This window comes from Callithrix jacchus, chromosome 18 (genome assembly GCF_049354715.1).
Source record: "Callithrix jacchus isolate 240 chromosome 18, calJac240_pri, whole genome shotgun sequence".
Classification (NCBI taxonomy): domain Eukaryota; kingdom Metazoa; phylum Chordata; class Mammalia; order Primates; family Cebidae; genus Callithrix; species Callithrix jacchus.
Window position 1 is genome coordinate 25,526,999 of NC_133519.1, and position 72,089 is coordinate 25,599,087.

Genomic DNA, 72,089 nt, shown 5'->3' on the forward strand with positions numbered 1-72,089 from the left:
TATATGTCTATCCTCACATTTGGAAAAACTTTGATTATTGTTTCTTTATATTTTTGCTGCCCTCTTCTCTCCTCTTATTCCAAACCTCCAATAATGCATGTATTAGATGTTTTAACATCTCTCAGCTCTAAGGTCCTGCCCATTTTTAATCACCTTTTTTTCACCCAATCTTTAGACTGAATAATTTTTATTGATCTGTCTCCAAATTCTCTTAATTTTTCATGTATAATCTCTATTTGCTGTTAAGACCATCCTGTGAATTTTTAATTTCAGGTATTGTATTTTTACATTATAGCATTTCTAGTTTTACAAAAGTTTCTCTGTTGATATTTTCTCTATTTTATTTATTGTGAGCATATTTTACTTTATATTAAAGAGGATGGTTATAATAAATAGCTGCTCTAAAATTCTTCTCTTCTAATTCCAGCATGTGGGTCAACTTGTTATTAGTCTCTGTTGATTATCTTTTCTCAAGATTCTTCAGCTTTTAATAGTTATTTAAACGTGAAATAATTTTGACTTTACTCCCAACATTGTGGCTATTTGTTGTGAAGACTCCAGATTTAGTTATATACCCCTGAACAATGTTGACTTTTTGTTTTACCAATTAAGTTGTTTAGATTTAAACTGCAAAACCCATTTCTTGGCCAACAGTTTACTTTTCAGCTCTTTTCTCCTTAACTGCTTTTGAGTCTGGCACTTCATAGTTTAGTGAGCCAGAGATATGGGTGGGGTAGAGTTTATGCAGAGAATCTGGGGTTCTATCTATCTGATTCTATCTCTCTTTTTCTTTCTAGTGCCTACAGTTGCAACAAACTCTGTCTTTAAAAAAAATTTTTTTTTGGATAGAAAGACTTTTTTTTTTTAAAAAAAAAATCTATTTGAGTTTTAATTATCTTATGAAATTCTGACTCATTCTTAAAGTTGTAAATAGGAAACTCCATGCAATTTTCTTCTTTAAAGTCTTGACACTTTTCCAGAATATGTCTGCATTTGGTGTTTCCTCTTAAGAGCTTTCAGGTTTATTTCTTTCTTTGTTTGGATTTTGTCCTAAGTTTAGTTGTTATCTGAGGGAGGGTTAGTATGATAGTAGCATATTACTTAACGGGCCACATTGGAAGTAACACTCTGAGCATTACTTCTAATTTTAGACAGATGTAACTCCAGGCTCTCAAGAAAAAAGTGTGCATCTTTTAACAGATTGAAATGAGGGACAATGTCAGGAGTTATCAAGGTTTTGGTAGGATTACTTCAGGGAGCTAGAAGGCATTGCCTGGGAACACGTTTCTGACCTTTATGTCAGGTATCTCATAGAAATTAGTGAAGAGGGAGTTTCTTTGATTTCTATCTGTGGTGACAATTAGGATAGGAGGAAGAGCATGCTTGAGCTTAGAAGTCAGAATGCAGATCAAGTCTATGCTACACCTCACTTGGTCTGTGGCAAGTGTTACAAGTTATCTAAGGTTACCTAAAACTCCTCATTAGAGAACTTATTGTAATGATACCTACCATTCCTGCAGTTGTGAAGATTCAATGAGATAAAATACTTTGAGGCCCCTGGGACGTACGAGGTGCTCAATATATTTTCTTCTTTGTATTTTGGGAAATGGGCTGGTTTGCCTTGTAGTGACCATGTGATCTGGGGGAGAATTGAAGGTAAGACCAGGATCACTGATGCATAAAAACGATATCAGAATTTCATTGAGTTCTAGAGTGAATTTCAGTTTTTTTTTTTTATTCAAGAACCATCATAATACTGTGGGTGAGCATGGACTTTATGGTCAGAGAGATCTAGTTTGAGTACCATTGTCTCCAGTTACACAGAAGATGACGGGCCAATTATTCTCTCTGAGCCTCAGTTTTCTATCTATGTAACAGGAGTAAAACCTTCCTCATAGAGTTTCATGAAATTTACATGAAATCACGTTTATAAAGCTCCTAAAATGTCCACCAGGGCCTGGTACATAGTAGGCACTCAAGAGATGTTGTTTGTTGTCATTATTATTGTGACTATTGTTTAATAAAACAATGGGGCTAACATAAAACTACTGATGTTTAAAACTGAGATGAAAGGTTCACTAGGAGAAAGGTGGGGCCAAAGGACATTGTGGGTAGGGTAGGGGCAAGTCTGTTTTCATAAAGAAAATAGTGGGAAGTGGGGAGAAAAAAGGGCTTATTTTGATAGTAAGGCTGAACTATCTGTGTAAGGGAAATTAACATGGGAGAACCATGTGGAGTTTTGCTAGTAGAATGAGTCAGGCCCACTCTGGGCCTTTGCCTCAAGGATTAAAGATGAAATTAAATATTTAATGTCCATTCATAATTAGGTCCTTGGGAGCATTTTACTGACACAGTCATTTTACTCTCTCTGTTTACATTTCTAGCTCTATAAGGAAAGCATTGATTCTACAGCATAACATGCTTGTATGGAAAAAGGGTTCCTTAACAAAAATCAGACTTATTATCCAGAATTTATTAGTTTAGAGGATAGGGTGATTTCAGTGTCCTAGAGGATCTGTTAGCTGACCTCCACCAGGACCAGGGGCTGAAGGAGGGACAGCACTTGTCAGATTGGTGAGGAAACAATCTCTGTGGATTTGCATGGCATACAGGTGGCAAGAGAAAGAGAGAGGGGTCAGAGGCAAAGAATCACATCTAGAGGATAAGCCAGCATTGATAACAGGAGGAGGGATTAGAAGGGCTAGATACTCTGCATCCTCAACAGGAATACACTAGGAATAGAGGGAGGTGGCAGGTGGGCTGAATGCAATCTTCAGGGGCTTGTGGGATCAGCCTTCAGATGGCCCCTTTCTGCTAAGCAAGGAGAGTCTTTGGCATATGTCAAGACAAGGTAATAAGCTGGTCTCAATAGCCTTTGTACTTCTACATGACTTACTATTTGGCTTATTTAAAATATGTCTCTAGCCTGGGGACTCTGGACCTGTGCCAAAAACTACCAGCATTTAATGTAAAGCCAGAGGTTCCCTTATAAAGGATGCCAGGTCAGATGGTTGGAGATTTGGGGAAGAAACTGAGGACCCAATTATGCACTTCCTGTGAGTTCTAGAGGAAAATCCTCTTTTCATGCCATGCCTCAGCTTCTCTTTCATATCCTCCTTGGCATCTACTGCCTGCCTCACAAGTGAGGATGGGCACAGGGATGGTCACACCAGTCTGACCCCCCTATCTCCCTCACTTCCCACAGGCAGATTAACTAAGTTGATAATAGAAGAATCACACACCCACTATGGACCTCTGTCTCCTTTTATGGTTTCTGTTTTACCCAATGCCACCAACACCCCCTTAGTAAAAGCATGTTGCTGAACTGTTACCTCTCTCTCCTGCACCTCTGTCCCCAGTGTTAATCCATCACTCTTGTTAATTCTATCTTATACATATTTCTAAAATCGATCTATTTTCCCAAAACTCCACTGCCACCAACTTGATTCAGCTCAGAGTCATTCCTTGCCTAGATAACAAGTTTCCTGATGTTTCCTTATGTCCTTATGCCTGTCCCCATCACCGCTCCCCAATAAACGGAGTGATCTTTCTAAAACAAGAATCTTATCCTCTTGGGTCCTGCTTAAAATCTTTTAATGGTACCCTGCAGGTTAAAACTCAAACTACCTACTGGAATGACAAGCCTTGGATCTGGCCCCTGCTGACCCCTCAAGCCTCCCGTCTTATGCCATACCCCTCTCAAATCCCACACTCAATCCCAGTCTTGATAAGCCAGTCACAGAGCTCCTTTTTGTTTGCCGATGGTCTCTCTGCCCTCAGCACTCTTCTCTTCGCTGTCTTTCCCACTCTAATTTTCTTAGCCTGTGTTTGCCCTTATCTTGCACATTTCAACTTAGGCATGACTTCCACAGGTAATTCTTCTTTGACCATTCAAAGCCTGGATTCAGTGTCTCCCTCATGTGCATCTACATCCTGTGCCTCTTCAACCACATAGTCCTCTACTGCAAGTGCTTGCGTTGCAAGTGCTTTGTCTTGTCTGAATTCTTCAACAAGCTGTGAACACTGTGAAGGTTGGACCATGTCTGCCTCATTTCCTTTTGCACGTCCTAGCACTATTCTTGATAGTATCTGTTAAATGAGTGAATTTAAAGAGTCTCTCAAATGTAAGCCATGTGGTGTTTGGAGTGAAAGGAATTTTATTAAATTAGAGCCAAATAAAGTTGTTGCATTTCAGAAGGTCTTTGGCATTTCTCCAGCACCCCGTACTTTTCCATGGATAGGATGGAGATGGCCTTCGCCCCTCACCCACAAACATGTTGTCTGGAAGGCCTGCCTTGTAGGATTAGCTGTGTTAGTTTGTGAGGATCCAACCCTGCAGACAGGAAATGACTTTTGAGGAAACGCAAGGCCTAAAGGTTCCTTATTTTCTCATCTGGGTGGGTCTGAGAGCAAGAGGGTCTGGGGAAAATGGGCCCTTAATGGACCAGGTGACCTTTCTATGTCTCTGGGCAACCGAGCTCAGAAAAGGTCTGACTACTCCTAATTGCTCTGACAACACACCAGGAGTGTGTGTTGTGTTGAGCCTCAGAAGAAGCTGGCAGCCTGGCTCCCTCTGTTCCTGGATGATGAGTTGGGCCCTCGGGCTCCTGACAGGCTGCCAGCATGAGCTTCATCCATAGTGTTTGAATGCTGCCCTGTTGCTGGGAAAACAGTGGTGTATTCACCTGAGGACAGGCCCACTGGGAAGACAGGAGTTGGGACAGAAAACTTTTTATTCTGTCACCTGATGTAAAATCAAGGGGACATGGTGAAATCACAGGAACTAGATTAAAGGAAATGTCTCTGGCTGTATTGTGTACTATAGAGCTGGTCTAACTGTGGCAACAAAATTATGGGTTTTTATAGCACCTTTCTTCCCCAGGGCACAGGGTGCTTTACTGTCTATTAACAGGCTTTCAGTTGAATGGGTTCTCACAGGCCTTCAATTCTGGTACTGTTTATTTACTTTGTAGCATTAGAGACTTTATTACAACACATTGAAAAATGGATTGAGAAATAGTCTGTTCTTGGCATGCACAGATAGGGGCGTGTGTGTGTGTGTGTGTGTGTGTGTGTGTGTTAAATTCAACCATTAAATATTAGATGGAATAGGAGGATATGTAATGAATGCATAATAAAGGGAGCTAAAGAAATAAGAAAAATTTTGCATAAATCACTATAATTCAGTTACAACATTGATGAGAAATCAAGGCCAGTTTATTCTTTGGAAACAGTGAACAATTACTCTCAAGGCCACTTTTGTTTTCCAGACAAAAATCTCTTCCTCTCTTTGGAAGTCATCACCGAATGAGTAAATATGAAACAAGAAAAACAGACTCAGAGTGGGGCCATCAAAATGACTAAACCTTTGTTTTTGGGTTCTGGGAACTTACTAGGCCGACATGGATCAGTTGGCTGCTGCTTAGACTTCTGTAGCAGTATGATTCGCAAATAGCAGGAGCCAAGGTAGAATTAAGAAGCAATAAGCATTCACGATGTTTTAAGGAAACTGTTTACCAAAGGAAAAAAACCGTAATCAATTTAACAGTAAATATAAATGTATACTTAGGCACAGAGTGAAAGAAGATTGTTGAGAATAATTTCAAGCCATAGTATTGGAATTCATATGGTCATTAAATACTTAGAGGAATGCTCTCGAGAGTTTTATAGCTGTTCAAGTTCAGGTGGATGACTTCTGCTTCTGGCAGAAGCTGGATTTTCCCTCTCACAAAACAACTAAAAATTAGACTACTTGTATGAAACAATAGTTTATGAAACTTTAAACATCAGAAAAAGGATGGAAATAACCAAGAGATAGAAAACAAATAGTGTGACTCCTACGATTGCCCCAACATGCTACCAAGAGAGAGCTTCTAGGCTACGGCACAGGGAGGGGAGACCCAGGAGAATATTGGCAGTCTCTCTGATTTGAGGAGACCAGTCTTGGAGTCTGGGGAGGCCAATGGGACTAGAGTTTGCAGGGAAGAGTGCTCCGAGGAGAAAGTTGCACAGAAAGAGAACTCTGGAGATCTTCAGAACGTCCCCCTTAAGCCTCCCTCTGAGTACTGTTGTGGGCAGGTTTGTGAGGAAATGACCTGAGACTGGGGAAAGAATTACTTTGAAAGGATTAGAGGGAACGCTCTCCAAAGCTCACACAAGACTGAGTATTTTCTGTTCCCTTCAAAGTGGGAAATCTCATAATTAATGAGACATCATGGAGACTATTCAGCAAGGTCTCATCTCCACAGTGGATTGAAAGCCGTAGACTGAGCACTGCTGTGGTGCTGCCTAGCAAAGCTTAAGGGCATGATAAGAACTCTTCCAAAGTCAAAACTGTGGAGCAGAAAAAAGCTCAAAGCAATTACTAGAAATAAAAAAAAAAATGTCCAGCACCCAATAAGACAAAATTCACGATGTCTGACATCCAATAAGTTACAAGGCATGAAAAAAAAAAAAAAAAGAAAAGAAAATATATGGTGCACAGTTAGGAGAAAACTCAATCAAAACCAACCCAGAAATTGTGTAGATGACAAAATTATTAGATGAGGACATTCCTTATGTTCAAGAACCTGGAGAAATAACTGAGTATATTAAAGAGTATATTTTTTATATAAAATATAAAAAATAACTTCTTGAGATTAAAAACTACAATTTCTGAGACAAAAATACACTGGATAGAATCAATGATAGATTAGAAAATGCAGAAGAAAGGATTACTGAATATAAAAACAAAGCGTAGAGACTATCCAGAATGAATCACAGAGAACACAGTCCTGGGAAACAGTACAAACAAAGCATATTTGTAGTGGTTTACTTTGGTAGTTTACCTCAAGTGGCCCAAGATGCGCATTACTGGACTCTCCAAAGAGAAGAGGCAGGGTGCCAAAAAATATTTGATGGAATAATAGCCAAAACTTGTCCAAATTTGATGAAAACTCTAAATCCACAGTTCCAACACTCAACAAATGGCCAAGAAACATGAAGGAAACAAACCAAAGCACTTTATAAGAAAATTGTTTAACACCCAGTGATAAAGAGAAAAACCTAAAAGCAGCCACAGAAAAAAGATACATTGTATATAGAGAAACAAAGTTAAGGATGACAATAGATTTCTCATCAGAAACAATGCAAGAGAAGAGAGTAAGGCAATATTTAAAGTACTGATGGAAAACAACTGTCAACATAGATTTTGTACCCAGCAAAAATGTTTTCAAAGCTAAAATTAAAGATTTTTCAGACACGTACAAAATGAAAAAATTTGTTACCAGCAGATTGGAGACACATACATACATATATGTACACACACACACACACACACACACACACACCAGTACTCTTCATTATATACATTTACATGTATAGTAATGAATATACACCTATATGTATAGTAATGAATATAGACATATATATGTATATGTGTGTATAGTAGTGAAGAGTACTGAACATAGTAACAATGTGGGTAAATATAAAATTTGTTATTAGCAAACTGGAGATGTATACATACACACAGAGTCTTCAGTATTCTTCATTACTATACGTACATGTATATATATATGTGTATATATGTATACAGATATATATGTATGTACAGTAATGTAGAGTATTGAACGTGGTAGCAATGTGGGTAAAAATAAAAATCCTTAAGCAATCATTTAACTCTTAAAAAGCCTTTAAGACCAAAACATAACAATGTATGTTGGAGTTTATAATATATATAGAAGAAAAATGTACGATAATATCACAAAAGCCAGGAAAGGAGAAATACAATTATATGATTATTAGATTCTGGTATCATATATGAAAAGATACATCACTTGAAGGTAGACTGTGTTACGTTAAAGATGTATATTATCAATCTTAGAACCACCACTAAATTAAGACTGCAAAGAGTTGTAGCTAAAAAGCCAACCATGTTATGGTAGATAACATGGAATCGTAAGGGATTCTTAACTAATCCCCAAATAAGGATGATGGGTATAAACTTTATCATGATTGTGGTGATGTTCTCCATGAGTATATACATATGAGAAAGCTTATCAAACTGTAAACTTCACGTACGTATTACTGTATGTCAGTTTTTAACCTTAAGCTGTTAAAAAGTTAAGGTGGATCTAACTACTCACTGTATCTAAAACCGAAAACATTTTTTAAGCAATAAAATGTTCCATAGTTAACATTCATGTGTCAGAAATTCAACTCCATAATTTTGGAGAATAAATTAGAATTGTAGAAGCATGGTATTTCAAAGAGCTAGAAGATACCTGAGAAGCCATCTAGTCCTCCTTCCTCATTTCATTTATATGGAAATGAAGGTCCATATAAATAATTTGAGTTACCCCAATTTATTACCAGTGTCCCAAGATGAGAGTAAACAGTAATAAAAAAAAAGTAAATGCTTACTTACTGTATCTTTTTGTGAAACTTCCCATTGTGATGGATATGGTTTTGCCTACAACACATGGGTTGAAGATCATGTTTTGACTAAGACACTGGGAGATCAAGCTACAAGTGGTACAGTAACTGGAGCTACTGGGAATAGCAATAGCTGAATTGTATAGTTAATTCCAAGGCAGCCTCCTTGTTACTAGTGATCATGATCTTCTTGCATTCTTTAAGTAAGCAGTGACTTCAGAGACTTAGGGTATAAACTTCCCAAAACACATTTGGGGAATTAATCAATCTAATAAATATGGTGCAGAGGGAAGAAGTATTAAAATCTATAACTGGATGGAATTTTGAACATCTGAATAGGCACTATAATTAAACCATAGTGGATTACAATTGCTCTGGAAAAGAAGATTGGAGATTGCTTGCTCTTTGCAAAGTAGATTTACAAAGGGTGGCTTAAAAACCTATGTGCAAAGAAAAATCTGACTTGGAAAGGAAAGGGACAGGAGGAAATCAAATGAGAATATGCAACTCAAGTTAGGGCAGCCAAAGAGCAGGATGAATTAATGTAAGCAAATGAGAATGAGAAAGGTTTTGTTGAATAGACAATCAATCAATCAATCAATCAATCAATGGAGGCAAGGGAAACGGGAGGCCAGTTGATGGAGGAAGATGATTACAAGATTAAAGATGACTTTGAAAGTTGCTGAGGGATAGCTACATTCCCCCTTCTCCCCACTGTCAGCTCTGCTTTGATAAGAGAAATGAAGAAAATAAACTCAGACAATTAAAAGGCAATAAAGACTCCTCCAAAACAGCTTTTGATAAAAAGCAGGAAAGAAAACATGTTACAACTTTTGCTTTCCATTAAGAAGTAGCCCTGCTAATAAAAACTAGAAGGCAGTACAGGATGGATCTCGCTATAGGAGGATTTAGGTATTTCTATAGAATTTAGGGAAATAAACTAGGTAAAATATTAGCCTTTAGAAAAGCTGGAAACACCTTAGTAATACATGCCAAAACCAAAGTCAGTGTTTAGTAGAATAGTGGAATTGATTTGGACGGAGAAGAAAATCCATAAAAGTATGAAGAATAAACAACTACTATTATTGTTAAATAGCCTGAGTGTTTAGGTATTCAAATTAAATTATCTGGGTTCTGCTTTAACTCTTTTGAGAAAGTTTTTTTTTTTTTAAGGGGACTATATAATATAAGCAGGAAAAGTAAAATGATCTGTCCTACTTCCTTTTATAATACAGCTATGAAAATAAATCTTGATTGCCATTTTCCAGGCTTGGGAATTTAAGGAATTTGGACAAGTCCAATCCCAAGTCTGTCTGCACGTGTTAGGGCAATAGACATCTCCCTACTTTATGTGATTTCCAGGATCTATGAATCTCTCCTGCCCAAATCTGTTCCCTTCTCCACTTGCCTGGAAGCTAAAATTCCCCAAGTACCGCCTTTCATTGGATAAAAAAACAACTACTCTGTTTAAATGTAGGGTTGTGTTACCTGGGAGGGGTAAAATACATTGCCCTTAAATACTACTTAATAGAGGAATTGATTTGGATTGATTTTCTTAAAGAATAAGATAAAAAGGACTTCGAAGAATAATAAAAGTTAACATTTATTAAGTGCCAGGTACCATGCTAAGTGATTCACATAAGATTCTCTCATTATTCCTCTGGATGTTCCTTTGAAGGAAGGTAGTGACGTAATTCCATTATATAATTCCAATAATGAATTATGTCTAAGGCCCTGTGCATTTGTAAACCTGTTACCTTGCTGGGGCCCAGAGAGGAGACAGCCTATGGATATCTGTGTAGGAGTAGGGAGTAGACTTGTTGGGCAAAATGGGGGACCCAGGTTGGGGATAAAGGCTGGTGGTGAGCCACGTGTGAAGAAGGGGCTTGATGGGAGACATCAGCAGAGCCTCAAGCCTCATATCCTTCCTGATTTTGGTAGCTTAGCAAGAATTTAGCTCTGTTGAATTAGCTCAGTGGCAGGAGAGATTGACACTAGCTGCTGATCTCTTCAATCCTAAAGCTCTCATTGTCATACAATCAACTAGATGTTTCTCAGTCCCCCTTTTCTATCAGTATTTAGAACATCATGGAGCAGGTTCTTTCTACTGGTGCCCTTTCCACAGTATACCCAGCTGTGCCCAACCCAGAAACCCCTATCCAGGAGGTAAACAGATGAGAGCCTGTGTACACCACTGCTCTGCCCATGAGCTTCTAAAAAGAGATCTTATTTCATTTCATATTTATGTCATGTAGCACAAATGATGGTTGTCCTTATGTCTCCTTTGCAGGTCTGAGCAATGGTGAACCAGGTGAATAGTGCCAGGAAGGGATCGTCTAGAATTGAGGAACGGAGTGTTAGGTGGAGAGCATGCAGAGGCACCATTTGAAGGTGCCTGCAGTTTACCAGCTATCAAAGCAGGAATCAGTCCTGAATTTGGAGAGGCAGTCTGCATGGTAACCACGAGGCAGAACGCAAGCCAATTCTAGGAAATTAAAAGTCTAGAAACCCAGGTTAAAGCACATGGGCGATAGGAGTTGGAAAACATAGATAATCCAGGTGGGGGTATATACACAGCACCGGAGGCAAGAAGAAACTAGAAAGCAAACAAGCCCCTAGTGTGTGACATGCATGCACTGACCTCTCCAGGAGGACGTCACTGTGTCCAGGGCAGGATTAGACATGGGCAGGCAGGGATTCTTGGCCAGGGCTGAGTTTACTTGCAAAGTGGAGCAGAGGATGGGGAAGCCCATGTCTACAAAGGTACCTGAACTAGACAGAACCAGGGTCAGTCAGGCTGACATTGCCAGAAAGGCCAGAAAAAGGTCATCTGGCCTGACCTGGCTGGGCAGGGCCTGCATAATGTAGGCAGGACTCTTAGATGTATTGCAGAGAGTAATAGGCACAGAGAATGGGAGGTAGTGTTATCTAGGGTCAGCTAATGGAGGATTGAAAGGTTAGCAAATTGTCCAGACAGCAAAGGAGGTTCAAGCCAGATCAATCTGTAAAACACCTAGGGGAGCCTAATTAGACAGGGGTCCCTTGCTGAATGAGGCGGATTCTTACAGCAGCTCCTGAAAATCCAGTTGTCGCTGCTTCGGGGTTTAGTCTAAAGCATTAAAGGATCTCAGCTGGTTAGGGAAGCTCTGTGTTCTTGGGGACGGGGAGGAACTAGCTCTCATTTACCTTGACATATCAAAATCTGAATTCCAAGGAAGGGCATGGTCCTAGTGTGGGGTTCTGTTGGGATATTTATTACTGGGGCCTTTTTGGGCCACATGCTGGAAGGGTGGTAGTCATTCTTTAGGGACTCATCTTCTCAGCTTGAGACTTTTCCCTTAATACATAGTACCTTTCTATCTTTCTACAGCAGAAGCAATAATCTACTCACACAAACCCCAAAGAAAGTAATAACATTGATTTATTGATTTATCGAGTGCTTTACTCATTCATTTGATGAATGTTGATTAAGAATCTACTAGATTGATGGTCTGGATACAATGGTGAACTAGTTAGACACCATCCCTCTGAGTATATTACAGGGACGTGGGCAAGACGGAGAAGTAAACAGCCATTGTATGAAAGTGCAATCAGTGATATAACAGAACTATACATGGGTGCTGTGGGACTACAGGCAAAAGGTATCTAACTCTGACGTGGAGGGTCATTGAAGACCCTAGGAGGTGGTCAGTCTTGGTCTGCAGAACTCCTCCTGGTGACCTGTCTCCCTCATTCATTCTGGCACAAGATTCTCTACTGCTTACTTTCTTTCTTTTTTTTTTGAGATGGAGTTTCGCTCTTGTTACCCAGGCTGGAGTGCAATGGTGCGATCTCCGCTCACCACAACCTCCGCCTCCTGGGTTCAGGCAATTCTCCTGCCTCAGCCTCCTGAGTAGCTGGGATTACAGGCATGCACCACTATGCCCAGCTAATTTTTTGTATTTTTAGTAGAGACGGGGTTTCACCAAGTTGACCAGGATGGCCTCGATCTTTTGACCTTGTGATCCACCCTCTTCGGCCTCCCAAAGTGCTGGGATTACAGGCGTGAGCCACCATGCCTAGCCCTCTACTGCTTTCTAAATAAAACCTCCTTTTGTAAACATAGGAAAGACTGTTATCATCATACACATTTCCCTGAAACATACTAATGCATTATCTCTAAGGCTCTGTGCATTTGTAAACATTTTATCTCTAATTGTGGAATGAAAGATTATTGTTCAAAGGAATTTCAGGTTTCAGCAAATAGATATAATGGGCACTTTTTCCATGATTTCTTTTTTTTTTTTTTTAAATTGTGAGCAGGTGAGTATGCCGCATGGAAAGTGAGCACATAAAGTGTGATAGCAAGAGACTGAGATGTGTTTCTCTATATACCGTAATACACCATCAAAATTAAAAGACCAGTCCCAGACTGGAAGAAATATTTGCAGCACATGTAATAGATAAAAGGATTTTCTCCTCAGTGCATGGAAGTCATTTAAAAATCGTTAAAGAAAAGGATAAACAACCATGTAGAAATACGGGCAAAGGACTTAAAAAGACAACGTAGTCCTGTTCATTTAGCCTTTTCACTTGCACAACTTGTACACGAAGAAAGTTCAGAACTGTTATAGAAAATTTACAAGAAAATTAACTTGACATATTATAGTGATAGACATTATTGTGTTGCATGATAATTGGACTTAATTTGCATGAAGCCTGTAATTAGTATTACTTTTAGCTAGCTTAAGTTTCAGTTCTTTTTCTCACTTTTAAAGTTTCTTTGGTAATATTAATTATTGTCAAATATGTCAGTTTCCCTTGAACATATGCTCTTTCACACACGCACACTCCTGTATGCACACACTCACCTTTGCAAGGGAAGTGATACATTTTGTTGTTCAGGTTCCCACACCTCTGCCATCTCTGCCCCGTGCCCTTCACCTATGATTGCAGCTCCCTCCGTGATCACTGAGGCTCCCCTACCTTTGGAGTGATGTCGTTGAGCAATAGAAAGTTTCCAGCTCCTTCTCTCCTCTCACATTCCCAGGTGTCCCTTTGATAATGAACCAAGCCAGAGAACTCTGTGCATTAAGGGAGCAGAAAATCTTTTTAGGAAGAAAGTGGCAGCTATGTGGAGGGCATCTGGTGAAGAGGCACAAACTCGTCAGTGTTGGAGGAGAGACAAAGAAATGAAAGGGCTGGACTGGGTAGTGCCAGAGTCTCAAGATGGTAGGAAAGAATCTCAGAAGACCCAGGGAAGGTAGAGGGCTCAGATACCTGTGACTTCAGACCCAGGTGCCAAAGTGCAAGAAACCAGCAATTCCAGGACTTTCCTCCCTGCAACCATTGCAGAAAGGGATGGCTGAGGGAGCAGTCCAGGTGCATTCATGTGAGGACAGTCAGGTGAGCAAGAGAATGGAACTCTCACAGTTCTTTCTGACTCGTCTTCCACTGTGACCTTTGTCCCTCTGGGCCCATCAGGACTTAGCCTGCTGCTTAGGAGACCTGGGAGGCTCTCTGCCCTACACATTGCTTAGTTGATGCATGAAAATTCTTTCATGGGAGATAAAATCCTTAATTCTACTATTAAAGATAAGAGGCTTAAAACTGTCTGGGGAAACAAATGCATTCTTATGAAGGTGTTTTTGTCAAATTGTAAAAGACTTAGAATTATGGCATCCTGTTCTGTTTTGATGGAGTTCAGAGAAGCAGTGAGAAGGTAGAAGAACCCAGAGCCCAAGACTAGCAGGAGGCCACCAGGGTGATTGTTACCCTGGATCACGATGACTTTTCATGGCTCTGGAACAAGTAGAAATGGTCTGGGCCCAGGGTCCCTCTGGCTCATACTGTGAGAATGATGCTGCTGAGCCCAGCCAGAGAAGCAGGTGAGGAGAATTTGGGTGGAAGTGGTGCTAGGCGATGCTTACTAACAAGCCTTGGGCCTCCCACCTTTCTGGGAATCCATGTACCACCTCTCAGGGCAATTAGGCACTCTTACAGTCACAAAGTTGTAAGTTAGTGGGAATCTTGTTCTGCTTTTGCTTCTTTTTCTTGGCATACTTGTTGGCCTGTAAATTTTCTTCTATCTCTCTTTTTTTTTTTTTTCCTGAGATGGAGTCTTGCTCTGTTGCCCGGGCTGGAGTACAGTGGCATAATCTTGGCTCACTGCAACCTCTGTTTCCTGGGTTCAAGTGATTCTCCTGCCTCAACCTCCCGAGTAGCTGGGAGTACAGGTGCCCACCACCATGCCTGGCTAATTTTTGTATTTTTAGTATAGCTAGGGTTTTGCCATGTTGGCCAAGCTGGTCTCAAACCCCTGACCTCAGGTGATACACCAGCTTTGGCCTCCCAAAGTGCTGGGATTACAGGCATAAGCTACTGCGCCCAGCCTGCATTTTCTTCTGAAGACAGCTGGGCAGGAGTGAACATAGAGCCTTTGGGGGGTGTGGAGCCAACTGCTAGAGAGAATGGTCAAGATCAGTTTTTCTGTAATGATTGTTGTCCTCCATATAGCTAGCCCCCTCTTTGTTTCGTGGCCCACCCTTGATGTTTTATAGTTCTATAATGACGCAGGGGCTGACACACTGTTTGGGTATGTGTGAGGACAGGTTATTTTGTCTGTGTAATAGTTGGTACCAATGTTATTAAACAGAAGTGACCAGACTTAAGAAACAAAAATTGGAGGGCTGAAAAGGTTAATGAGAGAGTCGTAAAGAAGCTGGTGGACTGTAAACATTGCTTCACACTGAGATTATTTAGAAATTTGGAACTCTGTGAGTCCCTGGAGGGAAAAGGGGATATTACATGCACAGACATTTTATTTATTGTTTTCTCTACAAACAGTAAGTAATAAACAGATGAAACTACAAGGCTATAGAATTGTATTACCTTTTGGCTTTGGCCAAGTAAAACTTTAATTTTCTAAGTAGAGATAACAGACAGCTTCTATTACTCTGAGGCAGGGGAAGGGCTGCTGTGAAATCTTCACATAAGGGGATTTGTTCTGGGCTTTAGTGGCTCCAGGGGAAAAATGCACAGGGGGCTGGATGATCTAGGGGAGAATGCTATGGATTAAGGATAAGCTCCCTCCCAGAAGCAGGCCAGTCAGATTTACAGAGATACCTGCACATGAACTGAACATTCTGAATTCCAGTAGTAGAGTGTTGCTTATTTCCCTTCACCAGCTCTTTATGCCCAGCCCTTAGCTCAAATAGAAAGTTCAAAAGGCAAATAGATCAATGCTTGATTTTTCTCCTAGCATTCATGTCCTGCAGGTTCTGGGGTCAGCTGGCTGTGGCTGTGGGGGAGAAGATTCTACTGATTATTGTATGTGTAAATCAGGTTGCACTGAGCCATGTTGCGGTAACCAACAATCCTAAGAACTCAGTGGTTTGATAACAAAAGTTTATTTCTTGCTCCTGCAAAATTCCCTGTGGTTCCAGCAACTCTCCAGGAAGCTGTCCTCCATGCAGTGAGTCACTGATCCAGCTGCTTCAGTCTTTTGGCCCTACCATTTCAACACATGGCCTTTAAACTCTTCACCAAAGGGAAGGAGGGAAGCTGGTGATTCTCACTGAGACTCTCTGGACTCAGCTTGGAAGGCACATGCTATTTTACATATCATCTAGCACAACTAGCCTCACGATTCTGCTGACTTCAAGGCAGTGAAATATTATACCCTCCCATGTGCCCAGAAAGGAAAAGATGACTGCATATTGGTAAGGACTGGTGCTATCTCCCGTAGTGTTCTTTCCATGTGTTGATAATTTTGAAAAAATTGATGTTTACTGTTGATATTATTATTCCTATTTTTCACTCAAGAATACCAGGATTCAGTGAAGTTGAGGAACTTGCCAGTGAGCTGCTGGGTCAATATTCAAAATTGATCTGTTTAACTCCCTTACATATGGTGTGTGTTCATTTCATTTTGACTCAGTGGCAAAGGGTTGGGTTAATCATATACATTATCACCATTCCATTGATCCAAATCAAGCCCCCCCATTTGGGTTTCGTTTACTTACTTATTCCCTTTTATTTCCATTATTCAGGCTCAGCCAACCTCCCTGCATTCCTTTAGGCAATCCCTCAAATATGTTATATGTATATAGTTTTTCTGTGCTCTTGTAAAATCTGTGTTCATATTTGAATGGCTTATGCCCTCTCAGCCATGACATACCATCTCAAACTGCATTAATAATCTCTGGAAAGTCCTGATAGAGATAGTGAAGGGGAGAGACAAACACTGATCAGGTATGTGTGATCACTTTATACAGCTCAGCAGAAGTCTCTGGCTTCCAGTGTTCCCTGCTGTAGACTAGTGTGTGCGTGTGTGTTTCCCTTTTAATAAGGTACCAATTGCCTTCACCTCATGTATTTGCCCTGCTAGTCCTTAAATTGTTTATCCTTAAATAGGGCCATTAATGAGTGTCTCAGGACCTCAATTTTGCCATCTATGAAATGAAGCCAAGGAGAGCTTCCTTGGATCGCTAAGGGATGTCTTGATGTTTAATTACTTTAGAAGCCAAACTGAAAAGAGACCCAGGATTTCCTTGCAGGCTAGGGCTCTGCAGATATAAACTCTTATCATCCTTATTTTCTTGGTGACAGGTTTATAGCCTGTGGGACTCACTTGGTACCTGTCACTTACCTTCCTCTTGATCCCTTGCTACAGAGCTATATTTGTCATTGCATCTCATGATCAAAAGCATATGGGAGATGGTGCTAGAAACACATTGTTATCTCCAGGACACCGTAGGTACTGGGCTGCCTTCAGAAGAAGCAGGAGGCATTTTAGGAGACGCTGAAGTCTGGTCTACTTGTGGCCACCCAATCTACATTATTTAATTAGCATCTGCTGAATACAGTGGGTGTGCAGTGTATAAAACACTATTAAGAGCTGTGAATACATTTCTCGACATAGAGGGCCACATTTGATTTATCTTTGCTGACTGCTGGCTTCTCTGTTAGACTTCCTAAAACAGCACCTTCCAGCACTCTCAGTTTTTTCATTTTTTCCCCTTAAATCTTTTATTACCTGCTATGTCAAGTATTTGTTTATTTGCTATTTATGTCTCCCTTGCTGACCCTGTGACAACAAAAAGCTAGAATGTAAGCTTCACGAGAGCAGGGACTTCATTTTATTTACTGTTAATTTCCCCATGCTTGGCACAGTGACAGAAACACAGCAGGACAGGTTCATGGACTGAATGACTGACAGGTACCTTTGAACGCTGCCTGTGTCTATGCTGTGAATGTGTGATCTTTGGTTGGTATGGTGAAAAGAGGATGTAACAAAGACTAACACCCACATCTCGCTTTTAAGAAATAGCATAGTTAGGGAGACAAGGCTAAAGTGCACGAGATGAAACTCCACAGCTCTCCCAAGTGATTCTAATTGTATTCATTGTATTGCACCTTCTAAAATCCCCTTGTGCACTATTTGTGAGCAGGCTATTTATCTTTATTCTCTTTCTTAAATTGAGACACCGCTCTAGCAGTTAATAGCCATGGTATTTCACCTCTGATTGTCTGGCGCCCAGTAGTGTGGTGAAGTGATCCCTGTGTTCAGCTTATCGATATCCATTTGGTGCATTTGTCTTCTAGACTGGCTCTTTCTCAGCCTGCCCCAACTATTCTTTAATCCTGTAAGTCATTTTAATCTGAGATGCTCTGCAGATGAAAGTTATACCGCATATGCCATATAAATTAATATTATGATGCTAAGACCATTCCATTTGTCTAGGGATTTGCAATGATTTACTTTTTATGGGTAAAGTTTTATTCAACTCTTAACAGTGAAACATAAAACTGTTACAATTGTAATGAAATCTATAAAAACACAGGGTAGTCTTGGGTAAAATGTCTCCATGGGAGATGCTGATACCTCTGGGAACAAATTGAAGAATGCTTTCATTGGTTATTCTCAAAGGTACTCTTGGCAAATTCTGGTGATCCCAGATCAGGGCCCTGAAACGGCCTTGTGTATGGCTGTGGTTCCTGAACTCCAATCAGTTTATCAAAATTTGAAACTCTCCATGTTTACAGAGGGCCTAAAAAGGGACATCAAAGAAAGAAGAACTTGTTTCTAACCCCTTTGCCAAATATGGAACAGGTTGGGTGCCTCAGCAAGGGTTGCAGTAGGAAACGTGGCAAAAATCAGATGAAGATAATGGAGATTTTTATTAAAGGTACTGTTTTCAAAAGTATGGATGTAGGAGAACCATAGGTGATGGCAGGACAAAGGTGGGGCTCCAGTACCACCCACAGGTCTAAAGGAGTGGGGAGACCAAGTGGTTCCTAAAACCCTGGGACAAATAGGTCTTCTGGAGAGTTTCACTTGACTGTAGTTAAGATCTTGGGAAACACAGCAAGCCCACAGCCACCCTGGAGGAAGGGAATTGGAGAAACTCCTCCTTCCCTCTGTTCTTTTGCCAGGGTTGCTAATTGACCAAACTCAGCTGCAAACCAGAGGACAAAGGGACCCATGGATGTTGTCTACTTAGGTCAGACTTGTGGGTCACAGAGAAGTTTGGAGCATAGTGAAGAGGGATCTAGGAGACAGCTGGAGGAAAAGGTCAACGCCAGGATCTCAGCCTTTGCCTTTACAGCAGTAAAGATAACACTTCTTCAAGCTGTTATAAAATCCTGGCAATTTATGGGTCCACTGGATGTTCTTCATAGGCAAAACCCAGTTATATAATTTTTGCTTCCTGCCTGGTTTTCTGAATGAGTTATGGCAAGACAGAAGAGAAGGTGAAAGAGAAACAAAATTCCTTGAAAAGTTGGACTCCAAACCTAAGAGTCAAGCTCTTTTGATATTGCGATAGTCATTGGTGTCACAAATTTGACTGTTAAAGTTTTTACTTTTTTTAGACTTTAGGATTCCCAACCTTTTATTTTGTGATTTATTTTGCAATTAAGGTAAGAAATATTTTGGGGCCATGGCAGGTGTTTATGATGTTGTTCCTGGTATGGATTATCATCTACTGTGTAAATCTTCATCAGCCTCTCATCAAAAGCTGTGCTTACCTTCTCAGGCTTTCAGAAAGGGTTTAAGGGAGTGACGATAAGCAGGGTAGGGATGGTGCTTCTTAGGGTCTCTAGCCTTGATGCAGAAAGTGGTCCAAAGACCACTCAAATATGTGAACCATTAGCCAAACCGAGCGTTTCAACCTTTGATTATTTGTGATACATAGATGGTTTTGCCTGGTATGTTTAACGGTCCTGCTTTATCTCCTCATTATCTCATCTAAGAATGCCGTATAAGCCATATGACACATGCACATATGCAATTTTTCTTTAAAGATGGAGTTTCACTCTTGTTTCCCTGGCTGGAGTGCAGTGGTGTGATCTTGGCTCACTTCAACCTCTGCCTCCCGGGTTCAAGAGATTCTCCTGCCTCAGCCTCCCAAGTAGCTGGGATTACAGGCACCCACCACCATGTCCAGTTGATTTTTTTGTATTTTTAGTAGAGACAGGGTTTCATCATGTTGGCCAGGCTGGTGTCAAACTCCTGACTTCAGGTGATATACCTGCCTCTGCCTCCCAAACTTCTGGGATTACAGGTATGAGCCACCATGCCCGGCCACACATATGCAATTCTTCTTTCTTTCTTTATTTTTGAAATCTGTTGATAATGTTGAGTTACTTATACCCCTCAGTTAATCAGTTAATGGTATGTTCTTCCCATTGGTCCATATAAGATTGGCTACTCATTCAGTCATTCACTTTTGTTCCAGTTCCTTCCTTGTTCCTATAGGCAACCATTCTAATGTCAAATGTGCATCCTCTTGTTTGGATGTATTATCTTAAAAAGTAAAGTATTGTTATGTATATACATATATATATATTTTTTCAACTTACGTAAATCGTGTTACATTATGTCCTTTATCAGCACTGTATTTGCAGATATATCCATGTTATTATATGTTCATATAGACTATTGCATTTAGCTTATTCCATTCATTTAGAAAAAGAATATCATATTAATGATATTAACTCTTTAATGACTATCACATTGATGATTTTTTGCTACAGTTTGCCTATCTGCTCTCTCATTTATGGCCATTTGGATGATATCCAACTGCTTCCTATCTGAAGTCATACTTCAGGTGAATATTTCTGCCCAGTGCTCAAGGGCTTTTATAATTCCATATCACCACTAACACTTGGTTTTAACCAGCTTTCTAATTCTTGCCATTTTATTTGGTGTAAAGTGGTATCTCAGGCTGGGCTTGGTGGCTCACACCTGTAATCCCAGCACTTTGGGAGGCTGAGGCAGGTGGATTATGAGGTCAGGAGTTCAAAACCAGCCTGGCCAAGATGGTGAAACCCCATCTCTACTAAAAATACAAAAATTATCTGGATGCGGTGGTGGGCGCCTGTAATCCCAGCTACTTGGGAGGCTGAGGCAGAGAACTACTTGAACCCAGGAGGTGGATTGCTGAGATTGCACCACTGCACTCCAGCCTGGGAGACAGAGCGAGACTTTATGTCAAAAGAAGAAGAAAAAGAGGTGATGTCTCATTGTTGCTTTAATTTACAATCCTGTGATTACTAATAATTTTGAACATTTCTTCATATATTTCATAGCCATTTAGGGCTCCTCTTCTGTGAATTGCATGTTCCTATTCTTTTTTCATTTGCAAATTGATGTTTCTTTCTTTTTTTTAAATTATACTTTAAGTTCTGGGGTACATGTGCAGAACATGCAGGTTTGTTACATAGGTATACACATGCCATGGTGATTTGCTGCATCCATCCCCCTGTCATCTACATTAGGTATTTCTCCTAATGTTAGCCCTCCCCAATCCGCTAACCCCCTGCTCTCCCTCCCTTAGTCCCCCGACCCCCAAACAGACCCCAGTGTGTGATATTTCTCTCCCTGTGTCCATGTGTTCTCATTGTTCAACGCCCACTTATGAGTGAGAACATGTCGTGTTTGGTTTTCTGTTCTTGTGTCAGTTTGCTGAGAATGATGGTTTCCAGCTTCATCCATGTCCCTGCAAAGGACATGAACTCATCCTTTTTTATGGCTGCATAGTGTTCCATGGTGTATATGTGTCACATTTTCTTTATCCAGTCTATAATTGTTGGGCGTTTGGGTTGGTTCCAAGTCTTTGCTATTGTGAACAATGCTGCAATAAACATATGTGTGCTTGTGTCTTTATAGTTGAATGTTCTATAATCCTTGGGTATATACTCAGTAATGGAATTGCTGGGTCGAATGGTATTTCTAGTTCTAGATCCTTGAGGAATTGGCACACTGTCGTCTACGATAGTTGAACTAATTTACACTCCCACCAATAGTGTAAAAGCAAATTGATGTTTCCATTTTTCTTTAAAATGTTGACTTGTAGGAATTTCTTGTATATGCCAGATGAACTTTTTTTTTGTTTGAGGCATAAATATATTCTCCTATTCTTTATCTATTTATTTACTTTGTTATATCCTTTGTAGAATGAGAAAATATTTAATTTTGAATCAAACCTTTTATGTTTATTTGTTTTTGTGACTTGTGCTTTGGAATTTTGTTTAAGAAGTCTTTCTTCACAGCTAGGCACATAGATAATTCTCCTACCTACAGTTTTTTTCTGCTTAACTTTATAAAAATACCTTTTGTGTTTAGCTCTTTAATCCATCTACTTTTCAGCTTTCTATGAGGCCTTAAATAGATACCCAGTTTTATTTTTCTCCATGTAACTGTCTAGATGACAGGACTCAGAAACCACAACTCCATCCCCATCTAATCAATTACTCTTTCTGACATCAGGTTTCACTGTCTACGAGCTGGGAATAATAATGCATATTCTGTTTCCTCAACCCTACTCCCTAAATAACAATTCTTTCCACTTTTGATTTGGGGTGCCATCATTATCCTACGTTAAGTCCTCATACATACACAGCTCCCTTTCTGAACTGTGGCTGTTCTCAATGGGACAGTGCTGTTCCATGGTTCATATTTTGTTCTTGTACCAAGATCACCTTGCTTTCGTTACTATGGATTTATTACTGTTTTTAAGTGGATCTTTACTTTTCCATATAAAATTTTCAAATGAGTTATTGAATTCCTCTGAATTCAAACTGATATTTTAAATGAGATTGCATTGAATTTATAAATTAATTTGGGGGAGAAATGACATCTCTATGATATTAAAATCCTATCTACGTTTACAAATTGATCTTGTAACTTCCAAACTTACTGAATTCTCTTTTCATCTGGCTGCAAATAATGATAGTTTTATCTCTTTCTTGGAAAACATTATTTCTCTTATTTCTTCCTTTCTTTCCTTATAGTATTGGCCATGACCTCCAGTACCATGTGCAATAGTGGTATTGCTAATGAGGGCTTCCTTATCTTGCTCCCAATTTTATAGGAAAAGCACCTGAAATTCTTCATTAAATATAGTGTTGCTATAGGTTTTTGTTATATTACCTTTAAAAAGTTAGAAAAATTGACTACTATATTTCTGTTTTCATAAACATGCTTTTAAAATCACTGTAAATTAGAAGTGATTTGTCAAATATTGTTCTTTCATCAATTGAAAGAATATTTTTGATTATTGTTGTAAATTTCATTTGTAAATTTCTCTAATTTTTGAAACCATTTTTAAATACCAAAATAACCTACACATAATCATTTACTACAATTTTTTCTTATGCAAAATTAAAAATAAATAAAAAGTACAGAGAATAACATGATTATCTCCCATGCGTCTACCTCATAACTTTAACAATTATCAACTCCTGGCCCGTCTTGTTTCACCTACTGCTCCTTCTTCACATCCCCCAGACCAGATCATTTGAAAGAAATTTGAGACATTTTATCATTTCTCAAGAAAACTTCATTATGTATCTCTCAAAGATAAGATCTTTAAAAATCACTAAATCACTCTATCATTATGATGTATTTATATTTAATCACTTAGCTGAAACTCTATATAGAAATTTTCATCTCATTTAACATGATATGGGCCTGTAATTTTAATTTCTTATATTATTTTTATTTGGTTTTAAAGAAAATATTGATTATTGTTGCCTCATGAAATTAACCTGGTGGTTCTTGCTTTTCTAGTCTCTTGAAAAATTTACATGGTTTAGGAAATAGCTAATCCTTGGAATTTGGCAGAGTTCGTCTCTAAAACAATCTGAATATGAAGGTTATAACTTTTTTTGAATGGGAGATCTTTAACTTAGACTCTTTTTAAAAGTGTCTACTGTCTATTTATGTTCTCAATTGCTTCACATTTTGGCACTTTGTAGTTTCTATTCTTAGGTGTTCTAGGTCTCAAAGTTATTAATATGCAGTCATTCACAGTATTCTCTTTTGAATCTTTGTTGATTTCATACTTTGCTTTTCCCGCCTATATTTTGTTTATTTGTATGTTTTCTGTAATTGGTTTTGCCAGAGGTCTCTTTCTCTTGCTAATCTGTTCAAGGAATCAGCTTGAACAATGAACAGTAAACTCTGCCTAGATATGTAACTCCTTTTATTTTTCCTATCTCTTGGAGCACCCCTACCTTTTTCCCTCATTTGAATGTATCCGGCAAGTGTGTTTTAGTGTAGATTTTTGCATGTCAAACCTGTTTACACCTGGTTTAGTTAAACTTTTTTTTTTTAGACAGAGTTTCACTTTTGTTACCCAGGCTGGAGTGCAATGGCACAATCTCGGCTCACCGCAACCTACGCCTCCTGGGTTCAGGCAATTCTCCTGCCTCAGCCCCCTGAGTAGCTGGGATTACAGGCATGCGCCACCATGCCCCGCTAATTTTTTGTATCTTTAGTAGAGACGGGGTTTCACCATGTTGACCAGGATGGTCTCGATCTTTTGACCTCGTGATCCACCCGCCTCGGCCTCCCAAAGTGCTGGGATTACAGGCTTGAGCCACCGCGCCTGGCACAGTTAAACATGTTTTTAATTATAACCTCGTATTTGAATGGTAATCAAATTCTAGGATTAAAATAAACTTCCCTTTAATATTTTAAAATTATACTCCATTAACTTTAAAATTTTTTCCATTATCATCATGCTTCAGTGTTCTTGAATATTCTAGCGTTAGCCTGACTGTCCCCTCTAAATGGACTATAGTCCTGCTTTAAGTCTTTTTTCTTTGCTTTAACATTTTAAAATTATGATGTTAATCAGTGTGAAGTTTTTCTTATCTCCCCTATTTGGTCCTCTAAGAGACTCTTCATTCTGAAATAGACTATCATTCATTAATTCTGGAATATTGATCTTCATGATTTCTTTAAATATTTTCTCCTTTTATCTTCTCCATCCTATTCCTTCAGAGATCGTATTAGCTGGATGCCAGTGCTTCTCCTTTTATCCTCCAAATCTCTTAGCTTGTAAATATATTTTCTGTCTCTGTATTCTTTACAGCCACTTTTAGGAAGAGTTTTTTATTCGGATCCTCCAAGTCACTAAATCCTTCTTTCGCTCTATTCCATCCTCTTATTTATCCCATGCATTGTGTTCTTTATTTCAACTCTGCATTTTTGGCATCTCATATTTTGCTTAGTTATTTCTAAGATTTCTTATCCTTGCTTATTTTGCTAGTATCTTCCCACGTCTCCTTAAGCAAGGTTATACTAATGTCATATTCCTTTTTCATTTCGTTTGTTAAATGGTTCTGCTTCAGATGGCGTATGATATTCTGATTTTGTCTTCCTTTACTAGACTCTAGTTTTATTGGGGCTTGTAAGCTCATGTTCTTCTGTGGGCATCAGGTACTCTGTCTGGTAATGTTTGCTGGGAAAGGCCAAATTTCAGATTCTACTCTCTATCTATTTAAAGATATAAAAAACTGAGAAACATTGAACCCCAGAGCAAAGAGGCAAGGCAACATAAAAAACCTTTGGATCATTCCCTTTCACTACCTTTCCCCTGGGCAAGTCCCCTGGTCATGGTTTCTCCTTTAAATTAAAACACTGGGGAGAAAGAGCACTAGCATGAGTCAGTTTTCACACATCATAATTCCCCCATGAGTGGGAGTTTGGAGGAGGAGTGAGTAGGGGTTAGGATACTGAAGGACCAGACCCACCACTCATAACTGTGCAGATAGTGTCTACTCATGAGTGAGGGGAGCGGGGAACAGGCACTGCCATTTACCTCCATTCCCAAGCTGTGCACTCTGGTGTGAGGCTTTACCTATCTGGAGGCAGGGGTGCCTTTCCTAATGTACACCGTGTGACCATAGGTTTTAGTGGTGACCTTCCAAGTGTTCCTAGCCAGGTGCACCTGCATTCAGCAGCTCCTCATTCCAGCATGCATCTGCACTGACAGTTTTCAGTTTCCCCCAAGAGAGCCACATGCTTTCTATTAGCTTTAGAAATACTTATTTCCCTTCTGCTTCTTATATTTTTAAATTTCATGAAAGGAACAATAGATTCTAGGTCATCATCTCCAAAAAACTCAGAAGCCTAACATATATCTTTAAAAACATTACTTCATGTGACTTTTGCCTTGAAAATAACCTTTTCAACAATTTCTTGAAGACATTTAAGGCAATTGAAACAGAAATTGGATGTCCCCAAATGAGGATTGGTTGGGAATCCTGGAATTAGCAGTGAGTAGGGAAATGAAAGGACACCAACTGTCTAGATAACAGGACTCAGAAACCACAGTTCCACCCCATCCAATCAATTATCCTCTCCAACATCAAGTTTCATTGTCTACGAACTGGGAATAGTGATGTATATTCTGTTTCCTTGGCATGGTGGTTGTGCTGTTCAAATGAGATAATATCTGTGGAAGACTCTGTACACCTTTACATACAGGAAGAGAGAAAGCAGCAATATTGAACATGAACCAAAGAGCATTTGAAATGATATTAGCCCTCCTGAGATGGGATGTTCTTTGGCTGGGAAGGTGGTAATCCTTCCCCTTGGTGACCTCAGTGAATTTCAGACAGATCTTCAAAGCAGATCAGGTCTCTGAAGCATAGAGTGGTGAAAATATTCCAAGTTCTCTGACCTCCCTAAGCTGGGGAAGGTTGGCATCAAGGACAAAAGCTTTCAATTGCATTGAACATAGCCTGGACAGGTTCCAAGTAGGTAATTACTTTATGCTTACTTATAATTTCCCCTTCAGCTTCGAAGGGATAGAGCATCCCTCACTCGTTGAACTAACGGGGCTATTCGGTGTTGCCAGGCATATGTTGAACAGCTGCCCCAGTCACTTACCTCGGCAGACACCACATTTTAGTAATGAAGTGGGGGCTCAAATTGGGCAAGATGGTAGCACATTTCTTTGATTAGTGTGCAGGACAAATGTGGCCTCTCTTTGAACAGAAGGGAGGGTATGTGAGCATGTTTTTTCTTCATTCCCTTCAGAGGCAGGTGTAAAGTGAGCAGATTCTTTGAGAGCCAGCTTTGGGAGGTGCTCTGATATGAATCTAATTGAGAAAAATATGTTAATTTTATCATGATCAATAACTATAGCAGTTACTCTTCAATTATGAAAAAAATACAAGCTTTTGAAAGTGAAGTGGAAAGCAAAATTTCATTGAATGAGTTGTGTCCTCTGAATGTCTTATGTTATAAAACTAAGGGTGTGTATTATCAGAAAAATAATCTTCAGTAAGTCAGGATCTGGGCAATGAGATATTTCCCATGACTCCAGATCAGAAATTTATTTTAAGGGGTCTCAAATATGCTGATTCATCTGGTTCTCTACCACCTCTCTTTTACCTACTGCCCTGTTAGCTGTGAATTTGGCCTGGGACCTTAACTTTTCTGGGTTCTTTCATCTATAAAATAGGTATAGTTTTGGTGCCTACCTCATAGGGCTTTTGTGGGGAATAAAGGAGATAATACTTCTAGCACATGAACAGATCTCAATAAATATGAGTAATTATTACTATTCTTATTGTTATGATTACTTGTCTTACAGGTCTCAACTTAAATATCACTTTATTTCCAACAATTTCTGCCCCTATTCCAAGATCAGGTTAAATGAATGGCTTTATGCTTCCACAGAACATTCTATATTCCCTATAAAAAGAGCTAACTTTTTAAAGTGTGTATTAGTTTTTCTGCACTATTTTAATTGTTTTCCAGGTATAAATTTATTACCTCATTTTATAAATAAGGGAACTTAGGTGCAGAAAATGTGTGTAACTCATAAGGGTTGGGATTTGAATGTAGATAATGTGACTGCAAAGCTCATAGTCTTAAGTATAGCATTTATCATATTTGATGGTGATTGTTTATGCAGTAGTTTTTTGTCTGCTAGACAGTGAGCTGTGGGTGGCTAGCAGCCCTGTGTCCTTTTCAAAACCACCGTCAACCCTGTGTGTTGCCTGCCTCTCTCCAACACATGTTGATGCCCACAACTCTCTACATTTTGTCTCCCCATTTCACCCCTATCCATAACATCTTTCTCTGTGTTCTTGCCTTTTAGTCTGATCTCTGTTTCAAGGTCAGTTGAATATTGCCCTTGCAGACACCCTAAATTTGCTCTCGTCCTCTGACTGTCTGTCATACAATTTGCATCAGTCAGAGATTTTGATTGCAAGCAACAGAAACTGTCTCTGACCATCTTAAGCAGAAAGGGCATATACTAGAAGGATCTGAAGAGCTCAGAGAGTTAATAAAAATATCAGAACCAGCTTAGAAAATGAGAAGGAACCAAGGGTCCTCCTATTCCCACTGCAGCCTCCACCAATCCCCACATGCTTGTCCTACGTGTCCAGTGTTCAAAGCCCTGGAATATGAGTGGCTTAGCTTAGGAACTGATGCCCACTTTCTATGACGGTCAGTTATGGGACAAACCAGGATCTGGCTCCTGTCAGCTTCTGTCATGGAAGATGGTAATAGAAGGGAGACACTTGGAATCACCCATGTCCAAGACCACATCACACAGGTGGAAGGGTATTTCTTCAGAAGGAAAGGGGATGGATGCTTGACAGCAAAAAATTTGCAGCTTTCTAGAGCACATTTTAATTGTGATTCCTGCTTTTCATTTAGGAAAAGCCATATGCTTCTTGGGGGAACCATATGCTTCTCTGGGGTGATCCAGAGATCACCCCATCAATTTGTGTAATTTTTCCTTGTGCCGAATCTTTTGTTCCTTTTTATCTTGACACCACCCTCCCCTGCTGAGGCCTTCCTGGCTCCCTAGGCTGGGCATAGGCCTTGAGAACTGGGGGCAGAGAATGCCTGTGGGTGATCACAAGGATCCCATCTTACTTAAAGCATGCTGTCCTGGCTGTAGGTGAGCACACCTCTCCTGGCTTACTCCCCAGCTCCCTCTGAGACATCTTTACAGCCTGCTCCTATGTTGTAGATTCTTGACCATGTCAAGTCTTACCTCCCTTTCTACTCCTGCTCACGCTTTTAATTTTTAAAACTTGCTGCTTTTTTTTTCTCTCTGTCATAGCCTATGCCTCTCTTTTCAGAAATGTCTTGGTGTCAACCTACTGTCAGTAGTCTTCACTTCTATTTGCTGTTGTGATTAGTTTCACTCCTCCTGGCTTTGTGATTCTAGGTCCAGTTCAGGAGTCTTACATGGCTTTACTCTGGCCAACCAACTGCCCTGGAATTCCTCATCCAAATCAATCCGGACCTTGCCCTGAGCCTGGATGTTGCTGCTGGTCCAGTCCTTTTGGAATGTCCAGAGTCATGCTGATGTGGTAGAAGCAATTAATGTAATATGGCCTCTGTGACTCACTAGAACAGAGGCTCAAGATTTGTCATATTCTTAAGTCCCAGTTAACTCCCTGTCCTAATACATGACCTCCTCTATGTTTTCCTCAAGAACTAGCCATGAGGCTGAACTTCAACTCCAGTGTAAGATTTTGACTTGTTCCCTCTGTACCGGTTCTGCTTTGGTAACACCTCTTCAGGACTGGAAGCTTGTCTTGTGTTAAAGTCCTGGCACTTTGAGCCCTGCTGGCTGTTACACATTCTAGGGTGACACTTGTCTATTGATGCCAAAAGCCAGCCATACCTTAAGATGCTCAGGGAAGAAACCGGCTGTGATTGTAAACAGCTCAGGAAGAATATAGCAATAGAGGCTTGGGTGCTGTGCAATGGCTAGTGCACTGCATTGGGTTAGACCTCTGATACTCTCCATTTCGTGTTTTCTCCTTAGCTTCCATTCCAGGCTTCACTACTCATCCTGGTCTTTGCTCTTTTAATTGAGTGCTCAGTGTTTCTCTCATGTCCCCTGAAAACCGACTCAACATTCCACGGGGTTTCATTTTTCCTTCTCTCTCCCACTGCTCTGCCCTCAGATGCACTTGAGCATGCCTGTGCCTTTGCTGTAAGTGTTCTTCATCAGCCTTCCTGGGAGAAACCAGCTGTGTCACAGTGGAAATTTTTATACCAGGTGCCCTTCATGTATGTATTCGGAATACAAAGTCAACTGACATAGACCACGTTCCAAGCAAGGACACTTCCCCATAGTCATTCTTCTAAAGCTTCTCCTGAAGGTTTTTTTTTTTTTTAACCTTAGCACTCCTCTTGCCCTCTCAGCAAATGGTCTTGCTTTGTGCTTTTCTGAGCCTGTGGAAGCCACCTGGAAGTTTTCCCATTCACTATCTGCTCCTTCAAAGTTTTTGCCTTCAATCTCCTCTATCTTAAAGTAGTTGCCCTTCTTGAAACTTACTCCTGGATCTGATAGTTAGAATTGATTTTCATCTCCTCTTGCAAGATAATGAAAGGCGTTCTGCTTTTTTTTTTTTTTTTTCTTTTTCTTTCTTTGAGTGGAGTCTTGCTCTGTCACCAGGCTGGAGTGCAGTGGTATGATCTTGGCTCCTCCGCCTTCTGGGTTCAAGCAATTCTCCTGCCTCAGCCTCCCAAGTAGCTGGGACTGTAGGTACTCGCCACCTTGCCCAGCTATTTGTTTTTTTTTTTTTTTTTGTATTTTTAGTAGGGACAGGGTTTCACCATGCTGGCCAGGATGGTCTTGATCTCTTGACCTTGTGATCCGCCTGGCCTCCCAAAGTGCTGGGATTACAGGTGTGAGCCACTGTGCCCAGCCAATAATGAAAGGCATTCTACTTTTTCTGGGCATTTTCAATCTCTTTCCTTCTCTGTGGGATTCTTCCCATCTGCTTTTAAATTGGCTTCATCTATTGTTTCCAAAAGAATGGTCCTGTTTTCTTTTGCCAAACTTCTTGAACATGTGGGTTCCACCCATGGACTCCATAGCCTGGGCTTCCTCACCACTATTTCACTTCGAATACCCTGCAATCTGGCTTCTATTGTCACCAGATTCTAAAGTTTCTCACTCAGAGTTCACTGTTAATTGCCAACATAAAGGCTTATTCTCACATTTTATGTCCTTTATCCTATCAGTAACATTGGTACAGTTAAAATAGTCAATTCTATCTTTCTTGATTGAAATTATTTTCTCTTTTATATGGCCATCTTATTTTTATTGAGTGTTTGAAGTGCTATTTAGCTTTCTTACATGTTTCTCTATTCTTTCTGGCTAGACTTGAGTTCCTTGAGCTGTATGTAATAAATAAATATGCATTGTTGTTTCAAGAGCACCAAGTATCATGGTATATAACTAAGAAATGTATGATAATATTTTCTAAATGAAGAAATAATGCTGTTTAGAGTGATTCGCTCGTGCAGTCACTCACTCATTTATGAAAAATTCTTCTTATGTGACCTCTATATAGATTCTGTTATATGCTGTGATGCAGCAGCTCAAAAGACATGAATAGATCCTGCTTTCAGAAAACTTATAGTCCAGCAGGTTTCTGCACTATAGATCCTTGTGGTTGCCAGAAATATGTTACAGAAAAGAGGTCCTGATCTAGACCCCAAGAGAGGGTTCTTAAATCTCATGCAAGAAAGAATTCAGGGCAAGTCTGCTGTGCAAAGTAAAAGCAAGTTTCTTAAGAAAGTAAAGTGGAGAAAGGACAGCTACTCCACAGACAGAGTAGGACATTCCCAAAAGTAAGAGGAGGAACACATGCACCCTAGGTTCAATGTCTCCATATGTGGGGAGATGTGCTCTGCTACAGGGTTTGTGATAAAAGATTAATTTTTCTTAATTACTACATTTTGCAAGAATTGATATTATTATCATTAAAGCAAAATTAGGAATGCCTTTGTTCTCCAGATATTGGGCTATCTGGACACTCCGAAGTCTGGGTATATTTAGTGATTATTAATTTGTTCCTTTAACTGTAGACATTTAGAGGCTTGGGATGCCTAACATTCTGAGAAGGCAGCCCAGCAAGTCTCAGCCTCATTTTCCTAGCCGTCACTCAAAATGGAGTTGCTCTGGTTTGGACGCCTCTGACACTATGATGGGGAAGCACTTGACTGGAGGCATGGAGGTCAGGAAAGGTTTCCTGGAAGAAATACAAGAATTTGCAAGGCAAAGAGAAGGAAAAAGGAGCAGGTGTTCCTGGCAAAGGGAGCAGCATGTTTAAAGACTAGAGAGCAAGATACCCTTGAGGAACTGACCAAACAAAAATTGGAGCCAGAGGGTAGAGAGAATGAGGGAGATAAAACAGATGTGTGGGTTGTGTCAAGATTTAAAAAGGCATTTGAACTTTTCCCTCCTCTTGAAGTCTTTTACTACTGTGTACTATTCAATCTTTACACTCTCTTGAGTGGTAGGTAGCAGCTGTTTTACCAATGGAGAAACTGAGGTTCATAGAAAACTCACTAAGTCAACAGCAAACTGAAAATATCACTTCCTGATGCAGTTTCCTTTTTTAATTTACCACCTTAGCAACAGGAACAAAATGGGCACGATGTAAAGAAAATCATAATTAAAAAAAAACCATCAGAGAGCTGAAGATGCAAAGTAACCTAAGTGAACTATATTTTTAAAAAGGAAGTATTTGGCTGTGTTTATTGCTGGAACAATGGTGGGAAAGGGAGGAGTTTATTGTAAACAGGGATAAAGAGAAACTGAGCTAACTTTCCATGAATTTAAATCATCACATGGAGGCTGGTGTGATGGTATCCTTTGGTACAGAACTTACCTGTACCACCTGTGGATTCCATCTTGGGTCTTTACAACATACACAGGGAGATGATTTCAAAGGTGAGGATAGAGCAAGAAAGTGGAGTGAAATTCTCCTGAGAAGCATATGGTTTTCCCTAAATGAAAAGCAGGAACCTTCTCCAAGTGCAATATAGTGGCCTAATAAAGGCTGGGAAGAGGCAGGTGAGTGGAACAAATGCCCCAACTAGATGCATGATGTCTTCCCTGAAGATAAGGCAATATCTCATTGAAGGCTAGCATCAGGACAGAAGAATTTATAGAAATCTCACTAAGGCACACTGCTTCTTTACCAAATGCACTGAAGATACTGCCTGAAGGCGGGAGGAAGTGCAGTAAAGGTAGAGCAAAATCCCCCCTAGACATCTTAGGTCTTTACTGAATCCATTGCTGCATCTTTAAAAAGAAAAACTGGAAACAGGATGGCAGGGTAAAGGGAAATTTCTTGAGGTACAGAAAATTACAAGTGCGGTTAGAAAGAAAAGATAACTCCTCAGTGATCTGAAATCTGGTGGTCAGGCTGTAGAGCAGAGCCCCCTTATGGTTCAGAAAAGTGATGACTGGGATGCAAAGCATAAAAAGATCCCGAGTCTCCCTGGCGCTCAGACCCCAAGTTATTTTAAAGAAAGAGTTCTTATCCTGTCCACAAAATATCTAAGTCCAGTAGTAATCTAAATCTAGTTAAAGCTGCAACAATGCCCACCTCAATATAGATTAGGTGGAAAAAGCCCTTTACAATAGTGGCTTGACAGGGAAATTATGCATGATTTTTAGGAAGTATTTACTTTTAAATATCTCCCCCTTTTCACACACAATGTCTGGCAGAGTAAAAAATTATAGGATATATAAAGAAGCAAGAACATGTGACATGCAATCAACAGTAAAAGCGATAATAGAAACAGATCCTCAGATGGCCACAATGTTTAAATTATCTGCCAAAAACTTTAAAATGACTATGATAAATATATCAAAGGATCTAGTACAAAAGATAAAATGCATGAATACATGGAGAACTTCAAGGAGAAATGGAATCTATAAAAAAGAACCAAGAGGGCATGATAAAATTTAAAAAAATAAGAGAAATGAAGAGTTCCTTTAATCAGTGTTTTGTTTATCACTTACTGCATAACAGGATGCCACAAAGAAGGACTTTAAAGAATAACAATTGAATTTTTTCTCATTATTCTGCTATCTGAGCTGGGTTCAGTTGGACAGTTCTGCTCTATGTGTTGTATGCTAGGACTCAAATATCCAAGATGCCTTCTTTACTCACAATTTTTGGTGCTCAAAATTGTAGTGTTTTCATTAGTTCAGTTTACCAGAAGATTTGGGGGCTGACCAGTCATTTTTTTTCCATTCTGTGGGGCCTCTCCAGTTTCTGACCTTACTCTTCTCAGAAAATGATAGTCTCAGAGTAGTTGGGTTTTTGAAATATGTTGCCTAGCTTCTAAGAGGGAAGAAATGGAACCCGCAACTCCTCTTAAGATCTGAACTCATAAGTTCTAGAATATAATTTCTGATGCATTGTGTTATTTAAAGCAAGTTACAAGTCGAATCCAGATTCCACCAGCTTTAACTTTCAGTTTAAAAGAAATGTGGACAATGGAAGAACACATTAAACAATACCATGAGGGGAAAATCAGCGAAATTCAGAATATAGGATATTTGAGAGAACAGCTAATTTTACTAACTGGCCTGGAAAATAGGGTAGAAGTAGGGAAAGGAAGGAAGGGAGAAATGTTATAAGATAAAACCCAACAACCAAATGCAATAAATACGATGTGTAAATCTTACTTAGACTTGAATAGAACAACCAATTGTAAACTGACATGTTTGAGACAATCGAGGAAATTTGAATATGTTTTTATTATTTGGGGTATTAAACACTTGTTAATTTTGTTGGGTTTAATAATGGTGCAATAGTTACATATGCATGGATATATAAAAAGTAGTGTAATTATCAGTTAGATAATATTACAGGAGAATTTTGGGGAAGAATGGCATAATGTCTTGATTTTGCTTCAAAATGTTCTGGGAAAAATAATAAATTTGAGGAGCTAGATGAAACAAGATTGGTAAAATGTTAATGATACCTGAAGGAAAATGTTGAGTTCATCAGGGTTCATTTCATTATATTATTCTCTCTACCTTAAACATAAAAATTTTTATTAATTTTTATATAAACACAGTAAAAGTTTAGAAGTTGCATTTGTCTTTATTGAATAAGAAAATACAATTCACGCATAAAAAGTAGGACAATACTCTCATTTTGCTGAGATTTCAAGACATAGTTGGGGTAATTTGGAGAGGCATTAGCACGTGCTACAGCAGGAAGGCGTGGTGCCGCACAGACTCTGCTTGGGAACACAGACGTGGAGTTGAATTAAAAGTCATGGCCTGCATACAAACAGTTGGATCATATCAGTGAGGGACTTTATGTTCCCTTTGTGCTTCTGGCCTGCCAGTCCCCTCTTTGTGCCAACTGTTCTGTCTCTCACAAGCTAGAAGCTGATTCTTCATTCAGTGAGTTAATTTTAAATGAAATGAAAACCCAAGTCATAATGTTTGGTTCACTACGCAGGCAACAGGCACTGTCTGCCTCATTAATGATTAACATGGCAGCTGGTAATGTCTTGCAGCTGGTTGACCAGTTTAATGGTGCCAAAATCTGGCTATATTCTCCTCCTGTTCTGACCAGTGCAGGGATCAGCTTTCATCATAGTGGCTTGAGCTTGGTGCATAAGGACATAGATTATCAACCTGAAGGAATAATATTTCTTGTACTGGGGTCAACTTAAGTGTAAAGACTATAATTATTTTTGCTGAGCCAGGCAGAAAGACTGCAAGACCCACAATAAATTTATCTGATATTGGAAGAAACAGAATATTAGGTACCCTAAGAGGCAAAATTAAGTCCCAGGAAGAGTTAAGGGGCCACTGTTTCTAGAGACTAGCCCTGGAAGATGACATCGGAGGTACAAAGTAGCCAAGAAAAGAATTAAGAACCTGGTGGTATAGTGGGTCACATCTTAATCCCAGCTACTTGAGAGGCTGAGGTGGGAGGATCACTTAAGGTCTAGAGTTTGAGACCAGCCTGGGCAACACAGCGACACCCCTATCTCTAACAGTGTTTTTAAAAAAATCAACCCCTCCACCCCATTCTTCCTAGAGGTATATACAGGGCCCAGAATTGAAGGTTAAAATGTAGGATGGTCAGAAGTTTGGAAATAACAGGCTTAAGTGAGCAGAAACCAGAATACAACCTCCACAATATTGAGGTATGAATGTCAAGTGCAGTTACTTATACTTCTGCAGTTAAAGATCTGAGAAGACCTGTACTCAAAAGTGTGAGAGGGGAAATGCCTACTTTTGGCTGACTGTAGCCAATCATGACATTGAGAGGCAGAGAGAATGGAATAAAAATGACCAGTTGGGCTTGAGTTTAATAGCCTGAGTTGAAATCTTAGCCATTCTGTTTATTATTTGTGTGACTTTGAACAGGTTTCTAAACTTCTTGAGATTCAATTTGCTTTTTTTTGAGACGGAGTTTTGCTCTTGTTACCCAGGCTGGAGTGCAATGGCGCAATATCGGCTCACCGCAACCTCTGCCCCCTGGGTTCAGGCAATTCTCCTGCCTCAGCCTCCTGAGTAGCTGGGATTACAGGCACGCACCACCATGCCCAGCTAATTTTTTGTAATTTTTAGTAGAGACGGGGTTTCACCATGTTGACCAGGATAGTCTTGATCTGTTGACCTCGTGATCCACCCGCCTCGGCCTCCCAAAGTGCTGGGATTACAGGCTTGAGCCACCGCACCCGGCCTCAATTTTCTTATATAAAATAGACCAGTAGAAGGATCAAATAAGGAACAAAATGAAAAGTACTATAATTATTTGGAAAGGCTCACATTTTGGCTTTATTTTATTTTATTTTTTTTTTTTTACTGTCAGTTATAAAGTGGTTATGTGTACCTCATTTCTTATTTATTTGGAAAAAAAACCTGTAATACAGATATTGTTATGATATCACAGGTGAGGAAACCAAGGCTCAGGATCTGCCCTGGTTAGTGCCAGGAAGTAGTAGAGTTGGGACTAAGCCATTCCTCCCAACGCCAGGACATCTCCCCCTTGAACCACTCACTGCCTGCTCTGCCATAGGCCACCAAGTTTTTAGCCTCTACTAGCCTCAGCTTGCTTTTTGCTTTAGCATTTCTGATGGTCTTGACCAGCCCCCCTGGACTGTTTTGTGGAGTCCTGCATAATTTACATCAGCACAGTGTGACTTGCTAGGAGAAGGTATCACATAAATAAGAACAGAGCTCCAACATGGGGCCATCTCTGTTCTGGCTGCCTGACTTCCCTGATGTCCCTGATTAAGAGGACACTCTTGATATTCAAGGCTGTGAAGACCGATTTTGAATTAAGTACCTGTACACTGGATTTGCTTTTATCTGATGCATGTTGTGACTGTGCTCTGTGCCTGTTCTGTGACCTGGGTTTTTCATTTTTCAGCACTTGAGGTTGTAAGGACATCAGAGGAGACTAGATGGTTGGGACTCACACCTTCTCCCATCTATCCTTGCCCAGCCCTTGTTCACAGGGGCACAGACATGTGTGCCCGCACATATGTGAGTCTCAGCACCTTCCCCTCCCTCTTGTTGAACTGAAGCCTCCACAGTGCCAGAACAGACACTATTTCACTTGGAAGAAGTGTTCCATCTCTACCCTTTTAAAACCTTGTCAGGGTAAGAAAAACAGAAGCTGTGACTTCTCAATGCCATCTGGTAAGTTAGATTGAGCATCAGCCCTGTGGTGCATATCTGTTGTGTGGAAACAGGCTGCCCTAGGATGGAATAGCCGATGCTCCCACGGGGCTCTCAGGAAAAGGATGCATTTCTGAGTCCAGTCTCACTAAGAGCAATGCCAGGAATTAGCCATTCTTCCCCTTGACCATCGTTGGCCCCTTTCAGATGCACTCATCTTGTGTGAGGCATCTGCATGCTCACAGCCCCATACCACCTGCCCAGGGGCCTGGCAAAGCCCTGGTTCAGTTAATGAGGAGTTTAATAATCTCAGTGCATGCCAATATGGGCCCATTACATTTAGCTCCTCTTTATCCAACCCTAGGCAATTTTCCTTCATTTTCACCGCACTGGTAGAACCCAGCTAATCGCAAGTCCCTGCAAGGAAACACATTATCAGATGAGATCCAACACATTCAGAGTGATATGGCCATAGAAGAAACTTGTGCTCAAAGGAAACACTGAGAATGAAAAGGGCCTTCCTGTATGCTTCCTTCAGCAGGGTTGGAGCTCCTTCTAAAGCATTCAGAGCTGAATGATAAGCAATTTCCAGCCTAGGAGGAGACACCAACATCTGCCAGCAATGTTGTTAAGATGGCAATATGTGGTCACTTCACATGTCCCCAGTGCCCTGGGGCTGGGGATGGAGAAGAGAAGAGGTTATGAGAGGCCAGGCATCCCTCTCTATCTCTGGCCCTTGACATCACATCCAAACAAGATTTGGGTGGCTCTACAGAATCTTTCATCCAAATATGCTTCTGGGTGGTTCTTCCAGTCCTATGGTGGGTCAGTGCTGCAAGTCTAGAGCTTCGGCTTATGACACTCTGGCATCCAGACACTTGGCAGGGGCGGACCTAATTTATCACTGCTAAGAGATGCTTTAGATAGTGTGGTGGCTTTGTCATGTGTGAATTTGGGTAAGTGAGCTATGTTTCCCAGAATTCCCTTCCCTGTATGCTTCCTGTTTGGGTAAACCACGAGTTTCTTGTGTGAGATTTGGAGGGTGAACATGCAGCAGTCATTTGCAGCCCACACACATTGTTGATGATCTGCTGATTCACCTCATCAGCATGACACAGCAGTTGGGCTTGCAATTGCTCTACCTTCTTCTGTGTCTTCCAGCATCTCTTGACTCGTAGGTTAGACAGGTGCCTTTGGCTCCGTGTGACTCCTGCAAGAGAGCCACATCACCGAGGTTAGAGGTAACAGGAGATGACAGGCATTTAAGACTGTTCTTGTGGCAGTTAGGACCTCCTTTGTTTTTACTTCCCCCACCTTCCTGACTGCCTGCCTGTGGTCTTCAAGCTGCAGTGTCATCTACACAGAGCCTGCTTAACCAGGTGGCACAATTGCATAAAGTCAAATCCGTGTACTAAGTCTATCCGTCTGTCCATCCATCTATCTGCCTATAAAAATCTCCTAGTGCCTCTGTTTTTCTAACTGAATGCTGACCACGGATGGCAATAGAAAAGTGAGCCCTGAGAATCCCTCAAGGTGGAATCCTCTAAAGACTGCTGCCTGGGGACTTGAGGGCAGTGCACTCATGGCTAGATGCACTCCAACATGTTTTCCTACTTTCAGTTCTGGGAAATGGTCCCTGCTCCTGTTCCATTTATTCTGTGCACATAGGAAGTCATGTTTGCTGTGTGGGTAAATGTATTAGCATATCAAAGGCTTCTTCCAGCTACCTATCAAGTTTCCCCCACCACTCAACATCTTTTCTTCCTCCTCATCCCTGCTCCTCCTTCTGCACTTGAATATTTGGGAAATTTGAGACTGGCTGGACTTGAGTCATCCTATGCCTAACAGACCAACTTCTCTGTGGGAGAGCCAGGTAGGTGGGGGGGACTTCAAGGAAAGCGCCCAGCTGGGAAATCAGTGCAGCAGATCCTGATAGCAGCCCTCCAGTGCAGGACAAACAAATGAAGAAAGGAACATAATTTGCTTTCTCTTACTGCAGTGTGGGAGCATCACAGACCTGTCGCTCAGCTCAAGATCAGAGAAGTTCCAAACAAGAAGCCAGCTTGGTCCAACTGCTTCTCCCTGCCCCCTGCTGACTGCTGGGAGCTATGTGGGAGATTAAGGTTGACACTTCTCGCTCCCATCCCAGGCGGCAGAAACTGGGCTCCCCCTACTAATCACAAAGATAGAGCCTGGAAACATTCGTACCTCTGACTAATTTGCCCTAAGTTTCTCGTCATAGGATGTATCATGTGTTTTGCGTTTTGAGGTTTGATGGGTAGGTTGATGCCTCTTGGTAATTTCTCACACAAAATAATGACAGTATGAATGAAATGCGATGGTTACTATTTTTTTCCCAACTCTTAGTTACTGTTTTGTACCAGCTTATTACTTCCCCTAGTTAAAATTGGTAGCAGAAACAGAAGGGTTGAAATACCCACCAAGGGGACTATTCTTTCAGCGTTCATAGCAGGTGTCTCCATTAGGTTTTTCCTAAGAGCCACGTCCAGGTGTATCAAATTAGTTAAGAGGGCCATGGGTTCATTTTCATGTGGTCTGCATATCATTTCTGAATACCCAGATAAACAGTGCTGGTGCTTTTCATGCAATTCCAACTTTAAATTTTGTTGCTCATGAGAATTCACATGATCATATACATGGAAGAAACTTAAAGTTGGTGAGAGAGAGGAGAGACATGCTTGGAAGAAACGCTGTGCTTTTGTGCCCTGGAGTCTGTTAAAGCAGAAGACAGGGTGAGAAAGGAAGCTGGAGGTATTGGGAGCCTACTCTTGAGGGATTTTCTCATCTAGAGGATTAATACTGGTCAAGGTGATTTTGATGTTATTGATGATGACAATGACAATAAATAATCACTTGGGTCTGACATGCCATAAAGTCCCTATATGATCTCTCCAGGCCCAAAATATACCCAGGACTCATTCATTTGATCCGTATGTAGATTTAAATGCTAGTTTAATTCACTGATATTCAATCTACATGGACAAATAAGTAACTGAAGTCTGTTGCATAATATTGCAGTGTGAAACAACACTTGTATTCGAAGGATTTTTCTAGTGTCCTCTAGAGAAAAGCCCAGGCTTTCCCCTGAAATCCCTCCACTCACTGGTCCTCACTCTTCCCATCCATTCTTCCTTGCTACCATCAAATTCAGGGTCTGTTGGGAGGTTTATTTTCCTTGCCAACAGCCTGCGGGCTTCAAAACACAAGCTCACTCTTTCCTTTGGCTGAGTTAAAAGAACATCTCCATCTAATTTCCTTAGGGACTTGGTATAGTTTCCTCTAGCCTTTTCTTCTCTTTTCCCCCTCTCTGCAGCTGTCTTTTCTCTTTTCTGGGTCTGCCTTCCCTTCCTGTTTCAGTTTCCCTTCCCCCACACTGCTCTCACTTCTGCACTTTGCACAAAATGACTGGCACTCCAAGCAGAAAGGCAGCCACGGTGGCAGCAGCAGAGGGACAGCAAGGCTATGGCCGACACTGCAATGATCGGGCTGCAGGAGGGGTGTGTGCAGCTCTCAGGAAGCAGAGCCCTGTGATGATGGGCACAGAATCCTGCGATTATACACTCCATAAAACCTGCCCTGCTGCAGCTGGATTCCATGACAGGAGGATTGGGTTAATTTTGTTAAGACCCTTAAAGAAGGAGTGGGTGACAGCTATTGAGACTGTAGGGGATTTGTTGGAGTAAAATGGGGCTGAGCTGCCTGGCTTGGATGGAGGTCAGGAAAGGTGAATCATTCAGATTTGCATGACGTCTTGGGCACAGGAGGGGCGTGGAAACCATGATGCGAGGGTGCAGTGGGATTAACTGACCAGTCTTTCAGTACCAGAGTGAAGCTGGCTTTATAGCAGACTCCAGAGAGTCAAACGACCATTTTGTAGTTTTCTGTTTGACTTGTGTTTATTTGTTCTTCCTTTAGGAAGTTCAAAATGCTTTCTATACCCCACACAGTGTTCAACTGATCCTGTGTTTTGTCCCACCTCTGAGCTGAGGATGAGTGTGGCAGGTGTCACAAATTCTGGATCAACTCATCAGAACCCATGTTCAGTTCCTGTGAGCTCATCTCTAATCCAGATCGATCCTTCTGTCTTCCAGAGGAGTAGAAATGGTTGGCAACCTCATTTTACTGATGGGCAAAGCCACCAATGAGAGAAAGGGCCATTTGCACCTCCTCATTTGTGCAGGCCCCTTCCAAGGCTTTGGGAAGGAACCTAGTAGTATATTTGTATAATTATACATTTTGGATATGAAGTTCTTTTTACTACAGATGGTTAAGATCGCTATCTTATTCAACTCCAAGTTCACCACTGTCTTACTTTCCCTTGCATGGGGAAACATCAGAACGTCCATGGGCATTTTGGAATCCAGCTAAGGGAAAGCTGAGGTGAGATGTGTTTGCTTTGAGCTTAGTAGATAGGTAAATCTAGGTCACTGTCACTTCCATGCCTGGTTATCACCAGCTGTCTCCATATAGGAATAGCATCCAATAATTCTGCCACCTGCTGTGCCAACTCATCAGCCTCCGAAGTGCAGGGCTAGAAGTCATACCACCTTATGAAGGTGTCCTGTGATGCTGGTACAGGATTTATATGCTTAGTAGAGAAGAAACAAGTTTTGAAATGTACAGAGTTTAGGAGCTAGACTGTGGAAAATACTTTTAAATCTTATAGGTCACGAATAAGAGAAACTTACAGAAGTTATTCCAAATTTGTCAACAACCCTAAAAATTTACATGATGCAACTAATTACAAGTTGTGAAGCTGAAACCTTTCTAAATTATCAATAAAAAAACAAACGACTACCAATTATGCTAGAGGAAAGACTAAATTATCTTTCTAGTCTCTCTATAAAAAGTTATACAGTCGTTATTATCTGAAGAGGTGATTGTGCACTCGATAATGCAGGCAGAAAGAAGTGATGTAGAGATATGCCTGCCAATTAGTAAAAGTTTTAGGTGATTTAAAAATGTTGATATATGTGATATTTGTCAGCTTAAAAAATGTATAATTTGTTGTGATTAATTTTCTTATTTTAAACAAATATTCACTTTTATGCTGAATTTTTAATTTTTAATTTTGTATTCTTTTCTAAAAGAGAAATTCTCAAACTGTGTGAGTGTCAGGCTTTGTAAATCCTGAGTCCACTTCTTGTCCTTGGGAATCCGGGATCCTGGTACCTCCCCTGCTTTCCATGGCAGAACTCTGCCTACCGACTGTAAGCCTGAAACTCAGGCTTCAGGCAGATCCAATGAATGAATCCTCCCCACCCCTCAGTAATTTGTTTAACAATGCTGAGAGAACCAATGTCCCCTGGAGTATCTTGCCTTTCCTAAGGCTTTACATTTTCTTTTTATTCAGAAGTAAAGCCATGTGAGATTTAGCTGAAAGATCTCTGGGATAATCTGATTGTAGGTGAAAATTGGATACTGCCTAATGGTATGAATTTGACCAAGTCAATATGTCTTTTTTTAACCCAAATTTCCTCATCTCTCACCGGGCATAGTTATGATGATCCAATTTCTCTTATAGGGTCATGGTGGGTATGACTGGGATTAAAACAGAGGTTAAAGTTTCCGAAAAAGTACAGAGCACTTTGCAAACAGAAGGGATTATGTTTTATTTATAAAGCCAAAGCAACAATCTTCTAAATTTGAGATTTTTAGTGCTGAGACTGGCTGAGATTCCAAGTGAGTCAATATGAAATATTTCTTGCGTTTGTCCTTCTGACAACGACAACCGCTTTGTGTCTCATAGCGGTGATGCAAAAAGCCGCGGTACCTTGAATGTGCTACATGTGCTGAGGCAGGCACCCATACCTCTTAGGTGTTGGAGGTTATTAGAGGATTTTCTGTATAAGAGGGGACTTAATCCAACTGGTATTCTCAAGGACTGCTCCTTTGAGGTGGGATCCTCCCTGTGCGCCGAATCTTCTGATGCTTCTAATTGACTTGAAAGTATCTTGTCTTTCCTTGGAAATGTCACCTGGCCCTTTTCAAGTGTACTTCTAGGCAACTAGGATCAATACATCTCTTAGGTGAAGCATATTAGATAGTGATTGACAGCCCAAATGACTGTTGCTTCAGCTGCTAGCATCAGTTCCCAGCTGCTTAGGACCTGCTGAAAACCCATTCAAATCTATGAGTAGATGTCAATGGCCTAGGAAGCAATGTCTTAAGGAGAGGTGTAGCCTGGAGGCAGACACACTGGAGTTTATTACAGCTGGCCTCCTAGTTTAAGCTGGTCAGAGGGCTTCAAATTCAAAGTCGTTTCCAATTAAATAGGTATTTTCTGGGCACATATTTTGTTCACATGTTGTGTTGTACATGATGGGATATAACAAAGATCAGGCTTGTCCCTCCCCATAATTAGCTTACAGGATTGTTGGAGGGTCAAACGCATATACAATATACTCATGTGGATTGGGCTAGTGGCTGTTAACAGCAGTGGAAAAAAAGCTTTCAACATTCAAGGGGGATAAATCGTGTCCTATCTATTTGGCCTTCAGTTTTCTTTACTTGAACCAAACTTAAGTAAAAAGAGACTTACGTTAAAAACATGAAAAGTTAACTCTTACACCAGCTCTGTCCACAAATAGCTTGTTTTTCTTCTCTTTAACCATCCGACACCTTTTCCTGTAATATGTCAGTCCTTGTGTCTGGCCCTGCTTAAAATAAAGAATATTCATTCCCTGACTTCAAGAGATCATGGTCTAGTGCTGTGGTCTTTCATATATGTAGACCATACTGCTGGCTCTGGTGGGTAGGACTTGTCCTGCTATGCAGGAACATGAAGCAGGGGTTGTGTCTGTGGACCTGGGACACCATAGCCTGACCTTTATGAGAACTGTACAAGCACCCTTACCTTCATTTGTTGTGGCCCAGCCATCTGCCAAACCATGGTGTCTTGCAGCATTCTGCTATTCCTGGGGCTTTTGTCTTTATAAGTTAAGGGGAAGTAATATGTAGAAACATAGGTAAGAAGGTGTCTTCTGGGCCGGGCGTGGTGGCTCAAGCCTGTAATCCCAGCACTTTGGGAGGCCGAGGCAGGTGGATCATGAGGTCAAGAGATCGAGACCATCCAAGTCAACATGGTGAAACTCTGTCTCTACTAAAATTACCAAAAAAAAAATTAGCTGGGCATGGTGGCGCATGCCTATAATCCCAGCTACTCAGGAGGCTGAGGCGGGAGAATTGCCTGAACCCAGGAGGTGGTGGTTGCGGTGAGCCGAGATTGTGCCATTGCACTCCAGCCTGGGTAACAAGAGCGAAACTCCGTCTCAAAAAAAAAAAAAAAAAAAAAAAGAAGGTGTCTTCTATGTAGAGATAAGATGGGGAAGAGTAGAGAGTCGCAGACTTGGAGTTAGAAGACCTAGATTCTAGTCCCACCTCAGCCGCCATGAGCTCTGCTTTCCTGCTTGCTCTCAACCCTTCCAACACATTCTCAATCAGGTTGGAGTGTGCACCTGTATGTATATTTCCAGATATTATTACTTTTACCTCCAAGTCAAAGGCTAGGCTCTCTCTAGACAAACTCAAGAGGGTTTGGGCAGTGATGGCAGTAAGCCTAGGACAGGCAGCCTCGGTAGAAATTCTTTACTTGCTCCCAGTACCTAATCTCTGTGCTCCTCTCTGGCCCTGCTCCCTTAATTCTGATTCCTGTGAGTCTCTTCTTGGCTGACAGCATGTCTGGCCCGCTCTGGCAGCTCCAACCACTCTCTTCCTCACTATTTATGTGAGCCCTCTGTGTTGCTAGGCTTCTGGTTTCTCTGATGTCTGGGTTTTCTGCAAGTTTATGCCCAAAGGTGACTCTTTCCATGTAGATCATGAAACAAACATCCTAAGATGGGAGATCCTGAAATTGACTGGGAGACCAAGGGACACTTGAATAGGCATTGGTTGAAGGAGCTAATGGATGTAAAACCCTCAGCATGGTCCTTCCAAGTAGTACACCCCCAACTAAACCTGTATTATTATTGGTGTTGTAGTAATAACAGTTGTTGTTTATTATCATCATCATCATTTAACACCTGTTACCTGTCTTTACTCTGTGAAAGATGGGCACCTAGAGCAATACTCTGTGAATTTTAATGTGCATGCATATCTCCTGAGGACCTTGTTAAAATGATGATTTTTATTTAGAAGCTCTAAGCTTTTGAATTTTTAGCAAGCTCTCGAATTTTTAGTAAGCTCTCAGAGGATGCTGGTATTCCTGGTCCATAGACCATATTTTGAGTAGCAAAGACCTAGGAGACCTTCAAAAGGGCAGAGGAAGACTAAGTACAGGGTCCTGAGGAAAGAAACTAGGATTGGGATGTTTGGTCTCTGAGCACCTCTGGAGTCAGAACACATACAGGGGAGGACAGTGCTGTTGGAGACTATGTAAGTTCCCAAGTTTATAATTTTTCTAATTATGGTTAACATCTGCTTTTCTGTGGAAATAACAGAGAGACTGATGAAAAGGGAACAAGGTGTGGGTACCACCTGTGTACCTAAACATGTTATCGATGACTTCTGTGAGGTTACAGTAGAGCTGACTGATGAGCCAGCCCCAGACATCCCAGGTCATCTGTGCCCCTGGGTAAGAAGGAGTATACAGATATGGGCGAGAAGCTTGCATAGGGCACACATTTGGATATGGCTGGGTCAGCAGGCCAGCTCAGAGTGAGTTTTTTGGTACAAAGTTCATGTCATCTTCTGTTTATTGAGGGTTTCTCAGCCCTAGCAGAGAATTTACATACTGTTCTCTTTATTTTTTGAGATGGAGTCTCACTCTGTTGCCCAGGCTGGAGTGCAGTGGCAAGATCTTGGCTCACTGCAGCCTCCACCTCCAGGGTTCGAGTGATTTTTCTGCCTCAGCCTCCTAAAGCTGCTACCACACCTGGCTAACTTTTCTATTTTTAGTAGAGATGGAGTTTCACCATGTTGGTCACACTGGTCTCAAACTCCTGACCTCGTGATCTGCCTTCCTCAGCCTCCCAAAGTGCTGGAATTATAGGTGTGAGCCACTGTGCCTGGCCTATTCTTTTAGTTCCCCAGGAAAACCTTACAAGGTACATATTAGAGTTGGAATCTCCAGGGGAAGTAGTCAGGTAAGACTCCCAAGCCACGCAGATTCCACAGACAAAAAATATCCTGCTTTCCCTACTAGAGAACAGTAGGGTGCTGATAGTGATCTTTCTGCTGACCAGTATGCATGGCTTTAAAATAACATCAGAGCCTCAGGATGGTAGCTTTGGCAGAATAGCAGAAAACAAAATCACCTGGTTTGCTAAAGCTAAGTTCTTGCTTCAGGATTAGCATCTTGGCATCTCCTAAAATGAAGATGAGATGCACATCCAGGACTAGGTGACCTCTTTTGAGCAAAGCAGTCACTTCTCACCATGCTGCTACCCTTGGCCAAAGATCCAGAAGATGGACATTGGGGAGGCATCCCCATCAAGCTCAAAGGTACAAAAGTTCAAGTGGCTATACCTGCCACTTGACACATTCCCAAATGTCCTTGGGCATAAAGGAATGAAGCCAGAAATGAGGTCATAAATGATGAAAATAAAGTGTGCTGTGCTTTGAGATAGTTTTTCTCGGGAAAGGAAGGGAGAAAGTGATGCTGTTATATGCCAGGAAACTGAAACTTTCCATTTTGGTTATTTCAAATAGCATATCCTGAGATGGAAGGCACAATTCACGAAAAGTCAACATCAGAGGATTACCTAGACTTTCATCATGTAGTCAAGACAGGACATATTCTAATTGGTTCATTATGTGTCTACAATGGCCCCAGATGAAACACTCAATTTTTAATGGGTTTAGCCAATGCAAAATAGGATCTGTTGTTCCTATTCTGTCCTTTAAAATAAGAGCCCTTCAAATTATCCTTGAGAAAAATCTTTGTGTCTAACTGGCTTTTTAAGTTGAGGGGAAGAACGTCCAAATTCATGTAACCAAGTCTAAAGCAGAGTTTCCTATGGCTTAATGCATTAATGAAGGGGTTAATTTTCAGGACCCTTTTCCAACACACTGTAAATAGCAAAGAAAACAACTTCTCAAATTTAGGATGATTGGTAGCTCATACCTTACCTTCAACTCATGAGTTCATTTTCTAACAAAGGGTTGAGGAATTTTTTGCTGGAGGTACATACATCACAACAATCTCCAAACCCAAATGAGGGCTCAGCTCCATCAGGAATAACGAATGTCCAAGCTGTTTCAGACTGTAATTTATTTCTGTTCCCAGAGTTCATCACATGATCTGCCACCACCGTTCATTTTCTGAAAATAATTTCTCTACATGTCCATGGGCTTCTAACTCTCATCACCCAGAAGAGTAAAGAATAGTCACATCCCCTCACATAATTTATCCAAGAGTCCACAAATCTCTCCAGGTCTCCACAAACAAAGCAGAATGCAAAATGCAGAATACAATTGTTCATCAGTGCATGGGCATGTCTCCAAGTGCATAATAGAAAATGTGAACAAAGGACAAAATGGTGGGCTTGGGACTTTCAGCCAGTGGCTCTGATTTTACTCTTGCCTGACTCTAAACTAAAAGGCCTTCTGGCTAGGGGTGGATTCCCCTTGTTTCTAATATGAAATTTCCATTGTAGGTTGTCTAATGAAGATTGCTCTAAAATCAAATTTTGGTATCCTGTGTCAGTTGTCTTGGGAAATACCATAAGAGAAAGTAAATGGAGTTAGAATCCTATTTCAGGCGAGAAGTAGGAAAGAAAGTTCAAGCCTTGCAAGAAGAGCGCGTCCAACACCCGTCTCCATACAGTCCTTGCTTGCTTCAGAGTCACTGGTATTTGTGGTTGGTACCAAACTGAAAGGAAAGAGAGAAAAGACCAGAAATCAGGTGTATCATGGCCTGAATAAAGACGATTCCATGTTTTATTTCAATTCCTCTCAGATATACAATATGTTAAGAAAAGCTGGAGGCAGAAAATTGCAGAGAAAAATGTACCCATGACTATAACAAATTCAGTAAAAAGAGCCCCATGAAAGAAGCTGGTCTAATGTTGCTCTTATGTTTTAGGGGAATAAATAAAATGCAGCCAGGGGATACCAGAGAAATAATAGAATCCTTATTTGGGATTTTTTTTTCAGTTAAGAATCAATCATTTACTGAGTTCCTGTCTGTCCAGTTCCTCCTCCCACTTTAAGCCAGTTTTATGTCACAAGTAGAGAGAGACCATTGACTTTTGATTACCTCTTCCACCCTCCAATGACCACCCCTTTTTCACTGCTCCTCCTTCACCAGTCAGAGAATTTAATTACCCATTTTCTTCAATAACTCTGTCTTGTGCTTGCTGTCATCCCAAAATAGAGAGCTATTTTGTAATTATTTTTCACCCATTTCTCTCTTATATTTGACGACACCATTGTCACCTTTGCACTAAGTTCAGCACACTGCTGACCATGTAGCAGGGCTTTCTGTGAGTTTATGGAATGAATAGATTTGGATCAAAAAAGAAAATGCCAGGTCCAAGTATTCTGTGTAAAAAAAAAAATATATATATGTATGTGTATATATATATATATACACACACACACACACACACGCATATAAACACATGTTAGTCGCTAAAGCATCTTTTAGAAATTGAAATCTAGAGATTAATTATTATCTGTATATAGGCTCTTTGGCTTGTTCTTGATTATAAGCTTGTTGATTTTAGGCATGGTTGTTTTTTTTTTTTTTGACCACAAACTATTTTTATTATACTTTAAGTTCTGGGGTACATGTGCAGATCGTGCAGGTTTGTTACATAGGTATACTTGAGACATGGTGGTTTGCTGCATCTGTCTCCTCTTCATCTACATTAGGTATTTCTCTTAATATTACCCCTCCCTAACTCCCTACCCCCTGCTATCCCTCTCCTAGTCCCCCCCAACACCCAACAGGCCCCGGTGTGGGATGTTCCCCTCTCTGTGCCCATGTGTTCTCATTGTTCAACACCCACTTATGAGTGAGAACATGTGGTGTTTGGTTTTCTGTTCTTGTGTCAGTTTGCTGATAATGGTTTTCAGCTTCATCCATGTTCCCGCAAAGGACATGAACTCATGCTTTTTTATGGCTGCATTGTATTCCATGGTGTATATGTGCCACATTTTCTTTATCCAGTCTATCACTGATGGGCGTTTATGTTGGTTCCAAGTCTTTATTATTGTCAACAGTGGATTTTAGGTGCAGTTTTAAAATGATTTCTTTTTCATATGTTTCCAGTGGTGTGTTAGCAGTATATGGATTTGAATTGAACTAAACTTAATTAAGAACAATTCTCCCTCTGGTGGCAAACTTTTTTTTTTCTCTATGAGTTGCACTGGCTCTTTTCAATATGTTTGGAATACACTTGGAATATACTCTTGTGTCCTGGAACGAACCATTTGCTAAATTATGCCCTTTGCTGAAAAAATCATAACTTATCCTTAGAAGAGTATTGCATTTCCTTTTAGTAAGGTGCTCTGTAAAGTTTGAAAAGTTCTGCAAATGTACTAGATTGGTCATGTCTTTACTTATACGTGTAGCAAGTGAGGAACCATAGATATTATTTAAATAAATAATGTGCACAACCACCTAAGACAAAGAGATTTGTTTTGTGCCCAGTTATCTACCAGTTTACCCCAGTTCTTGTTTTCTTGTTAGTTTTTGTTTTGCATGAAGCCCTGTCTTTGATTGTCTAGAAATGATGAAGCCCCAGGCTCAGGAAGACCTCATGTCTTTTCCAGTGAAGGTCAGTGGCTTTCTCCATCCTTTCTGCCTCTCAAGTGTCTTAAGGCCTCTTTCCTGTTCCTCCTTTTACTTCAGGTAACCTAGACAATAAAAGAGAAGCCCCCATCTTCTCTGCCTTTGATCGAATAGACCTGCTTCTTAGCTTGGAAATTAAGGGGTTATAAATATACCTCTCAGTGGCAGCTATTGCATGTTTTTATGATGGGTGGGAAATTAATTTCTTATCTGGTGGTGTTGGATTATCCATTTCCCAAAATGCCTCATCTCAGTGGGAATCTATAATTCTCCAAGACTGCTGTCCTTCTAAGTTACCTTGCCTTTACTTTTCTGTCTTTATTCCTCTGTCTCCCATTCTTTTTGGCTTTGTGGTTAGCCTTGCAGAGAATGCTTTCTTTGTGTTATTCTAGGGCTTATCACATAGGTTGCCAGTAGTCACTGGATGACTTGATATTCTTAGCTCTTATTCCATTATTTCCTGCTCTGTCTCATCCTCAAACTATAAAATATTATTTTGAATTTTTTTAACAGTGAGTTGGATGGTATCTTAAGAATGAGAACTGACTCATGTGGCTAGCTTTTGGGGGATTGCTTGTTGTGATATATAGTACTGATTCTCCTCCCTACTCTGTGGCTATGGGGGACTCCTAGACCTTAGAGCCTTGGTGCGTAAGGGATTCTTCTCAGCCTCAGAAAGCTATAGGTTGGGGCCGGGAGCGGTGGCTCATGGCTGTAATCCCAGCACTTTGGGAGGCCGAGGCGGGTGGATCACGAGGTCAAGAGATCAAGACCATCCTGGTCAACATGGTGAAACCCCATCTCTACTAAAAATACAAAAAATTAGTCGAATATGGTGGCGCATGCCTGTAATCCCAGCTACTCAGGAGGCTGAGGCAGGAGAATTACCTGAACCCAGGAGGTGGAGGTTGCGGTGAGCCGAGATCGCGCCATTGCCCTCCAGCCTGGGTAACAAGAGCGAAACTCCATCTCAAAAAAAAAAAAAAAAAAAAAAGCTATAGGTTGTGTAAAGGTAAAGACAAGAGGCAATAAAGCCATATTAAGTGTTATTCTTTCAGTGAATTTCCCACAGGATGATCCAAAACATTTTAACTACATTATTTTATTTAACTTTTGTATATTTTAGGATATATTCAGACATTCCTGTTTTTTTGCCTGAAAGAATAGAATAATGACTAATGATGGTATGATGCTTTGCAGTTTTCCTAGTACTTCTGCATATTCTGTCTCGTGATTTCCAAAACAATCTTGTAAGGTAGGAAAGACTGGTAATTTTTTTTAAACCTCTTTTTACTTTCCATATGTATACATAACACCAAAATTAAGTGAACATTTGAGCTGGCTTTTGTCATTCTGCTCCACGGCAGGAAAACTGAAGCCCAGGGAGGTGAAGTGATTGCCTAAAGTCCTGATGGAAGTTGAAGAATTCAGGTCTCAAGTATATTTTGAAATGAATTCGTTTGCTCTTGTGAGAAATAATGTGAGGAGATCTACTGTGCCCTCTACCCAGTTTTCTTTAATATTAACATTTTCCAAAACTAGAGTGCATTATCACAATTATGGTGTTGACCCTGATATAGTCAAGATAGAACATTTCCATCAACACAAGCACCCCACCTACCTCCTGCCCCCGTTCCCTTCTGAATTTCTGACAATCATTAATCTGTTTTTTCCATTTTTATAATATGTCCATTTCAAGAATGTTACATAGACAAACGCTCAGCACAGTTCTCTGAAGATACACACAGGTTGTTGCATTTGTCAGTGGCTTGTTCTCCTTTATTGCTGAGAAGCATTCCATGAGATGGATGTATCACCCCAGTTCCTTTAGCCATTCACCTACTGAAGGACATTTGGGTTGTTTCTAGTTTGGGCTTTGCAAATAAAGCTGTTATAAACATTTATGCAGTTTTTCATAGGAACATAAGTTTTCGTTTCTCTGGGATAAATGCCCAGGAGTGCAATTTCTGGGTTGGATAGTAGTTGCATGTTTAGTTCTCTGAGGAAGTCAAGCCATTTTCCAGAATGGTTGCACCATTTTATATTACCACCACAATGACTGAGGGATACAGTTTCTCCACATTCTCACCAGCCCTCAGTGTTGTCACTAGTTTTAATGTTAGTCACGCTGATATGTGTGTACTGATCTCATTGTGGTTTTAGTGTGCATTTCTATAATGGCTGGTGATGTTGAACATCTTTTCACGTACTTATTTGTCATCTCTAGCTCCTCTTTAAAGAAATGTCTCTTTATGTCTTTTGCCCATTATCTAATTGCATTCTTCTGTTCTCACTGTTGAACCAAGGGTGCCTTATATATTCTAGGTACTGTTCTTCATTGGATATGTGGTTTGCACCTTTTTCTCCCAGTATGTAGCTTGTCTTTTTATGCTCTTAACAGCATCTTTTATAGAGGGTAAGTTTTTGATGTGATGTTTTTCCTTTCATGTATTGTGCTTTGGTGTCAAGTCTAAGAACTGTTTTCCTAGCCCTAGATACTGAAGGTGTTCCTATGTTGTTTTCTAAAGATTCTCAAAACTTTATAGTTTTACACTTTACATTGAAGTCTATGACCTATTTGGAGTTACATTTTGTATAAAGTGTGAGACCTGCATCAAAGTTCTTTTTGTTGTTATATGTTTAGGCCAATGGATGTCTAATTGATTCAGCAACATTTGTTAAAAAGCCTATCTCTCCTCCATTGAATTGCCTTTGCACCTTTATAAAAAATAAGTTGGGCATATTTGCGTGAGTATATATCTGGGTCTTCTATTCCAGTGACCTGTATTTCGGTTCCTCCACTGATGCCACATAGTCTTGATTACTGTAATTGTGGCCAAAGTTTTAGAATCATGTAGAAAGATTCCTCCTACTTTATTATTATTCAAAATTGTTTTTACTATTCTAGTTCCTTTATTTTTCCATGAAATTGTACAGTAAACTTGTCTATATCTAAAAAAATACTTTGCTTGGTTTTTAATAGAAATTACATTAAACCTATATATCAATTTAGGAAGAATTGGCATTTTTACTATGCTAAGTCCTTAATTTCATGAACATAATATGTTGTCTCCATTTATTTGATTTTTTATTTCTTTTATCTGCATTTTGCAGTTTTTAACATGTAAACCTCTATATGTTTTGTTAGATTTTTTTTTTGAGTGATTGTAAATAGTACTTTTTAAATTTTGGTGTCTACACATTCACTGCTCATATGGAGAAGCAATTTTGTATGTTTATCTGTATCTTGCAAACTTGCTTAACTCGCTTGTTCTGGGAGTTAAAATGTTTTCTGGTATATTTCCTGGGATTTCCTATATAGATAATAATATCACCTACAAATAGGAACAGTTCTTTTTTTTCAATCTGTTTGATTAAAGTTCAATTTTTAAGGTAAATATCATTCACAGATGGTGCTGCATACTTCTTACGCATCATATAATAAGACATAATCTGTGGGCGTTCCATTTTTAGTGATGTTAAGATTGATCAATGGTATCAAGTGGACCCTCCTTTTATAATACTCTCCATTAAATTTTACCCTAATAGGTTGTGCATCAATTGATGATCCATTATCTCATTAGGGATTGCAAAATGGGAATTTTCTAATCCAGTTATTACCTTTGTATCTATTCACTGTGATTACATAAAAAAAGACCAATTCTAATTAATCATTGATTTTTCTGTATATAGTTTCTACTGGAAAAAGGCAGGATAATTGCTTAATTATTTTCCATTATTTACCATCTTCAGAGAAATAAGTTTTGTCCTAGAAATGCCTCAATGTGGTCATTTTTAAAAAGTATCAGTTTCAAGTCACGGATTTTCATATGCTTGACGTATTTCGACTAAATACAGCTGTTACTCTTTTTAATGATCAATTAGCCTCAATATAAGCCAGTGGAAGTCCCTTTAAGTTGGTTTTATTGTTCTTTGGCATGATCCCTATTTTTTATTGTGGAAAAATGTATATAACATAAAATTTTCTATTTTAGACTTTTTAAGTTTACAATTCAGTGGCATTCCCTACATTCCCAGTGTTGTAGAACCATCACCACTAAATATTTCCAAAAGTTATCACCCCAAACACAAACTCTGTATCCATTAAGCAGTAACTCCTCATTTTTTGCTTATCCCAGCCTCTGGTATCCTCAAATTTACCTTCTGTTTCTATGAATTTGTCTACTCTAGATATTTCATATAGATAGAATAATACAGTATTTGTCCTTTTATGTCTGGCTTACTTCACTTAGCATAACATTTTCAAAGTTCATTAGTGTTGTAGCATATATCAGTAATATATTCATTTTTTGGCTGAATAATATTTCATTGTATTACATGTGTACCACATTTTGTTTATCCATTCATCTGTTGATGGGCACTTGGGACACTTTTGTTTATTGTGGATAATGTTGCTATGAACAGTGGTATTCACATGTCTGTTTGAATCCCCGCTTTCAGTTCTTTTTGGTATACATCTAAGAGTAGAATTGCTGAGTCATATGGCAATTCTGTATTTAACTTTTTAGGAGCCACCAAAATGTCTTGTGCAGTAGCCACAGCACTTTACATCCCCACAGGCAATATATGAGGGTTGCAATTCTACTACCTCCTTACCAACACTTTAAAAAAATTATAGCCATCCTAGTAGATGTGAAATAGTATATCATTGTGGTTTTGACTTGAGTTTCCCTGATAACTAATGAAGCTGAGCATCATTTTATTTGCTTATAGGCCATTTGTATATCTACTCTGGAGAAATCTCTATTCAAGCCCTTTGCCCATTATTAAATTGAGTTTTCTTCTTGCTGTTTAGTTGCAGAAGTTCTTTGTATATTCTGGATATTAAACCTTTGTTGGATATATGATTCACCAACATTTTCTCACATTCTGTAAAAGGTTACTCTTTCCTCCTAATATTCCTTGATGCTTACAATTTAAAAACTTTTGTTGAAGACCAATTTATCGATTTTTTTTTTCTTTTGTTGTACCTGCTTTTAGTGTCATGTCAAATCCAAAGCCATGAAGATTTATCCCTATATTCCCTCTAAGAGTTTTCTGGCTTTTATATTTAGGTCGTTTATCCATTTCAAGTCAATTTTTGTATATGTTGTGAGGTGGGGGTGAAACTTTATTCTTTGACATATAGAAGTCAACTTGTTCCATTACCATTTGTTGAAGAGACCATTCTTTCCACAATAAATGGTTTTGGAACCCTTCCCAAAATAAATTATTTTTAAATGTATAAATAATTTATACATCTGATTTATTTCTGACTCTCAATTCTACTTCATGGTCTATATGTGTATCTTTATGCTAGTACCATATTGTTTTGATTACTATAGTTTTGTAGTAAATTTTAAAATTGAGAAATATGAGTACTCTAGCACTGTTCTTTTTCAAGATCAACATTGTTTGGCTATTCAGGGACCCTCGTAATTTCATACGAATTTGAAGAATGGCTTTTCCATTTCTGTAAGAAAGCTGTTGAAATTTTGGTAGAAATTGTGTTGAGCAATATAATGTGAGATGTCTTTCTATTTATGTAGGTATTTATTTCAGCAATGTTTTGTAGTTTTCAGTGTAAAAAAGTCTTTCTAGACATTTTATTATTTTGAATGCTAATGTAATAGAATTGATTTCTTGATTTTCTTTTTGGATTAATTATTTCTGGTATATAAAAACAAAATGATTTGTGTGTGTGTGTGTGTTGATCTCTTGACCCAAATGAGAATGGAGAATGTGATTCTTGCATTGTTTGGTAATAGCTAGATTTTTTTTTTTTTTTTTTTTTTTTTTTAGTATTTTTATCATGAAAGTGTATTCGGTTTTGTCAAAAAAATTTTTCTGCATCTATTGAGATAATTGTATATTTTCCTTGCCATTCCAGCTATTTTGTTCGGTTAATGTGGTGTATTTCATTGATTGATTCACTTATGTTGAACCATTCTTTCATTCCTGGATAAATCACACTTGTGATTTAGCTAAGTCATGGTGTATTACTTAATTTCTTTAATCTGCAGGTTTATACCTTTTGCCTAATTTGTGAACATTTCAGCTGTTATTTTCTACATATGTTTTAGTACTTCTCTCTTTTTCCTGTTTCTTGGATTGCAATCACATGAATATGAGAAAATAAAACTGACCTCTATAAGAACTAAGAGGCCCGACTATTCGTAAAGCTCTACAGGGCCTGCTGTTGGTACATAGGCCTGTGAAAAATTTTCACGATATAGAACTCTTTCTGTAGTCTGACTATTTACAGAAAATGTATCTTCTTCCCTAAAACAAATTTTATTGGTTAAAAAGAGATCACCATGAAATCCACTAAAGCATAAAACAAAATGTAAAATATGACAGGAGGCATAAGCTCTTTCATCTAACACTGAATGCTGCCTTTTCAGAAACAGCTGTAAATTAAATAAAGGAGCACACATTTGAAACTGTTTAAGCCTTTAACAAATATTTGGGACAGTGAGGCTGTTATGTAAACTTACTGCCAGTGATAAAAGAACCAGTAGAGATAAATTCTGGTTAATAAATCCTGTCATTTTATAAACGAAGTAGAAAGTACTTTCAATAAGAGGTTCATGATGCAGGACATATCCCAGTGACCTTCTCTTCAACATCTGGGCTAAGTGGCTTGGTCTAAACCCAAACATTAGCCTACTGCTACTGTTTCTGTTTCCTCCTCCAGTGTTAAGCAAACAAAGAAAATCCAAGGCCGGGTGCAGTGGCTCACGCCTGTAATCCCAGCACTTTGGGAGGTCGAGGCGGGTGGATCACAAGGTCAGGAGATCGAGACCATCCTGGTCAACATAGTGAAACCCCGTCTCTACTAAAGATACAAAAGATTGGCTGGACATGGTGGTGCGTGCCTGTAGTCCCAGCTACTCAGGAGGCTGAGGCAGAAGAATTGCCTGAACCCAGGACGCGGAGGTTGCTGTGAGCCGAGATCGCGCCATTGCCCTCCAGCCTGGGTAACAAGAGCGTTAACTCCATCTCAAAAAAAAAAAAAAAAAAAAAAGAAAATCCAAGCAAACACCTGAACAATCTCCACCCCAGCATCAAAAATAGCAAAGTGGTTTACTGAGCAGATTAATAGGGGCAGTGCTAAGGTGGAAAGTGCAGACTGAGCAATACCGGTAGAAACCTTCATAATTGACTGTATGTCGGCTCTGAGTGGCTATAAAGGATTCTTTGGGGACAGTATTTTATACAGCAAAACAATCGCCTGAATCAGCTAGACCAGCTTTCTTAGTTGAGTTGAGGGGTTCTGGAACGATTTGAACTTCTAAATCAGGTACATTATTCACTTTGTAGAGGTTTAATTAAAAAAGAAAAAATCATATACCATAACCTTATGGCGTAAAATGCTGTTTAAAAAGATTATTCTGATGCCACCTGGATCATTATGGCAAACAAGAATTTCGAATCTAATTACTCACAGAGTGTTTACATATGTTATCACAGAAGCTTGGGAAGCAAATCAAGAACGACCTAGGCACTTTTTAGTTAACCTGCAATTGGTCTTGTCTTTCCAGTTCCTCAGATGCAAATACAATGTAAAGGTAACTCAATTTACACAAATGTATTACTGAAAACCAGATGTGCTGTGTGAAAACCAAATTCTTGTGAATCAAATTATGTGTCATATCCTAGGGGAACTTGTTATTTAAGCATCTGTGAGGCTTGCAACGGTGTAAAAGATTGGCATTTATAGGCCAGCTGGTTACCTCTGCTAAGTTAGCGTGCGGGTGATTTAGTCAGGGTCATGTTAGGCTGTGCTGCAAGGGAAAAAAGTGTCAGTGGCTTAACAGAGCAAAGATTTATTTCTCATTCAAATCAGTGTCTGAGGTAGGTCGGGTGGCATTCCTGTGCTGCTGCCTTTCCGGGACCCAGTGACTCAGAGACTCAGATTATTTCCTTCTTCCAACTCTAACATTTCGGTGTCTTATGACACCAGTAAGGTAGTAAGATGAGTGCCCAGAAAATTAAAATAGTTTTAAATACACAGTCTGTCATCCTGGTATTTATCAATGTGTGGTTGCTTTTGTGAGTTTTGGAAGCGTTGATGAGACTTTATGGAACAGCAAATTGAATTTCAGAGCTCTCAGTACATTACATATTCAATAATTTTTGTATACAATTATAACTCTTTATTAAAATAATAGTAAAAGTGATCTCTCACAAAGGATGTATTGACCATCAGATTTAGGAGCTAGAGGAAGAAAATTCCATAGGAAAGGATTGGGGCCCTCAAGAGGAGTGTTGATCCAACAAAAAGGTCCTGGTGAGTGGTGAGTGCTTGCTTTCTAGTTTCCTTTGCCTTGACTTCATTGTAACTGTGATGGTTAATTTCAGATGTCAGCTTGACTGGGTTAAGGGATTACCAGATAGCTGGTAAAACATTATTGCTGGGTGCATCTGTGCCGGAGATTAGCATTAGAATCTTTAGACTGAGTAAAGATCTGTCCTTCCCAAGTAGGTGGGTACCATTCAATGGCTTCAGGGCCTGGAAAGATCCAAAAGAAAGAGGAAGGGCAAATTCGCTCTCTTCTGGAGCTGGGTCACCTGTCTTCTCTTGCCCTTGGACATTGGAATTCCAGGTTCCCTAGCCTTCAGACTTAGGGACTATACCAGTGGCATCCCAGGTTCTCAGGCCTTAAGGCCTGGACTGAGAGTTACATGATCGACTGCTCTGTTTCTCAGGCCTTCAGACTTAGTGAGCTATTCTGCTGGCTTCCTTGGTTTTACAGTTTGCAGATGGCATACTGTGGGATTTCTCAGCCTCCAAATACAATTCCCATAACAAAGCTCCTCTTGTATCCTGTATGTTCTGTTTCTCGGGTGAATCCTTACTCAGTAACCTACTGGATGCAGTCTCTGGTTACTCTTCTGACTAGACCTCCTGCTTACTTGCGCTGAGCCTGCATGTTCCTGACTTGGGCTCGGACCTCAGCCTACAGCCCTGATCCCAGCCTTCATTCTACATCCTTGGTTCAGTCGTTTGCTTACATGGCCTTCACAATGTCTTACCAGTGTCCATATCACTGCTGACAGGTGGCTTATGCTACCATATCCCTAAACCATGACATCATGCTAGCAATTCTTCTCTCTTGCATGATCAATGTCCCTCTCTCTACTGAGTGTTTCTGAAAGCATGCAATGAGTTTGTTGTTTCTCCCATCCTGAAAGGAAGAAAGAAAACCTCTCTTGACCCCAATTTCCTCCTCCCCATTACTGCAAAATATCTAAAATTTTAAAAATGTAATTTCTTTTCTGTTTTCACCTGAATCTACCCCAATTAGGCTTTTACCCCTCACTACTCTGCTGAAATTATACTGGTCAAGGTCACCTTTAATTTCCATGTTGCTAAACTCAATGGTTAGTCTTAGTTTTTATCTTACTTAAAATCTCAGCAGCACTTGACACACAGCTAATCACTCTCTTCTCTGTAAATTGTTTCTCCTCTTGGTTTCAAGGGTACTGTACTTAGGTTTTTCTCCTACCTTTCTAAATGCTCCTTTTCAGTCTCTCTTTTTGTCATTTTCTTATTTTTCTGTGTTCTAAATGTTGAAGTACCCCAGGGTTCAGCCCTTGAGCTTCTTTATTTTTCTGTAGTCACGCCATAGGTGATGTGTTGATATCGTCCAAGTCCATATCTCTAACCAAGATGTCCTCCCTGACCCATAAAAATAGATCCTGTAGCCTACTCGGTATCTCCACTTGGATGTCTAATAAGGATTGCAAACTTCACATCTAGAAAGCTACGCTATGGGTCTTTCTCCAAGCCAGCTTCTCTCACACTTTTCTCCATTTCCGTTAATGCACCTTCTTTCTTAAAATTGCTAGGATAAAAACAAAAACAAAACTTGACTCAGCCTTAATTTCTCTTTTTCTCGCAATCCCCACGTGATCCACCAGAAAATCCTGACAAATTCAGGATTTGTTCAATGAAAATATGAACATAATTGTACATATCTGTACCCTAAATATGTACAGTTATGTTCAATGAAAAATAAAACTTTAAAATGTGGCTCCTGAAGTAAGTATAATACTGTAAATCTTACACAAAAAGGAACACTCCTTCCCAGTGAGTGGGATGCAATGCCCCTCTTACTGCTGCCAAAGAATGGCTTCCTGTCGGGAAGTTCTGCTACACTGTTTCTTAGGCTGCGACTTCATCATCTGCAATACAAGGACTTGGGCTACAAGATCAATGGTTTTCACTTTTTAAAAAAAGTTGTATCGACTCCTTCTTCAAATGAAACCATATGTGAATCCTCCACAGGGAAAACAAAGGCAATGAAAATGTGCTGGTTGTGCTGCCCCAGTAGGAAGTGTGATCCCTTTCCACTCAGTGCCCGGCCCCACTGCTCTCCAGGGGGGCATATAAGGCATTGCCCAGAAAACCCTAAGGCTCCATGGAGTACCATTTATAAACCACTGGACAGTTCTTACCCTAAAATTCTAAAAGTCTAACCAAAAAAAAAAACAGTACAACTTTTCATATGAACTGTTGCCAACATCTGTTCAAATCCCACATCTACTAATTTTTTGATATCTGATGTTAGGAGAATTTCGGTGCTTGTTTCCTCATCTGTAGACTGGGAGAATAATTACCTTCCCACAAATAGATGTTGTAAGGATTAAATGATTTAACACAGAGAATGCCCTTAGAGTACCCGGTACCTAGTAAGCCTCATATTAGCTGCCAGCTCAGGCCTTCTCAATATCAGCTCACATAGTTAAATTTTTGAAACTAAACTCAGGATATTAAGCTTTTCTATATTTAACTTCTATATTTTCTTCTTGGTATGGACCCAGAATTCAGGCTTCAGGCTCAAGATAATTTGAAATCTCTATTCCCTCATCTTTTCTTTCAGCTGTCTCTCTCAGGACTGTGGTACCTGCATTTTTGATAAGCAAACCTCCTGTGCTGTCATTCAGATCACCAGTCTCTTCTCAAACATCAAATTTGACTTTATTGATTGGCCATGGCTAGAAAGATAACATGGCAATATTTAGCCAGTGTGCATGTGGATATCATAAAGGTGATCTTTGGGTAAAACTCAGTACATTCCAATTTGGACTTCCAGAGGTCAGACATTCTAAACAAGGTATAAATGAACATATTATTTATCACAGTGAATTAGAACTATATACGATTTTACAGACTACTAATAACCTAAGCTTTGAAGCAGCCCAATCAATTTTGGAATTGTCTAGAAATGAAAGAAAATCTGAAAACCACAGCTGACAAGCCACAAAGCATTAAGAAAGTTTGTAAGTAGAAATGAACTTTTGCTTCTTTACTAGTCTCTAGGACTCCATTGAATTCAAAACCCGTTCTTAACACCAATAGAATAAAACTCAGCTCCCCAACCTGGTTCCCATCATCTTTCACAACTTTGATCCACATACCTCTCTCACCAATATGCCAGTCATAGAAAACATGTTCTCCTTTCCGTGAATGTAAGATATACTTTTATACTTCTACCATCTGATTTGCTATTTTTTCTGCCTATTAATAGTTCTCCTCCTTCCCTCTGTGGCAAACTTTCATTGACTCTCTGGACCCAGTTCAAATGTTACTTCTGTAAAATTTACCCCAACTCCTAAACTATTGCTCCTTCCTCTGAGTTTCTCACTGGATTCCATAATTTCTCTTTTAAAGCTTCACACTGTTGTGTTGTGATCAATTGTTTCCAAGTGTATCTCATTGGCAACAGCTACCTGGTAGACACTGCATGGTACTTCAGTTAACCCCCACAGTTTTGGGCATACTGTAAAAACCTAGATCGATTTTGGGCAAATGTTACTGACCCTCAATAAAATGGTAATTTTTATGGGAAAATGTTCTGAATAGCAGATTTTCAAGTTAACATTGGGAACACAATTGTATAACATATGCATTCATTTATTCAACAAATGCTTATTGAGCATTTACTATCTGTCAGGTGTTGGTTTAGCCATAAGTGATATAATAGAAAGCAAATGGGTCAAATAGCTTGCACTTATACATTTTATATTCTAGGGAAGGGACAAAATAAGTCACATATATGGTATAATATATAAGAAAATTAAACTGATAAGGAGAAAAAATAAATCATGGTAAAGGAATAGAAATCTAACAGGAAAAGGTTGCAATTTTAGATAAGGTAATCAAGGAAGGCCTCACATTAGTGCATTAGAATAAAAATAAGAATGAAGTGAATAAGTGAGTCATGTGATTAGCTGAAAATTTGGAATGCCAGCTAGAGGAAACAGAAAGATTAAGGCCTGTAAGGGGAAAGCTGCCTGGTATGTCCAAGGACAGCAGTAAGGCAATGTACTCAAGTGGGAAAAGCAAGAGTGAAAAGAGATGTGTTATTGGGAACCAGGTCATAATGAGCCCTGCAGGCGAGCATGATGACTTTGGCATTATTTAGTGAGAGGGAGGCCAATGACAGCAATAGCGGAAGAGTGATATGATCTGCTTTCTATTTTCTTCTGGTCTCTCTGGTTGCTCTGATAGGAGAAGGCTAGGGCAGAACATGAGTGAAGATGGAAGCAGGACACCAGTTAGGAGCTTACTGCACTACAAAGGTAAGACATGAAGGGGCTGATGAGAAGTAGTCAAATTTTGGATTTGTACATATTTGTACCCTAAATATGTACAATTACGTTCAATGAAAAATAAACACATATGATGTTTTGAAACATTTATGTTCAATGAAAAATAAACATGTTTTGATACATGAATACAATGTGTAATGATCAAATCAGGGTAATTAGCAGGTCCATCACTGCATCCATTTATCATTTCTTCGTGGTGAGAACATTCAAAAATCTTTCTTCTAGCTATTTTGAAATGTACAATATATTATTAACTATAGCTAAACTATTTTGCAATGGAACCGTAGAACTTGTTTCTCCTGACTTGCTGTAACCTGGTCCCAACTGACCAATGTCTCCACATACTATCCCTTACCCTCCCCAGCCTCTGGTAACCACTATTCTACCCTTCTCTTCTATGAAATCAACTTTTTTAAGATTCCACATATGAGTAAGGCCGTGCAATATTTGTTTTTCTATGTCTGGCTTATTTCACTTAACACAATGTCCTCTAGGTTTATCCATATTGCTATAAATGACAGGATTCCATTCTTTTTTATAGCTGAATATATTCCATTGTGCAAATATACCACATTTAAACAAATTCATTCATCCATTGATGGGCACTTAGGTTGATTTCATATCATGGCTATTGTGAATCGTGCTATAATACACATGGGGGTACAGATATCTCTTCAACATACTGGTTTCATTTTCTTTGGATATACATCTAGTAGTGGGAGTGCTTATGGTAGTTGTTTTTTGTTTTTTGAGGAATCTCCATACTGTTTTCCTTAGTGACTGTACTAATTTACATTCCCACCAGCTATGTGTAAGTGTTCCCTTTTCTCCATGTGCTTGCCAGCATTTGTAATTTTTTCTTTTTGCTAATAGCCATTTTAACTGGAGATGATATGTCTTATTGTAGTTTGATTGCATTTCCCTGATCATTAGTGACATTGAGCATTTAAAAAAATACCTGTTAGCCAATTTTATGTCCCTTTTGAGAAATGTCTATTCAGAGTTGAGTGGGCTGAACCATCCTTGTATCCCTGGGATACATCCTACTTGATCAGGGTGAATAATCTTTTTGATGTGCTATTAAGTCTGTAGATTCCTTAGGGTAGTGTGGACATTTTAACAATGTTAAATCTTCAAGTTCATGAACACACAATATTTCCCTTTTATTTGTGTTCTCTTCAGTTTCTTGCAACAAGCTTTCTATTCTTTTGTCTTTTTCTTATTCTAGTATTCTGATGAGGATTTTTACATCTGTGTTCAACAAGAATATTACCTGTAATTTTATTGTATCCTTTTCTGGTTTTGAAATCAGAGTAATGCTGAACTCGCAAAATGAGTTTGGAAGAATCTCCCCCTAACCTCAGTTCTTTAGAATAGTTTGAGAAGAACTGGTATCCATTCTTCTTATTGTCCCACTCCCTCCTGGACTACAAAGTTTCTGCTAAGAAGTCTGCTAACAAGCTTATCAGAACTCCCTTACAAGTTATTTACTTATTTTCTCTCACTGCTTTCAGGATCCTCTATTTGTATTTAACCTTTAAAACTCTTATTGTAACATGTCTTGAGATATTCTCATTTGGGTTGAATCTGGTGACATTTGACCTTCCTGTACCTGGATATTTATATTTTTCTCAATGTTTGTGAAGTTTTTTTAATTATTTTTTTTGAGTAAGCTTTCACCCCTTTGTCTTTCTCAACTCTCTCTTAAACTCCAGTACATCAAAATTTGCTCTTTTGATGTTGTCTCATAAATTCTGTAAGCTGTCTTCATTACTTTTCATTCTTTTTTCTTCTCTGTGTATTTTCAAATAGCCTGTCTTTGAGCTCACTGATTCTTTCTTCTGTTGATCAGTTCAGTCATTGACATTCCCTGTTGCATTTTCCATTTTATTTATTATAGTTTAAAGCTCTGGGATTTCTAGTAGTATTTGAAAATTATTTCAATTTCCCTGTTAAATTTCTTTGATAATTTCTGAATTGTTTCCCTGTTTTGTTGAAGCTCATTGAATTTCCTAAAATAGTGATTTTGAATTTTTTTACCTGGGAGATCACACATCTCCATGTATTTTAGGGTTAGTTTCTGGTGCCCTGTCTTGTCCATTTGGTTAGGTCATATTTCCCTGAATGTTCTCAATGCTGTGGACATGGAACAGTGTCTATGCCTTGAAGGATAAGATATTTATTTGAGTCTTCAAATAGGTGATACTTACTTGAGTGGCTTTGTTTGCTTGTCCTTCTTCACTAGGCCTTCTGGATATTCTAAACTGACTGACTGTTGTGCTCCTTGAGCCTGTGCCTACTGCACTCACGCCATCACTGCTGGGCACTATAAGTTTAGTTTGCTGTGAGTCTCATGAGGCTCTGTGGTTGGGACAGCCCTCTGGTCCAGATGGACCTGGGGAAGACTCAAAGAGAGTGGCCAGGCTGGCTGGGGAAGCTGGCCAGGGACTCAATCCTAGAAGTCCATCCCAGTGGCCCAGATAAATGTGCCTCCCAGCAGTACCCCGTGCAGGTGGAACAGTTGCCTGACTGCATTGTGAGGGGCTGGAGCTGAGACTGGGCCCCCTCAGGATCTGTTTTGGGACAGAGCCCTGCAATCCCACCCAGGTGGTAAAAATAAGTGCACATCTCCTAGCAGATCCCCAAATAAGAGAGATTGCTCTCTGACTGCAACTAGAGGAGCTGGAGCTGAGACTGGACCTCCTCATCTTGCAGGATCTGCTACAAGATGGAGGCTAGGGAGCCTGTTTTGCTGACACAGCCGGGTGCATTTCTCTCCACAGGTCATTGCACAGGTGACATTGTCCCTGGCTGCAGTGAGAGGGGCTGGAGCTGAGAATTCGGCCCCTCAGGATATGCTGTAAGATGGAGACTAGTGAGCCTGTTTTGCTGGCTCAGCCAGGTGCATTTCTCTCCACAGATTCCTGCACAGGTGACATAGTTCCCTTGCTGCAGTGAATGGGGCTGGAACTGAGACTGGGCCTCCTCAGGATCTGCTACAGGACAGAGGCTGGCGAGCCCATCTCGTTAGCTCAGATGCATGCATCTCCCAGCAGGCCCCTCCATAGATGGGGTAGCTATCCAACTGCAGCAGGAGGGGCCAACCTGAGACTGGGCCCCTTTAGGGTTTGCTGTGGGACAGAGGATGGTGAGCCCATCAGGCAGATTCAGACTCTTAGGCTGAAATATATGGCTGAGTCTCTCTAGAACTTTGTAGGAGCAGTTCTGGGCTGAGACCTCGCTGGCAGGGCTGGAACTGAGCTACAGGGCAACTTCAGGTTCACTGCCCAGACTGATGTCAGTGGGCATACAACCCTCTCTGCTGAGGCACTAGTGGGCATGCTTTTTCTTGGGCTCCTTGGAAAATAGTTTTGATTGCAGGATCTAAGGCCAAATAAGCCTGTAGCCAAGTCCCTTAGGGAATGGAGCCATTTTCAGGCTTAAATCCAGTAGCACAATTGGCAGGTCTGCCACCTGGGTGCTGGTTTGCGCTCTCAAAACAATCCTCCTTGGTTTGAGCTCCACCAGAGTTTCACAGCCTCCTACCTGAATATTGAGGCTCCCACAGGGAGACCTTTGTCTGTAGGTGGGTGCAAAATTCTTGCTGTTGTTGGGGGATACAAGTGGGTTAACTTTACATTCTGCCATCTTGGTGATGTCATTCCACTTATATAGGGACCACATTTTAACTGAGGTACAAAGTGGCCCTGGAGAAAGCAGTAGGCTGCTGTAGAATCCGGAAACTCCACATGCAGAATGACTTAATTAAGAAGGTACAGCTTGGAAGGGAGACAAAGAGGAAACTCAGTTGTTGTCTTCAAATTTGAAGAACCATTATATCCATCAAGGAAAAGATTGGGCCTCAAAAAGTTTTGGTCTCAAGATAAGCATAATATAGTGGTCTAGCAACAGAAGCTTAAAAATGGAAAAGGCACCTTGTAAGGGAGATTGCTGTCATCGAATATATTCAACCCAGGTTGTGAGCATCGTGTGGATGCCCTAGCAGTGGTTCCTCTACTGATTGGAAGGTTTGACTCGATGGTATGAGATCCCTTTATACTCTAAGAATATATGATTCCAAGAGGTTCTCAGTCCAAAGGATAAGCCATTAAATCTTTACACTTCATTTGATGTTACAAATAGCATTTTAGATTATATTCTTTATCCAAGGTCATTTACCATAACCCTTTATATAAATCAATAGATGATATGATTTTAGCTATTCCCAGATGATCGAACATATCAATTCTAAACATAGAATACACATTAGATTTGGTTCACAGATCAGAGAGTTTTAGAACTAAGAGGTGTGTGAGGTACTGAGAGATTCTTTAGTAAAATCCTTTTATTGTACAGATGATAACATTGTGGCTAAAAGTCACCATGTCGGCTCCTCCCTTCAATAGCTCTTTACAGGGGCATGAGAGATATCTTTCCCCTACAGGCTCAGTCCTGTTCATTCCCAATCCAATATGAATGAGGGCTGGACAGTGAGCAGCATTCTTTGACCCAAATCTGGTTAGGCTGAAAAGTTGAGTAATGATAACTATAATTTGTTAAGCACCAATTCTGTATCAAGTACTATTATGTCTGTTTTGCAAACAACATGAAACAATTCTATGAGCAAGATTATTCTCCTTTTGCAGACGAGAGACTGCAGAGAAGTGAGGCCTAGAGAAGTTGTGTGATTTACCCAATGTCACACAAGAAGTAAGGTGGCAGACTTCAGATTCAAATCCACAAAGGTCTGAATTGAAAGCGGGTACTTTATATTTTCATTCAGGCATAGACTTTACTGGTCTTAGCTGCAGAAAGTTCATTTTTTGACCATCTGATTGGATCTTCCAGGTGTTGGCATTCTCCTTCATCTCTCTACTTCTTTTGGATACTGGGTTTGAAAGATCTGATCTCCTCAGGGTCAGTCTTGGCAGCCAGGCTATCATTATACTTTTGTGGTTGATTCCTGTATTTTTTTTTTTTTTGGTTTGTTTGCTTTTTACCTTGAGTTAGAACAGGTGAAGTAAATTGCCCAAGGATACAGAGAATAAATGAGAGAGCTGGGACCTGCACTCAAGATTTCTTAGTGCCCAGTGTAGTACATCTTCCTTTATACTTTATTCCATAGCCTCATAAAGCTTTAAATAAGATATACACTTTTTAAATTTTTTAATCCAAGCTTCACAGACTAATACAAAGTGAAAAGCCGCAAGTCTTGCTCCATTGTCTTCTAGCACTGACTGTTGCTGTGAAGGCATTTAAGGATGATGTGAGCTTCTAATCCTTTTGTAGATGATTAAATATTTTTCTTTTTGTATAATCTCAATCTGCAGATTTATGCATGTCACATTTATGAAAGATTTTTAAATGTATTTTTTCTGGACTATTTGGTGCATTCTATTCTTTAAGAAGACTGAATTGTGTACACATTGTACCTCCTTTCTTCTGTATGGATTAGTTTTCCTTAAATCATGTTTATAAAATATTTCTATTTATTTTTCTCTTAGTTTATATTTAGAAATGATTTAAAATTTAATTGTAGATTATTTTATCTGTACAAAACAAAATATATAATTTTAAGTTAAACATGATAATGAAGTAAATGCCAATAAACTCTCAAAGAACATGTTGAATAATGTGTATTTCCCTTCTAATCCCATCTCCTTTCTATCACTGAGAGGTAATCACAATACTAAATTTTTACTTACAGCTTCCTTGTTTGTCTATGTAGATTTAGCACATTATATATGTATGTGTGTTTTCTTACAGAATATACATATGTCGTATATATGCATATACACAAAATACATTGTTTAATTTTACTTGCTCAGGGATGTCTTAAACTTAAAACCTATTTAACTACATAATCTTCTGTCACTTTTTCACATTACATCATATTTCCATGGCTTATTTCTGTTACCATAAGTAGCTATCATTCTTTTATTTTTATTAAAACCTTAAAACATTTTGTTAATATACTATCACAACAACTTGTGTTGTTTTAGGTCATTTGCTCTGTCATGAACAGTGTTGTAATATGCTTGTGTTGTGTATATTTCCTTATGCAAAAAGACACATGGTCAAGTGTATTACTCTAGTTTACACCTAAGAATAGGTATACCCAGTTCTTACGTTATGTATTTAGGTATTTTGAAGTTTTGTTATTAGGTGCATATATATTTAGGATGTACTGTCTTCTTGACAAAGTTGTAATCTAGAAATGTCCCTCTTAATTCATGATATAATTCTCATTCTGAAGTTCACTTTTCTAATATTAACATAGCTACTTTAGATATTTTATTCTCAGTGATACGTATCTTTTATCATTGTTTTACTTTTAACCCAATTAAAGCAGTTTAGTTTCTGATTAGTATTAGCATGATATATCTTTTCCTATTCTTTTGCTTTCAAACTACCTATGTCATTGTGTTTAATGTGAGTGAGTATCTTGTAATTGGTACTTTTAGGCCATTTATTTTTAAGGTAATTACATATTAGGGCTTCTTTGTTTTGTTTCTTGTTATGTGGTATGTTCTGTATATATCAATTAGGACAAGTTGGTTGATAGAATAGTTCAAGTCTTCCTTGGCTTTTAATTTTCTTCTGGGCTCTCTGAGTCTTTTCTGTATTTTTCTTTGCTGTTCCGTGTGAATTTTGGAGTTAAATGACATTTTTTGACAAACTCCTGATGTTTTAATTGAGATTACATGACTCTTTATGTAAAATAAAGGGCAATTGATATTTTTGGTAATAAATATCTTTATGAATATGATATAAACCTCCATTTATGTAGTATTTTTTATTGTGTTTTACTTTTGTTTATAATTTCTCCCTGAAAACATTACCTATATTTTGCTAGATTGACTTCTAGATACATTATATATCTTGATGGTATTTAAAATGATATATTTTCAAAATATTTTTTGTTTGTGCTATTACATGCAACTGTAATATTTGTACGTGGATTTTAGTCTAGCCCCTGTGAAATTTTCTGATTAAGTCAAGTAATTTATGTGTAGATTTATTTGGGTTTGTATGCAGACAATCACAATTTCTGTGAATAATTATAGGTTTGTTTCTATCATTCCAACCTTTATAATTTTTATTTTCTGTAATGCTCTTGTACTGGTTAGACTCTCCTCGGATGCTGAATAAGAGTTCTTTTATTTGAAAACCTTGTCCTGTTACTGACTTTACAGAAAATAATTCTAACGTTTCTCCACAGAGGCAATGTTTCTTCCAGATTTTTGGTAGGATGCCATTTACCTGATTTAGGAAGTTTTCTTGTATATGTACTTTGTTAAAATTTCTGTTGTGATTGCATGTTGATTTTTTGTCAGAGCATCTTTATCGAGATGATCATGTGCCTTTTCTCTTGAAAGCTATTAATGTGGTGATTACATTAAAACATTCTACAATGCTAAGCCATCTTTGTAGTTCTAAAATAAATCCAATTTGGTAAATATGTATTATTTTTTAAAAATATATCTACAAATTCAGTATACCTTCATTACTGTATTAGTAAATACATTTATCAGTGAAATTGATCTTCAGTTGCTCTCTCTTATACTTCCATGTCCATTTTCAGAATTAAATTCATAATAGTTTCATAAAATGAACTGCCAGTCTACTATATACCAGAAATTGTAGGGACTGGGGATATAGCATAGAGCAAAACAGATAAAAATCCCTTTCCTTTTGTGTCTTACGTTTTAGTGTTCTTGAATATTTGGTAGAATTTGCCTATCAAACAGTTTGGGACTGATGTTTTCTTTGTGGAAGATTTTTAGATGCTGGCCCAATGCCTCTTATGGTCATTGTTTCCCTATTCCTTTTCGAACAAGTTTTGTATTACATTTATCAAGGAATTTGTCAATTTTCTCAACATTTTATAATACTTTGGTATAAAGTTAGTAATAATAATACATAGTTACCTCCGTTGCTGTATCATTAATTGTATTACTTTTTAAATTTCAAACATCAATTTGTTTTTTTTAACAGTTTTTCTTGTCTTTTGAATTTTAATTTTTGTACATATTTTGCATAAGTCATATATTTATGGAGTTAAAATTCAGAAGATAGAGAAGTATATACAGTGGAAAAATCTCTGTTCTTCCTGCTGTTTTGTTATTCTTTAACAGCTCATGTTATTAACTTCTTGTATATTCTTCTAAATAAGGATGCACAATACAAAAGCTTAGTGTGTAATCAGTTTTCATAAATGGTCTTGGTATATTCATAAAAAAAAATGTTGCCCAATTGTTGGTTGCATGTTCTACATATGTTTTATATAGCCCAAGCTTGTTAATCATCTTATCAAAATATTTCTACTCTTCTGAATTCTGAGAGATGTGTTAATATTGCCCAGTGACATAGTAGATATTCTTTCTTCCTGTAGTTCTTTCCTTTTTTATCTTTATATAGTCTAAATTATTTTATTGGATGTATTTAAATATAAAATTATTTTTATTTTTTATGGAGAAATGAACCTTTTACCATTATGCAATGATTCACTTTATCTCTAGTATGCCTTTTGCTTCCAGGTCTATTTTGCCTGATATGAACACAGCTGTACTATTTTTCTTTTAGTTCATGTTTGTTACTTTAATAATTTTTCTATAATTTTACTTTCAACCTTTCTGTATCCTCATGTTTTAGATAAAAACATGAAGCTTTAAACACATAGCTTTAACATTTGTTTGTCAGGCAATCTATACTTTTTAACTAGAGAGTTTGTTTTTATCTCTTCTAATTGTTTATATGTTTAGATTTACTTGGTCTATTTTATCTCATGCTTTCACTTTGTTTTGCTTTTGCTGTGTTCTTTTTCCTTTTTCTTCTTTCTTGACTTTATTTGAATTAGTCTAAGTATTTTTTCCCATCTCTGATGGTCTGGAAAATATTTATTTTTAGTTCTTTTGGTGGCTACCTTTGAAATTTTAAAATGTATACTTACCATCGTGTAAAGTGAATTCACAGTTTTACCTTTCTCTCAACTGAGACTTTATGGTGGTTTAATTCTAGTCATCCCTAATCAGCTTCTGGAGCTCCCCTCTTAGCTCTTTCTTTTTAAATTAGTATTTAAATTAGGTACTTTATTATGGTTTTATAGAGTCAGTTTTTATTTGAACTTATCCATATATTCACTTTTATTTCATTCCTATCCCTTCCTGTATGTCAGAACTTCTTTTAGCTATTTTCTCCCTTTAGCTAGAGTTTAATAGTGATAAATTTGTTCAGAGTTTTATAGCTGAACATATTTTTATTTCACCTGCGTTCCTGAAATATAACTCATATTGGTATACACTTTTGAGTTGATAGAGCTAAACTCCAACATAGTACAATTAGCATGACCCCAAACATTCATTTTTGTAAAATGCAGGGTCACTTTATTTTAAGATAATTAAAACCATTTGGTTGAGCCTAGCTGACTGAGAGTTCCTAAAGCTTAGTCATGTGACCCAAATCTGTCTAGATTTCAGTAGTAGTAACAATCTGGGGGGTGGCCATTCTGTCATTCAGCTTAAATATTGATGGGGACAATTCCGGGTCACCTGGCTGACTGAGACTTCCCAGAGACT